The sequence below is a fragment of the Pinus tabuliformis genome, chromosome 2_2 (genome assembly GCF_031772625.1).
Source record: "Pinus tabuliformis cultivar Carrire ecotype Pingquan chromosome 2_2, CPIR1, whole genome shotgun sequence".
In the NCBI taxonomy this organism is placed as follows: Eukaryota; Viridiplantae; Streptophyta; class Pinopsida; order Pinales; family Pinaceae; genus Pinus; species Pinus tabuliformis.
The window spans coordinates 509,230,383-509,302,471 of NC_142300.1; the positions used below are offsets into that span (position 1 = coordinate 509,230,383).

The 72,089-nt window shown below is 40.3% G+C and overlaps 2 protein-coding genes across 2 annotated transcripts; both read right to left on the reverse strand.

Annotated features, from left to right (window-relative positions):
* Window positions 1-18,500: 18,500 nt before the first annotated feature.
* Window positions 18,501-19,478, reverse strand: LOC149193594 (disease resistance protein L6-like). The gene has a single exon (XM_089407366.1). It carries the CDS (start codon window positions 19,476-19,478, stop codon window positions 18,501-18,503), a length of 978 nt encoding a protein of 325 aa, XP_089263492.1.
* Window positions 19,479-19,748: 270 nt separating this feature from the next.
* On the reverse strand, window positions 19,749-20,144 carry LOC149193595 (toll/interleukin-1 receptor-like protein). Its single transcript, XM_089407367.1, has one exon. The coding sequence runs from the start codon at window positions 20,142-20,144 to the stop codon at window positions 19,749-19,751; it is 396 nt and encodes a 131-aa protein (XP_089263493.1).
* Window positions 20,145-72,089: the final 51,945 nt, after the last annotated feature.

A 72,089-nucleotide genomic window follows, 5' to 3' on the forward strand; every position in this document is an offset into this window, starting at 1 on the left:
CACAGCCCGGATGGATGAAACTAGATCCAGGGTCTTCAGACTCATTCGATCTTCACTCTAAGTACAAGTCGATCCATGTGAGAAATGTTCTGAAGTCGAACATGGAAAGACATCGCTTGATTACCGGTCAATGATGTAAATCGTTAACAAGCGCGAGAGGAATCACCGATAATGATAATGACCCTCAAGGTACTGCAGTACAATTCACGTGGTGTGAATAAAGGACTTGGCGTCGAACACCACGCAAAATCTTTCGGTCGAAGGTCATTGATGTATACCTGTCGCCGGAAGTGAGAAACTTGCCATTGAGGTATGCAAGCTTCAAAGTACTGAAGGGGTTGTTCCTAGATCAACTTCTTGGATAATGAGCTGATGTCGACAAGAAGTGATCCGTCAAAGGAGGGCCTTGATGAATCCCACATCAGTGACACGGAACGGAGCTAATGATTTTAATGGAGGTGAAAACGATCTGTGACATATGATTCAGGGTGGCGGTCATGAAAGGATGAAGGATAATGTATGGCAGTGGATGGGACACGGTTGACTTTTCTGAACGACTTCTCTTGAACATATGGCGACACTGATGCGATGGATTGGTAGCATTACCCCAAATATGGATGGTATGGCGAGACCATGGATGTGACCGATGAATGAAACAACCCAACCCGATTGAGGTACGGAGGAAAAGTGTCATGTTCAAGAGCGACTTGCTACCATCAAAGTTTTCTTGAGTTTCTCCCAATTTTTCCCCAGTCATTGCTGACCAGTACCTCTTTATTTTTGTCAAGCTTGAGGAGGATAACATATGCTTGTTCTATAACCTGCCCTTCGGGCAAGCCCATCGCTATATTTTAACGAGCCTAGCGATAGTGAAACTCGTTCTCGTCTAAAGACAAGTTTGTCGCTATTTAATGATTTTAACGAGTCTAACGACAAAGATAACTCGGTCCTTTTCATTTTTAGAGAGTCTGAAAAGGTACATAAAGTTAATTCCAAAAAGTCCTTTTTCGTCATCTAATCCCTTAAGTCCGAAAAAGTATAAAACAATACAAAAGGGATGAGTTTTCGATAGTTTTAACGAGCAGAATAAAACAAGCGCTCGATCTTTTTGTGCAATAATCCCTCAGGTCCAAAAAGATTAAAATCTAGAGGAGGGATAGCACTTCCTATCCCTTTAACGAGCTTGAAGGCCAAGGACTCGGAAATCTTTTCATATTTTACGAGTCAGATGAAAAGAGCTTAAAGAAGACTCGTCTTTTGAGGAACGAGTGATAAACATGGTTAGCAGTTGATTCCAGGTACAGGTTGGAATTTTCCAATCACGGCAGTGTCACAAGGATGGCTAGTGAAATCACTCTTCGTAGCTGTTCCTCAAAATGGGTAAACAAACATATGGAGGTGAACGATCGGCCAATGAAAAGTGGAGGTGATGGTGCAAACACAACCAAGGCTTTGATGGCTGATGATATTACATTCACTGTGGTTATTTACCGGGTAGTTCATTTTTTAACGAGCTTAAACGCGGGTGGAAACATTTGCTCGGTCTTATGTTTATTTTTTAACGAGCATGAACTATGTGCTAAAACTGCTCGGATCTTGTGTTTATTTTTTAACGAGCATGAACTGTGTGCTAAAACTGCTCGATATTATATGGTCAAATTTGTGATTTTTACCATGACTAGCTTTTCCCTTTTCAAAGATAGCACTGTATCCTCAATTGCTGCATCAAACTAGTTAGAAATGAATAACATTTGCTTGAAAATGAGATTAGAACCCTACTATTTTGCTTTGAACTACGTAAAAAGCCATTAAAAGGTGTTTTTTACCTCTCATTTTACCATTTCATTTGAACTTGGTTTGTTTGAGCTTTGGAGGTGCCTCTTCCCCCTTGATTTTCATCAGCTGATTTCGGGAGATTCTACGGACAATTTTCGGCGCCGTCTAGACCAGGTAGGAGCTAAACCCTAGCTCTTTCTTTTCATGGTTTCCTTTTTCCATTCTGTGCCTGTTTTCCTGTTCTCCTGAGCCCCTGGGGTTTTGTTAGGGCGCTTTGCCATCAACGCAGGCAGTCCATTCGAAACTTGCGTTGAATGTCAAGCTGCATGAAGGCAGTTTGACCTTCAACGCAGGTGGGACACTAGCCAGTTGCGTTGAGCATAGAAAAATAGTTCTGTCGCACAGTTTTTGATGAAAATTTTGCCAGTTTCTCATCAAATCCAAGATCTTACTCTTTCTCTTGTTTGTTTTGCAGGGACTTTTGAGCAAAATGACCCTCACATGGCGAGAACGAGAACATGAAGAAGAGGACATGATTGCCCTCCATGACCCTGTCACAGTGAACACGCTGTGGAACTGTGGCCTGCTGAAGTTCTTCCGTATCTCTAGTATGAGAGCACAGATCTCCTTATTGCAGTATATGCTTGATGCTTGGGATCCTATCAACCAAGTATTTCAGATCAGGAGCAAATCCATCCCTTTGACCGTGGTAGACATTTACTTCTTGACTGGTTTGTCGAGGCGGGGTGCCCCCATTTCTTTGTCAGGTTCGGACCAAGGGAATGACTCCGTGAGAGATTATGTCCGCCAGTATTGCAGGGAGGGATCCTAGCCGAGTAGAGACGGCAAGGTTGTTATCCGTGAGATTACTGACAGGTCTCTCAGGTCCATTCTGTATACCATTGGTAGGATGGCTGGTAGCGCATCTCTTCATGTCGCCAACAGATCTTATGTACAGCACGCCTTGGAGTGTCTCCAACTGAAAATATTCAACTGGTGTGATGCAGTACTTCTTCAGATGAAAAGTCAGTTGAACAAGGTAAAGGACGGGAAGCTGAAGAACTTTGGATTTGGTTCTATTCTGACTGCCTTTGCCTTGGAGAAAATACCACTGATGCAACCTCAGTATATTGCACTCAAATTGCCTTCTCCTACCGAGCCACGCATGCAGAGATGGGTTGATCACATGTCTAGGCATGCTGGTCAATCTCAGATTTCTTTCACTGATACCTTCTTCAGGTGGTTCGAGCGTCAGGAGATGGTCTATTCCGAGTATCCATACGTTGGTATGGATTTCCGAGGTGATCCGGACTTGGTACTGCCGGATGGCGAACAGTGGGGCGCTATTGGTAAAATCTTCGACCATATAACTGTTTACTGTTCTTATTTATAATGTCCTTGTGCTTTATTCTATCAAGACTTTAATCAAACTCATGTGTGCATGCAGATGTTGGTCCTGTTCATCCAGCAATTCGCCCGAGAGCGCCAGTCGCTGCCCCAGCAGGGGAGACTACTGGGAGGGTTATTCTCCGCGATCTTGACGTGACCGAGACCCTTACAGCTGTGCAGGAGCAGGTTGAGAGCCTTACTCTCGGCATTCCTGATGTGAGGATTGATGAGTTACCTTTACAGTTGCAGCGGCATACTACTGGTGTGCCTAGACGATGGACTCGTCTCTTCCGCATGATTGCACAGGCCGTGACGTGCTATCATGAGCATCACTAGGCTAGGGTGCCCCCTAGCATTTTTGAGTTTTTGGGTCATGCGACCGATTTTTGTCTTGGTTACAGAACATTATGTATGAACGATAAACAACTTATATATATATTTTGATTTTCGGGGTTTATTCTAGTTGAGTTATATGATCCATATGTACAACATTGATGATGTGTCTCTTTTTTATAAATGTCGCAAATGTCTATCTAACACATAGTTTGCTAATGAGTCGGTTAATGTGTTTAAGTTTCTGGAAATATGCTGGTATTGAATTAAATCAAACTGTCTTTCCAAAATCTTAACCCTTAGGAACATGCGATAAATAGCTGGGTTGCGGATGGAATATATACCATTGAGTTGTAGTATTACGAGTTGTGAGTCTAGCCTGACGATTAGTCGGCGTATACCATGGGTGATGGCATCAGAGAGTAGCTCTATCAACGCGCTATACTCAGCGATGTTATTCGTTGATTGCCCAATACATACACCTCTGAAACTTACTAACTCGCTGCTTGGATAAAAAATGGCCCAGGCTGCGGAGGACAGGTTCCGCGAACTACGACTCGCTCCGTTGGCATATCCAACACATGTCTCTAGAAGGTTTGACATCTGCAATAAATGTAAAAAGGTGGATTACTTGACCAAAACAAACACTTTAGCGAAAACAAAATACAACAAAAGCATACAGGTTACTATTTAAGCATAGTAACGCTTGAGGTACAACCCATTACGGGGTTGTGCCAGTGGAATTCCATCATAATCCATTAACTCGTAGGCTCCTTTTGCTAACACTCGTTTAACAATATAGGGGCCCATCCATAAAGAATTAAATTTACCTGCTCCCAATTTATCAGATTCTTGGCCATAAAGCAAGACCAAGTCACCTTCTGAGAAGACACGGGGTTTGACATTTTTGTTGAACTGCGCCTTGACTCGTTTCTTATGGGCTTCGTTAGCCAAAGCGGCGTCACGACGGGTTTCATCCAATTGGATTAATTCCAAGAAACGGGCCTCTTCTTCCGAAGTTCCGGGGAGGAGATCAATTGCGAGTTTAAGCGACGAAATTTCACACTGGATTGGCAAGACTGCTTCTAGGCCATACACCAGTTGGAAAGGTGTGAACCCGGTCGCATTCCTTACTGATGTCCGGTAAGCCTACAAGGCTGAGTACAGGATTAGGTGCCACCTTCTTTTGTGAACCCCGATAATCCTTTGCAACATACGCTTCAGGACCTTGTTGATTGCTTCAACTTGTCTGTTGTCTTGCGGATAATACGGGGTAGAGCTGTCGTGAGATAGCCCTAGCTTGGCAGCTAATTCAACCATCATGTGATTGCGAAAATGCGACCCATGATCTGTAACTATAGCCTGTGGTACGCCGAACCTGGCGACTACATGATTGAAAAAGAAAAGGGCAACTGTTTCACCAGTGTTATCTAATGTAGGCATCGCCTCGGCCCATTTGGTAAAATAGTCAACAGCGACTATAATATACCCATGCCCCCCGGTCGAGGTGGGGTTACATGTCATGAAATCGATGCCCCATTTGGCGAAAGGCCCAACAACAACTATTGGCTGTAAAGGTGCGGGTGGTCTTCTGGTTTTGCTATCAAAAATTTGACAAGCATAGCAACTTCTGACTGCGGTTATGTAATCTTTGAACATGGTTGGCCAGAAGTATCCTGCTCGTAAGATTTTCTGTGCTGTAGCATATCCAGATTGATGCCCCCCACACGCGCCTGAATGACACTCATTCAGGGCTTTTTCGGCCTCTTCATGGGTGAGGCACCTCCTCAGAACTGTATCGATACCACGACGGTAAAGCGTATCACCGATGATCATGTAGTCTTTCGCTTGGTATCGTATACGTTTCTGTTCTGAGTGAGAGGTGTCAGGCCTGAATTTTTGGGTTTGGAGATAAACTATTATATCTCCATACCACTCATTGCTTGCAGATATCAGAAACAAACTTTCGTCCACGATTGACTCTTCTGATGTTTCATCATTGGACGACGATGGGAGATCGCACAATAATTCTGCGAAAACAAAATCTTTCTTTGATTTGGATTTTACAAATTCTAGATCAAACTCTTGAAGGATCGCTATCCATTTTGAATACTTGCCCCCCAGCAACTGTCGTGACAATATATAAGTCATGGGGTTGCAATCTGATAGAATGGTAGTTTTTCGAAAGAGGACATAATGTCGAAATCTTTGTATCGCTTGAATAGCAGCGAGTTCTAGATTTTCAACATAAGAATATTTGCTTTCTGTATCATTCAAGTTTTTACTTAAATAATATATAGGATGTTCAATTCCATCAACTTCTTGAACTAAAACCATCGCAATGGTCGTATCTGCTGCAGCCAGATACAGGTTAAAATCTCTTTGATAGTCCGGGGCATACATTAATGATGCTTTTACTAGAGAATCTTTCAGAGCATCAAAGGAAGCTTGCGCCACCTGGTCCCAGACAAAAGGTACATCCTTTTTCAAAAGACGAGTATAACCTTTAGCAAGTTCTGCGTAATTTTGAATGAACCTCCTCAGAAAGTTTGCTTTCCCTTGGAGTTTCTGAATCTGAAGCAAATTTGAAGGTGGAGGCAAATTAATGATTGCCTGAACCTTGCAAGGGTCGAGACGAATCCCATCCTTAGAGACTACAAAGCCAAGTAAACGACCAGAACCGACGCAAAATACACATTTGTGCGGATTGAGTCTTATCTTGTAGTGTCGGCAACGTAGAAATATCGCTCTTAAATGCTGCGGATGATCAGTCCGCTTTCGCAAATGAGCCGGAAGGTCGTCGAGATATGGTTGAACGATGTTCTTGATGTCATGGAAGGCATAATTCATTGCCCTCTGAAACGTCGCCCCTGCGTTCTTTAAACCAAAGGGTAATTTTCGATAAGCGAATGTGCCCCACGGACAGATGAATGCAGTCTTTGACTGGTCCTGTGGGCGGATATTTATTTGATTATACCCAGAAAATCCATCCATGAATGAAAAGATTTCACATCCGGCGCATTCATCAATTATCTGGTCGATGAAGGGTGTAGGGTAGTTGTCCTTCGGACAAGCTTGGTTTACATCCCTATAATCGACACATACTCTAATTGTCCCTTGTTTCTTCATAACAGGGACAATATTCGATACCCAATCGGTTAGAGGAACCGGGTAGATGAAACCAGCGTGGAGGAGCTTTTCAACTTCTGCTTTAATGGCAGCGGCTTTCTTGGGGTGCACCTGCCGAAGCCGTTGTCTTACTGGTTTGACATCAGGATACATTTTAATTTCATGTTCAACGATACTCGAGTCAATGCCTGGCATTTCATCATATGACCAAGCAAAGACATCTCTGAATTCACGAAAAAGAGCGTTATATATTTCCAGTTCTGAAGGAGAACATCCTTTGCCGACATAAATATTCTCTACAACATTTGTCTTAGTCGAGATATTTATGGCTATAGTCTCTTCAATATTGGATAAGTTTCGCTCGGAATCCACCGTATTTACAGTATTTGATAGGAATTCAAAAACTGAAGGGTGATAAAGGTCATGCTGAGTATCTTCTTCATATTCTGGAAGAAGGGAACGATGGTGGCAATCATTCCATGGTGCCCCCTCAATCAACATTGATTGTAGAATTCCTTCGTCAGTCCCATGCACTCTCGACCAAGGGTCTAACGGGGTACCATATTCTCTAGACCTATCTACCCAAACGCTTGATGAGCGTTGATTTGGGTTCGCCTCCCATGCCCGAAACATTGATTGCTACAATATTTCTATAGGGCTTGGGGGCAAAACCATTTCATGATCCATGTTGATATTGTCTTCTGAGATCTTCGTGGAAGATATCATATTGCAGGCTCTTACCAGTGCTACTTCTCCTATATAAATCGGAGGTGGAAGTGCGAAAGTTCCCATTAATGTGGGGTCTTTCAGTAGGCCTACTCCAATATCTTGAAGCGAATGGTTGCTCCCATGGATCATGGGAATGCTTCCTGTAACTTGTGAACCATTAGGGAGGAAGTTTTGTTGGTCGACGATCGTAATCCCTCCTTGGAAAGGGAATGCGATCTTTCTAAAATAAGTCGACACAACAGCTGCCATGGCATATATCCACGGTCTTCCCAGTAGGATGTTGTAGTCAAGGTTCCCATCGATGACTTCAACATCTATTTCTACGGTTTTTCCCTCTAGTTCAACCTTCAAGTTATTTAGGATACCGTATGGGGTATATGTCCTTCCGTCGAATGCTTTTAATGTCATCGAAGATCGCGACAAGGTTGGAGATCCTAAAGTTTTCCAGCAACTCATCGACATAATACATGTAGATGCCCCCTCATCAATAATTGTTCGGTGAATAGTTTTGTTGAGGGCTTTCACTTGAATAAGGAAAGCTAGTTGAGCTGGTAACTGAGGATCGTATCCTTTGTGGTCGAAGGATACAAGATTGGAATCCTTGGGATCAACCCCACCAATAGCCGATAACAAAGCCTGCCTTTGGGATCGACAATTTTGTAGTACTTCAAGAGTCGACATAGCGGATGGCGATTGGGCCAAATCTTCCACTATGTTATAATGCTGCGCCGCTCTGGCACGAGGATTAAATGTCGACTTGTGTACTACTCCCTTTGGTGGTTTTATTGTTAATTCAGGAATGATGGGTGGTACAACTTCTGTCGAAGTTGTTGTCGAACTACTCGGTTGATCTTTACCTTTGTCGTTCGACAGCTGCGGATTCCTGTAATCTTTGTTCCTTGTCAAAATCAAAGCATCATTTTGTTGCTTGGAGATTGACAACATTAGCACTTGCGATGGGGAAGCATTTCCACTATCAACCAGATTTTGACTTGGATTGGGAAATGGATCAGTTAACACAGCTGAGGTTTGCGAACTTTTGAAGAACCTTTTAAGCTCAGCTTTGTATGGACATTCGTTTGTCCAATGACGCTCGTCACATATCTGACACCCTGTGGTAGGGGGTTTCCTATTTCTAGGAGGGTTTGAAGAAGTTTTTCCGGGAGATGACTCACCCTGTTTCTTCTTCTTCCCTTTGTTTTGCTTCTTCTTGCTTCCTGGTTGATTGGTTTCTTTGCCTTTATCTGCTGATACGGCATTTACTTCCGAAGCAAGAATTTCTTCTTTTGCATTTTGATCTGAAGTCTTACGGGCTTTCTTAGACGAAGCCTTTGTCGATTTCGCGTTTGCTGTGCCAATCACACCATCGCTGGCATGAGAGTCACTATTCGATTTAGGAGGAGGAGGAATTGAGAATTCCAGTCTAGGGGCGTCAGGTATTTTGTCGTAGAGTGTGCCAGACTAAGTGTAAACTAAGTCTAGATATTGTGCACGAGCAATAACTTGCTCCTCCGTTACGACTCCCCCCTTGGCCACATCTTCCGTTATGGCAGGAAGTAACGACTTGATAAACCATTCAGCTAATAGCTGATCGGGAACGTAAGTCTTCACCATCCTACGATGACGACGCCACTCATGTATATGATCGGATATATGAGTTGCCGTCGTCTGCTTGAAGTTGGTTAATATTTCCGTTCCCATTTCATACCTTATCGGTAATTGAAAATGGGTTAAGAAAGTCGTGGCTAGGGAGCTGAAATTGTCGAACGAGGCTCTAGGTAATTCAATATACCATTTAGCCGCTGGACCCGTTAACGTCCTCTGAAAAAGGCGAAGCCTTATCGAATCATCGTTCAGGGTGTTTGATGAACACCACAGATGAAATGTCATCACGTGATTCGATGGATCTTCGCCTGGATTTCCATTAAATTTAGGAATGTCCGATGGAAGTTTGTGAGGAATCGCTGGCCACCAAGGGGCATAAGCAATTGGATCGTTCGTTAACCGGTGTAAATTGGGTAACTCTAAAGTTGCCACGAATGGTAACTGCTGATTCAGGTTAGGTGAAGCATACCCAGGATACGATGGAATCGCCTGAACAGTTGGTCTTTGCATACCAGCATAATGTAATTGATGTTGGTATGACTGATACGGTTGGTGGATTTGACCACTGTAAAGCGGTTGGTTTTGACCGTTCTGTATGTACGGTTGTCCACTGTTCGCAAAGATCTGCTGCTCAGAACCTTGGTACACTTGCTGGAATTGTGGTTGTTGGTATTGCACCAGCCACGGTTGTGAAGCCATGTTCTGCCGCGCTATACTAACCGGCAGACCAAGATGTGGGGTAATTGTACCCGTTTGGACCTGTGTCGCCCCACCAGTTGGCGATTGTGGTTTTGTCACAGGGTCAAGGGGTTGTTGCATTACAACCTGTGAAATCTGCAGTTGACATACAACAGGCACCGATTGAACTTGTGACACTGTTACAATGGCTGGTGTTGTCGGGATGTTCGACATAGGTACACACTGTTGCATAGAATACACAACTCTTGGTTGCTGGGGTAGCATAGGTACCCAACCACTTGTCGTAACTCCAGTATAACCTGAATACTGTTGAGAACTCCCGTATGGATATCCTCCCGGAGGGGGTAATGAAAGGGCATACTGCCCCCCATACGGCGGTAATCCGGAACACAAGGGGATTGATTGCCCTTGGGGGCTGGATGGCCCAAATTGACCTCCATAGGGATCAATTTGTCGAGTCTCAACATAAGAGTTGCCGGATATTATTCCGGAGGAACAAACTGGAACAGACCACACTGTCGAAATAGTCCCTGGGTGGACTCCTTCTAGCGGTTGCGAGCTAGTTGGGACAGATGGTATGCCGGCAAACATCGTCGGAGTGACGACAGGGAGTTCTGCTGTCACTGTGTCATTCGACACAGTCCTAGATGTTGACGGTTGCTCAGACATTTTGAGTCTATCCAATAGATTGCCTAGCAATTCTACAGGAACTTCCACTCGTGGTAGACTAACTTCTGATGAAGGAAATAGAGTGACCCCGACTCCAAACTGTGTTGGAGTACTTGCTTGCGGATCCTCTACAATTTCCTCTATCGCAATCAAACCAGGTGGAAGGGGAAGACCGTCAGGTCCGTAAAATATTTCTGGTGCCGAAGAAGGGGTTGATTCGACAGCGACAGTTGTTTGAAGAGCAAGACTCTCTAGACCGGTCGTAGATGGAACTGGTTCAGTAACGCAAGTATTTGCTCTCAGACTAGGATCAGTGTCACTGTCCCTCTGTGGCTGTTGAACTTCTTCTGTAGAGTCAGGGTTTCCAGAAATGTTTGGAGTAATCAGAATCTCAGATGTCGTTGGAACACTTGTTCTAACTTTGATAGGAGATTTCGAACCGGTTAAACGAGTTCGCTTTGTCCGTACTGTTTTCGATTCCGGAGACAAAGACGGTTGACTCGTAAGCCTCCACGAACGACGGGGTTTCAATTGACTTTCTTCCATGATTACGGATTACTCGATCAACCAAAATATAAAAGGGGAAAATGTGTTTCCGAATTAAATGAATTTTTTAGATGCTTTTAGACACAACTTGCTTTTTCAATTTTAAAGAGTCGAGAAAAAGCTAAAGATGACTCTAGTCTCCTTCGATGTTTTAATGAGCCCGAAGTGACAAATGCTCGGATGGACTTTTTCCGTTATAGAGTCTGAAAAAGGCCAAAAGGAACTGCTCTGGAGTTCTAGGCAGAGGGTGTGCCAAACTTTTCGCAAAACCGCAGAATACTTTTTAGGGTACGGGTGGTCGATCTTCCTGAATGCTGTGTTCAGTGCATTGCGATCAGTAGGGCGGCCGACACGGCTTCCTAAGGATAAAGGTTTTATGCCTATAGGGATCTCCCAATATATACGCGACGGTACGTGGGAGCACAATCCATACTGGCGCTGTCGTCCCTCAGGAGGAATCACCCACCATCCACGAGATCGACAGTCACCAGGCTTTACGACGCCGGAACACGTCTCTAGCCTAGACCTCTATGTTGTGCGTTATGTTGCAAAGCGTTGTTAAGTTCATTCAATTTATTTTAGGTTGATCTTTTTAAAGTTTTCCTTTCAAGGTTCACCACGAGATGTATGATACAAATTTGTAAATGCAGTCTAAAGATGATAAGCAAGCTTTAATCTTTTCAACTTTGAAAATCCTAGCTACTAAGGGAAAAGAAAGACACCATCTTTTCTCAAAGAGCAATCAGCACACTCTAATGCACTTTTCCTAAATCAGACATGCAAACTATCAAGATGCAAATGCACAATGCAGGTGTTTGTTTTCCGCTTTCTTAGTATTGATGCCTACAAAGAAAGCTTTTTGTACAACTTTGAATTTGCTTTTAAATGAACAATACAAACAAGTTTACTTTTCCGAAATCAGAGAGGGTAGAAGAGATTACAACACTTAACGATTTTCGAAATGAATACTTGTTTCGACACTTAAAAGAGACAAACTCAAACCAAATGCAAAAGTAAATGTATAATCAACTGCAAACAGCCAATGAACTCTCTCCTAAGATCACAATCAACAGATCTGAATCAAAGGCTACAGGATGACTATTTCACTCAAGCAAAGGAAAACTGTAAATGACGCCACAAACACATAAAAACACTCACAGTCTTTTTGTACAAAAGGAGGGAATCTAAGCAGAGAAAAGGAGTTATCAGACTGGTACCTATGCTGGTTACAGGCTGCAAAAATCAGAGATCAAAACAAGGCAAAACAGAGCAGAGAACCCCAGCTGCACAAGGCCAAACTGGTTCAGCGCAACCTCAACACAGGGGTTTTGACATTCAACGCAGGTAGCCTTCACAGGAACTGCGTTGAAATGCAGAATCCCTTCACTGGGTCTGCGCTGAAGGAGAAACTCTCGTTTCCCACAGGTTCTGGGTCACAGATTGCTATTTAATTCACTGTTTCAGGCCAAATAAAAGCAACAAGCAAGGTACAATCAAAGGGATGCTTTGAGGGGGTACTAAGATCTATCACAAAGGATCATCAAATCATTTGTGAGTCCATTGTTCAGATCATAGACAAATCCAGTGATTGGATCAAGGCAACAACTGTCTACTTTGCATCTGAGAGTAGCAGAAGCAGTTCGATTGTTGTTGTTGAGTCTATGAAGCAAACAATGATAGAAACACAAATAAAATGACTAAACAAATCTCCCCAGCGGAGTCGCCAATTTTTTGTGGGGAAAAAATGCCTCTGCAGGACGATCCTATCCACCTAAGGTGTGACAGTGCCTTAGCAACAAACAGAGACAGCTATTCTAGTTTTCTTCCTTTATGAAATGTGAAAGAAGAGAGATCAATAGACTTACCGGTTTCTTCCGTTTGTCCCTCGATCCGGTCTCTCTTCTCTTTGGGAGTTCACAGCTACTTGCCTTCTCACTTGCCCAGCTTCAACAGGTTCATGCAAGATCACAAGAGAACAGCTACTTGCCTTCTTGCTTGTCCAGCTTCAACGGGTTCCTGCAAGATCACAAGAGAACAGCTACTTGCGACAAGAGAAGACTCTACACAAAGACAGATATTCACATTCATAACTAGTTTAGGATTAGAAATAAACCAAATACACTAATGCAATCATACATCAAAAATACATCAGCATATAGGAGAAACCAAGATAGCTTTATTGATGAATAACAAGGTTCAGGAAGAGATACAACCCAGAGGGCTCCAATCCAGCATCTCCTTCCCAGCAAATGGAATTCCTATCTTCACCCCCTTCAAAGCATTAAGCACCAAATGATTCCAATCTCAAACCAACAACAATTCTTTGCAATAACAAAATTCCAGCCTCTAGATCTCATGGAGGAGAGATCCATATATAGATGTTTGGAGAGAGGATGAGTCAGCTTGAGATCTGACTAGTGTCCTCTCCCTCTGTCAGTTCTTGATTCCACTTGGAGGTTCTTGCTTCCACTTGGAGATTTGGAACCTCTTACTCATCACCAGTCAAATTCCCTGAGGCAAGTGTCATTTTGGAAGCTTCCTGGGTTTTGACACCTTGAGAAATGAGCCTGCCACATGTCCACTCTCGTTCAGCGCAGGTAGCCAGTGTTCCTTTTGACATTCAACGCAAGTAGCCAGTGTTGGCTTTGACATTCAGCGCAAACAGCTAGTGTAGCCACTGAAATGATCCTGAATTGACTTGTTTTTGAGCAGTTTCTGGTGGAGAACTTCTGTGAATTGCTGTGGTTTGTTAGCCTTGTTCCTCTAGGGGTAGGAACAACATGTTTAGGGACTTTGGATCCCTTAGATTATGGACATTTCATGCTCAATGTTGTAAGGCACAAAAATGTCTATAACACCCTAGGAGTACCATGGAGGAAGTAAGACAAAGGAGATAGCCAGGTTTCCAAAAGGAAATTATTTTTAGAAGGTGAGGAACCCATTGAGGACAAAAATGGAGTAAGGAGAGCAAGTCTGCCATATCCTTGGAATGAGGTGAGAGTCCGAAGCAGAGGAAGAAGAAACAAAAGGAGATGAAGATGAGATGGATGAAGAAAAAGATGAAACAAAATAAAATGAGGAAGATGAAGAAAAAGAGGAGACAGAGAAGGAGGATGATGAAGAAATAGAGGAGGATGTTAAGGAGGGAACTAATAAAGATGATGAGGATCTACAAGAGGAAGAAGAAAGAAAAAACATAGGTGAAGAAATCAATGGGAAAGAGGGGGTAGTAGATAAGGAGGAGTCACCTAGGGTGTCTCTAGAACCCACTGAGAGAGAGGAAATAACTGCCCTCACTGCTCTTAGCACCCCCATCAAGAAAAAAGGCAAAAGATAGAGGCAAATCCCCTTATGTTTCAAGACAAGGAAAAGCACAAGAATAAGGCAGGGGAAATCCCAATCGCCAACCAAAATTCCCTTTGTGATTGAATACTCACCTAACCAAAAGACGAAAATGCCTTCCCCTAAGTCTCCTATCACCTACGTGAGAAGGCCTATCACTAGATCCACCTCCTCCAAGGCAAATGTAATCCTACAGGATACATAGCAAAATCTACAGGAAGCAGAAGCAGTCCTACAAGATACTCTACTGAACCTATAGGAGACACAAAAATTGGAAAAGGAGGTAGGCCAATAGCAAGAAACTAAAGAATAGGACCCATAGTCAAAAGAACCTAGCCCCCAACCTAACCTTGACGCATGCTACAAGTTTATTGGAGGTAGGGTCATTCCTCAAAAAATTTCTATCCCACTATTCTTTGAGCTTGAGAAGGAAAGAGCCAGAATTCATATATGGATGCAGATTTCAAAATCCAAGGGGGTGGAAGACATTGGGCACATGGAGGAGAAGCTTAAGGAGATGAGAAGAGAGCTAAGTAGCTTGAGAGATAGAGAGGCCATAATGAAGAATCAACTAGAAGCAAAAAATGCATGGTTGAGAGGACAACTGCAAGAAAGAGAGAATCAATTGGCATGTATGGCCAGTCTCTATTTGGTAGCAATCTAGTGTATGATTCCAGCTAAATCCTATGCCCTATACCTCAAGGAATAGTGGCTTCAGTTCCATATCAAGACCCTAGCACAGAGAGGCACCATGCCATTTCAGGACTATAGGCAGTTCATTGATCTTTGTGATTAGAGCACACTAGAAGATAGGGCCAAGATGTCTAAGTTTTATTTGCACAACATGGCCTTAACAAACATGAATATATGGGACACTAATGCCAATCTAGGAGATTTATAGTTGATTGATTTGGCATCATGGATGAACCATGAGGAATCAAGGGCCATAGAGATGAAGAAGATATTGGCAAGAGAGCAAACTAAACCTCTTATGATCAGAGTTGAACAATCATGTCCCATGGCCCTCATCAGTGCCCATAATTTGATTGCAAATGATCCTCAGCTTGCACCTAGGTATCTTGTTGCCCAAGAGCAAGAAATTTCACATTTTGAGGACATGTTCAGGTTGTTAGGGGATGATAAGATACATGCTTGCCTGAGGAGATGGAACATGTTGCCATACAACTTAAACATAAGAGAGTACCACTCACCTCAAAGATTAAGAGAAGCACTAAATAGGACACCCATGTACAAGAAATCTATACAAAGGCTGAAAGTCATTTGGATTGGCCTGAAACTCAGCCACCACTACTCTTTGGAATGCTAGAAGGAAGGGAGGAAGAAGAAGAAAAGAGGCAATGGGACGAGGTAGAAAGGAAAGAAGGCTTCTATGAACAAGAAGGGGAATCCACAATAGAGGCATGGGATGTCAAGTAGGCTACTAGAGCTATGAAGGATATGGATATTGATTGAGTTGTTCAGAGGATGAGCAACACTTTCAGTAGGGGGTGATGATGAGCCTCATCATTGGGTAATTATATGGGCCTTAATTCACCTCATAGCTTAGTCAAACCAACTTTTCTCACAACTTATTACATGTTTTTTATTATATTTTTTTTATCAGATGAGTTAGAGTTGGACATTAGCCTAGTGGACTAATATGCATTGAATGTAGGATTGAAAGAGAAAATCAAGGAATTTTGGTAAATACTAAGGTTAAAACTTGAATGGGAAAAGGGAGAGGGATTGTAGGAGGTAAATCCTCCTCATTTATTTCCCCCCAATTCAAATATTAATCCATCCATCACACCAACTCGGAGTGCAAGTAGCCAAGCCATGAGGATTAGAAGGCATCCGAGAAAGTGAGAGACAAAGAGCTAGTTTATCTCAAGTTTGGGAGTCGAGCCTCCCTAATTTTAAGGAAGTAATTGGGGACTTCACTTGTATAGGTGGAGAGGCCTAGAGCCTCATTAGAATTCAAATTTTTGTTGTAAAACTCTAAGCTATTTTTGAGCTCCAGACTTGTGAAAGTTTTATTGATGTAATTTTTTCTTTTGGTAATAAGAATGAGTTTTTTTTTGAGCCAACACTGAGTTAACTTAGAGGGCTGAAGCTCTTGGGTTAGGGCCCAACCCTAGTAGCCAAGGCTCCACTTTCTTGTATCTGTATTTTTAGATTAGTCTCATAGCTTCATTGTTAATTTGCTTTTAGATGTGTTTTCATTGCAAGTAGTAACAATGTAAACTTTGAAACGGGAACTATAAACTCAAAACGGGAACTCTGGCCCAAAAACCTCAAAAAAACCACAAAAACAGTGCTCAAAACGAAAAGTGTGTATACTGGAACGATGTTTTTTTTTTTTAGGTGTCAATTTTGCGGCTATTTTAAAAATGGCAGTGACTACGAAATTTTCTACGAAATTTTCCTGCAAAATATAGCTTCAGAACGAAAGTGTTGATACTGGAATAATGATTTTTTTTTTTAGGGTCAATTTTCATACTTTTTAAAAAATGCTAATAAAACCAATTTTTTATGTCTCAAACAAAGTTAAATTTTAAGGAAAAAACACATTAATGTTTCTAGTAGAATATCATTTTTCTTTCCTAAGTATAAATTTAACATGTTTTCAACCACAACATGCTAGATACAAAAGAAATTGAAATTTTTTCAACTATAAAACTAAAAAAACATGACATTATGAACAAATTATATCACTGAATGAATTCAAAAGTCTTTATTTGTATACTAAATAAAACAGACATTATATCTCTAATTTGATATTGCATTGTAGATATTTAAACAATAAAATTTATCATACTTACGACATAATCCAACAACATAAAAATGCTTCATAACTTCTCATTTAACAAAATATGGAAAACATTAATTTTATTTGAAGATACGATGCATACATCAGTTATATAAACTCTCTTAAACAATTATTCAAAATCACTCATATTTTCTTGCACACCATCAGAATTCACATCTTCAAATGAGTGACTGGATGCTGACGAACATGTTCCATATTCTTCTCTTTCATCAACTAGTGCCCCATCTGAGTTCACATGCATGCCCAACATTCCAGGTTTCAAAAGTCTTCTAAATCTACGACTGGTTTCAGCAGACTCCCATGTCAACACTGTTCCTTTTGGTAACAACCTTTTTAGAATCTCTGTCGTCTTGAAGCGAAGAGTTCCTCTCTACTTCCATGGTGGATTTTTGCAAACAATACTAATTTTTTTTATATTTTTTTTTCTCTACACACTAACCATAACATAACCATACTTATTTGAATGAAAAAGGGACCAAGTAAATTGATTGTTATCCCCCACTCTACGTATTTAGTGGTTTAAAATTTAAAATTGTTCTTTAACTTGTTTGTCTTTTCATTATTTTCAAAAAAATTCCACGTGGTGCATCAACTCGCTGTGATCATTGATGCTTTTACGAGCCACACTATGTACAATGGGTTAATATATAGAGCATATTGTTGGTTTATTATGCTTGTTAGTATACTTAGAAAGAAAGGACATACCATTTATGGTGATTTGGTACATCTTAACTCGCTATTGAGTTAAAATTTCCTGTAGTTGTCGGTCAATTATTATTATTAAATGTAGTAATGCACCTTTAACAATGCTCCAATAGATCTTAAGTACATTAATAAACAAATTTCATGGCCGTAATGATGTGCCCTTAATTTCTATGATGCACTACTGGTGGTGCTCCAGGACATAAAAAAAACACCATGAGATAATATTTTAAAAAATTATTGTGCCAATGAATGCATGATACTTGAGAACACCAATGTTCTAAAAATTATTACAACACACAATTGATGATGCATTATAATAAATTGGGAATCAATGACTTTTACTCATTATTTTGGCAGAAAACTTTAACTTTAATATTCAATGAATATAACAAAGGGTAATTTAGACTAGATTTTTTTTATTTTCCACCCGCCCCTCGCCTAAGTTTAATATTCAATGAATATAACAAAGGGTAATTTAGACTAGATTTTTTTTATTTTCCACCCGCCCCCCACGCCCAGAAAGATCTAATAAGCACCTTCAAATTACCGAGCTTGATATTGCATACTCTAATCATAATATTTGACTACCTACACCATATCTATGTGTGAAAGCTCTGAAATGTTCATCCATCCGGAAACCTGCATCTTACTCTCCACAGATGAGCAGCCAGCACTTCGAACGTAGAGCAATTTCCTGACAGCCCGCTTGCTGAGACCTGGCTCTTCAAGGTTTGAAGCGTTTCTTCGTTCATAAAAAACGTTTTGAGTTTGCATCGCTGTTTGTTGAGGTTGCATAGTTCGGAAATCCACTCCATCCCGACGCATTCCATATCCTTATGGCCGTATTTTTCGGGTGGCCGGTGAAGAAGCAGGAAACGTCCTGGAACATCTCCTTCTCGTCCTGCTCCAGTGCATCATAACTCGTTTGAAGTTTGTTTTTGATGTCTCTATTCAGCCTTTCGAATGAGTTATGCAGTTCTATCTCCCATTCCTTTTCAGATTTCCCATTAAGTAGGGCTCCGAACTCTTTAAGCAACAGAGGTAAGCCAAAACACCGTCTCATGAAGCCATCCACTACATTTTCAGATCCGATAACTGGGCTGGGCTGGTTGAAGGCGTGCCTACAAAAGAGCTCCCTCGCATGCTTTTCGGCCATCGATTTCATTTCATAGAGCATAGATTGGGGGCGGCTAGTAAACACGCTCCTGTCACGGGACGTGATAATTATCAAACTGTTGGTTTGAAGGACTTTTTGGACCAAGAGGGCATCTACTTGCTCCTTATGATCAATGCCATCTAAAATAATGAGAAAGCGAGAAGTGGTCTCAACTTTTGCGAAACGATCCTCGAGAATCCACTTTCCTTCAATCACGTTGTCAATCTCTAAATCAAGATTCAGTAACCTTTTCAAAATAATTCTTTGAAGAGTCGCCAAATTATTCACTGCAGATGTTTTGCACACATCATGGAGAAAACACGAGGCATCAAATGCAGAACGTTTGACGTTGAACAGTTCTGCAGCAAGGGTTATTTTACCAGACCCGCACATGCCCACTATTCCTACAAGTTTAGGATTATTCTCCCTCTCCCTTCTTCTGTCCAAGTCACCCACAGCTTCCTCAAGCCCCACTGGGTGTTCGGCAACTTCTAATGATGATCTCCTCTTCACCTCTTTTAATACGGTGTCGACTATGTCCTTGCAGAGCTGCCCCAGGTCCCTGAACATATTTACATGAAAGCCATGTGATAATGCGGAATCTAATCAATCCAAGATTTTTATTTTCTCATCTGGAATTTATACGGAGATCTACTTTCTCTGTATTTGTTTACTTAGTAGAATCAGTCTGTTATGTGTCTAGAAGGAATCAATCTGTTATGTGTCTAGAAAGGCTTTTTATGCTCGTAAAAATTAAGAACTAGATACGATGGTTAAATATTAAAATAAATGACAAACAGCAAAACTACAGAACCAAATAAAGACAGCTATTGATAATCCTTACTCGTTATGATCATTTAATTCCCATCCTTTGATATTGGAAGCTTTATGGAGGGCTTCCTTCCATTTCTTAATCTCTGCATTGCTGTATCTGCCATCCGATTCGTGTTTCCGAAATGCATCAGCGTATACTCCCCAGCAGTGACGAGCGAAGTAAGGCGGAATATGATGAAAAACAGAAACAATCTTAGCATCGGTTTCTAACATTAAAGTGAGTTCGGCCAAACACCAGGGAGAAAAGGCATAGTTCTCGGACAAAATAGCGATTTGAACAGAAGAAGAGAGAATTGCGTGCTGTATTTTGTCTGGAATGTGATCGCCCAACTCAAATTCGTCGGAATCGAGAAACACGCGCAGTCCCATTTGTCGGAGAGAATGGTAAAGAATGCTCGCCATCGACTTCTTCACATCAGCCCCTCGGTGATTGATGAATACGTCATATAACGATTGAGAGTTTGTGGTCGATGGATTAATGAAGTCGCTGCTGTCCTATTGATATCTTCTCTTCTCTCTCAAAAATGTGAGCGTTTGTTTTGGAGTAAATCTTTCTATTCTAACATTGTTACTTCATTTAGGATCTGAGATTTCTTATTCTCAGCAAATACTGCTATGCCATCCTCAAGCTTCCAAGTCACTGCTGATGAAATTGCTGATGAAATCTGTTGGGCGCCACCCCTGGGCCGCCCCGCCCAGCCCGAGGGGCGGAGCGGGGCGGCCCGGGGGTGGCGCTGCGCGGGCGAATCTTTCTATTCTAACATTGTTACTGCATTTAGGATCTGAGATTTCTTATTCTCAGCAAATACTGCTATGCCATCCTCAAGCTTCCAAGTCACTGCTGATGAAATCGCTGATGAAATCTGCCGGGCGCCACCCCGGGGCCGCCCCGCTCCGCCCCTCAGGTGGGGCGGGGCGGCCCGGGGGTGGCGCCCGGTAGATTTCATCAGCGATTTCATCAGCAGTGACTTGGAAGCTTGAGGATGGCATAGCAGTATTTGCTGAGAATAAGAAATCTCAGATCCTAAATGCAGTAACAATGTTAGAATAGAAAGATTTACTCCAAAACAAACGCTCACATTTTTGAGAGAGAAGAGAAGATATCAATAGGACAGCAGCGACTTCATTAATCCATCGACCACAAACTCTCAATCGTTATATGACGTATTCATCAATCACCGAGGGGCTGATGTGAAGAAGTCGATGGCGAGCATTCTTTACCATTCTCTCCGACAAATGGGACTGCGTGTGTTTCTCGATTTCGACGAATTTGAGTTGGGCGATCACATTCCAGACAAAATACAGCACGCCATTCTCTCTTCTTCTGTTCAAATCGCTATTTTGTCCGAGAACTATGCCTTTTCTCCCTAGTGTTTGGCCGAACTCGCTTTAATGTTAGAAACCGATGCTAAGATTGTTTCCGACAAATTATGGCAAGGTGTGTACTCATGGTTTTGTATTATAAATGTAATTTAATTTTTTTACGGTTTTAATTAGGATATTAATAAAGTATAATAAAAATAAGTGATGATAGATGCTATATTTTAATTGAGTGGATTATTTTTAATTGGTTATATTTCTCTTTAATTTTCATAACTTAATGTTTTGACCAAGAACCCTTTTTGGCGTGAAAAGCTTACGAGTTGGGGGTTTATAACTCTCACCAAATACATTTTAGAAATGTTTGTCTTTCTTCTTAATGAGTCTTTGACTACTCACACTTACATTACTAGAACATGCTCTTTTGAGGTTACCTGTGGAGATTTAATTATGTAGTATATTCCTTTTATGGTTTTCTATACAAATTGTCGATTGTACAAGTGCTTTATAAATCATATCTGGGTACATTGTGTGGAGAACTATGGTATCCCCAGGCAACTAGATGCAAAAAAAATTAATTATGTTTTGCTAGGGATAGTAAAAGGTTACCTATTATGTTATGCATGTTTCTTGTACATCTTCTTTGGTGGTTGTTCATTTTTCATTAGAAAAATAAAGAAAAACCCTTATGTTCTCACATCTAAATTTTGTTTCACCATTTTGGGTATTAAACACCTTGGAAGGAAACACATGTGAATGATAAATCCTATAATAGTATGCTTGACATATATTACTAATATTACTAATTTTAAATTAGTTTTTCTTTCAATTTTTCTTAGCTCTCATGTATTACTTTCTTCGACTCTGATATTTTTCTCATTACATTATATTAGTTACAGTTGATACTTTTCAAAAATAGCTTGAAAGCCTTCATTCAACATATTATGTTTATGTGTGTTAGATAGAAATATCTAGAACAATAAATTCACTTAGTATTAAAAACAATCTACACATTCATTTACACATTTTTTTATGTTTTCAAGAGTACTTATATGTGTGTGTGTGTATGTGTGTTTAGTCTGTGGATAATGCAGGCTTAACCTAGGGCTTGCAGCAATCTTCAAGCCTATTAATTAGCGTTTATGATTGTTCCCCTTTGGTTCAATGACTTATAGTTTGTTTATTAACCTCGATAACTAACCTAACCCAAAGAAATATTACATTCCTCTTTTGATTTCATAATTTTCAAATTACAAAACATTAATACATTGGAATAACCACAAGCATAAAAAATAAAGACAAAAATCAGAAAACAAAAATACATGTTTAACATTCATTCGCTTATATGAATAAATGACTTGGCCTACTGCAAAACCACAGTGAATAGAAAGATGCTCTACCTAACCAATGGGAACTGGTACCTGTACTGGAACTCCCCCTGAGCAAATTTTCTTTTTTTTTTGCTAAACTAAGAGTTGTAACTTCTATTTCATTAAATCGGAAAGAAAAATACATAAAATACAACAGTCCCCAAGGAACTTTGGGCTAAAGAAATATCAAACTGCTTAAAGCCATAGACCCACAAACAGAACAACAAAACCCTCGAAAAACAAACATAAGTCAACACTGTTCGATCACCCCTCAAAGATCTGACAGATGAGGCTCATATCGGGGCGAGAACTTGCAACCACGTTAAAATTAGAATCGAACCCACTGAGGAAATACAGACCATTCTAAAAGGATTTTGGGTCTGAACGGGGGGATAACCCTCGAGCATGTAGTCCACCCGAAATCCACCGATTCCCACCATGAAGCACAACAAACTCAAAGGATAACACTCACCTTGACCTACATACATATCCTTAATCATCGAATCTCCTCGCTAGATCTAACGGCGGAGGAAGACATCGCTTGACCTACATACATATCCTTAATCGTCGAATCTCCTCGCTAGATCTAACGACAATTGAGAAAGATCCATTACAATGCAATTTCATTCAGCAAAGAATTAATGCTCTTCAATTTCTTCGAGATGCAATGCAAGAAATTGGGTTGAAGAAAGGGGACTTTAGTGAATCACGTGTGGCAAAAAAGGCAAAGGAACCCCAACCACCATTACATGGAATGTTTGGAAAGACATATATTGGGAGATTTGCAGACATCAAAGACCCATTAGAAGAGGAAAATGAGCAAAATGAAACAGAAAATATTGTGGAAGAGGACAATGATGAAACTCTAGAGGACGAAGAATTTGGATTACGTGACATTGTTGATTAAATTTAAGTTATGCTTGTAAATCAAGCTTTGCAATGTTTTGACTTTGACATTTTATGAGAAGAATAAACACTCAATTAGGGTTGTTATATGTTCAATATTGGTAATATGTGATTTCTGCATTGATTTTTAAGTTAATCATTATTTTTTGAAAAAAAAAAGTAGTTATTATTATCTTTTTGACATGTAATTCATAAAAAAAACTATTATTTGACCATTTTTAGTTAATATTTTTGTATAAAAATTGTGATTTTGACATGTTAATTCTAGCAAAAAATTATCAAAACGTTTAGTTTTTTTGTTATATTTATGTTAAAAATGGTTATTTTTTATGTCCATTGTTAAAAAATGTTGTTTTTTAGAAACAATTATTTCATATGGATTGAAAAATTAATTAAGGATGTCTAAACATGTAGATTATCTAAAATTCAAACTATCGACTTTCTAATTTAAAAACGCAAAATAATAAAAACCCCACTAAAAAAAAAAAAAAAAATTAAGATAGAGAACAAGAAAATATGAATACAATGACGACTTCAAAAACTATCAAATTTAGAAAATAATTTTTTACATTTCACACACTAGAAAATTTAAAGTGAAAAAATAGGTCTTTTAAAAAAAGGGTGTGATGCAGAATACTCACTTTTTAAAATCAGGATGAAAATCACTACCATTCACTACCATTCTAAAACTTAATGCACATGAAAAAAATTAAAGTTCCAAAAACCATGTTCTAAAAAAAACATGTGTATTCTGCATCACCACTTTTGAAAATCGGGTCATTTTTTTGCCACCTCTACAAAACGGGTAACAGTATCAGTTCCCGTTTCAAAGTTTACATTGTTTAGTGTAGATTGGATTGATTGTTTATTAGTTTCCTTCCATTTTTGCCTTACTTCAGTAGCAGGTTAGCAGGGATAACAGGAGTACCATAAGGTTGTTAGTGGGTGTCTTGGCCTCATTTCCTCCCTTTGGGATCATGATTTGAGGCAGGGACCCTTATGCAGCCCCAAAAACATAGATTTCTATTTCTTGCATAAGATTTAGAGTTTACTGTATTTAAGTTTGCATTTGATAAGTTTTTCAAAGTAGGATTTCATTGCCATTTATTCTATCTTCACTCTAGCATTAGATCTCATCCATTCTTTCATTCCTTTAAGCAACTTTCCTCATGCATCATGTAGGCAGTTAGTTCATTAATTCTGCTTTTGTAGCTTATGAGAATTCTTCTTGTTTACATAGCTTTTTGGGAATTATACATGTTTTATGCAGAGCAGGTGATTTAGGAGGAGACAAAGAATTCATAGCCAGAAACCACCTTCCACTCCATCCACCATAGTCATTCCTTGTTTTCACCATTACCTTCATTAGTTTTCATCATTTTTTCATAGAAATTCTTCCAAGAACATTAAGAGAATCCAACCATCTTCTATCTTTGTTGTTGACTTCTGAGTGATCCTAGACCTTTCCTCACTTCATTCCACCCATATACCACCTTCCCTAATCCTTCCATTACCTCCAACACCTTCCATTTTTCTCTCAGTTGTATCGTGTAGGTTTACAAGGAATCATGTAGGTTTCTAGTACATCCTGTAGCTTTTCTTGAAATCATTTGTTTTGAGGCTGAATTGAGGGAAAACCTCTAGGAAGTCATCAAAATCCTCCCAAGGTATCCCACACCATCCAAACATATCCTAACCCTTCCATCCATCCTCCAACATCCTTAATTCACTTGCCACATCACCAAAAGAAATTAGTTTGCATACTTGATTTTGCATGAAAAGACAAAAAGACAAAAATAGATTTATTTCAATCCCTTTACTTGCACATCAGTGATGTTTGATGCTTCTTACTTGCATGCTTAGATAGTGGAATTTGGTTCATGTTAATTTAGTTTTTTTGGTAGTTAATTAGGAAATGCTGTGATTTAGCATTGAATTTTGGTCTTTTCCATTATTACAGTAGAGTAGCTCTCCCATAGAGCAGATTTCCCTTTCTTCCATCAAAAAACCAAGCTTCTTTTGACTCCATAGAAGTCTGGCTTGAAAAACTCAGTGGTCTCTTGCCAACTGAACTGTAACAAAAGGCAGAACCATCACTTTTACTTGTGTATACAACACTAACACCTCTAAGTTTGTACGAACCCTGGGTTGACAAAGTAAAGTTGGTAGCCCAGGAGTTGCAGCATTCTTGCTGCAATACTGGTGCTCATCAATTCATCAGCTAGTTAGCAAGGATTTAGCAGGCACTAAGTGGTTCATCAATCTAATTGCAAGAATCACAAGCTCACACATGGATTTTAGTGGTCTCAAATATAATCAAGGTGCTTAATACTCATAGTCACATGGTAAAGACTCAAAGTCACAAAGAATCAAACTCTAAGTCAACCCTAGTGTTGGCTTGTTGGGGCCTAACCTAGATTTAGAGGTGACTTTTCCAAACAAATCCTGGTACTACTAGCCCTTTCGAGAATAGTCTACGGAGGGCAGACTAAGGTCTCACCCAAAGTAGTATGGGAGGGTGCTAGAACCAGGTTCCTACACCCTAGAGATGTCTGATGAGTTCAAGTGGTTCAAAGTTTGACCTTGCATGCACGTCACTATGTGCACTTACCCGTACCTCGCAGCCTGAGATGCTGCCTTTGCACAGCCCTACTCAAGGACCGAACGCTGTTATTACCCAAGCCTTTACTAGTATTCTATTGTTAGTTGATTAACTTAGCTTACTTGCATGTGTAAAGTATACTTAGCAATATAAATCATTCATACAGTTGCATGAAGTAAATAAAAAGTATATTTGCAATTTATATCAAACATGTAATAACTCCAGAACAGATACATAGAATTTGGATAAAACCTCTCTTTATTATTCTCTTCTTTGGTTACAGACTCGACTCCGCCCTGTGCACCCTGTGCACTTACCTGCATGCGTTTGTGCACTCATCTGTGGACTGCTAGGTCTCTGCGCACTCAGCTGTAGAGCCTTCTCCTACTCTATGACCCAAGACACACTTAGACACTTAAACTCTTTCTCTTTGCTTCTTCGTTATTCTCCGCTATATTTTACACTTAGAGCCTCGCTCTATTTATACAATCCCATCTTCTGTGGAGCATGGGTAGGCTGACATTACATTACAAGACTAGGGTGGACAACCCTGTGACTCTATCATACATTTCGCGCTCCACGCCTGCAATTCATAGAGAATTTTCAATAATATTGGGTCAAAACTTGGGCTTTGAGCCCCAAAACATGCTGTGGGGGGATTCCATGCCCAACAGGCCCCCAACACAAACAACGTGACTCGCCCTTGAGTCACTCTTTTAGTGCGGTGATCTTCGCATGGAGTTCCTTCGACTGTCCTCGAACGGTGCTGATGTCGGCAGCACACTGAGCCGCTGCTTGTTGAATCTGTTGCATCCTTTGTTCTGAGACCTCCACATCTGAATTGTTTCCATACATCTATACCAGTATTTGCTGCATATGTTTATAGTCCTACGCCTTTGTCTAGCTCCTCAGAGCATGAAGACTATGCTTCGGCCGGCTAGTCAGATAACTAGCCCACCCATGTAGGGCTTCAAGTGGCTACCATTCACTTTTCCTAGGAAGGGTTCTCCATTTGGTTTGACTAGCTAGACCACGCCTCCGTCTTTGACCTCCTTAACTGCATATGGTCCCAGCGAATGCATTTTGAATTTTCCCAGAAATTTTTCAAACTTACTGTCATACAGGAACACTAAGTCGTTTACCTTGAAGGTGTGCAACTTAATATGGTTATCATGCTAGGCCTTTTCATGCTACTTTTATTCCTACTGATGAAAACTACCCAAGAACCATTCCTCCTCAAGTTCGGCCAATTGCGCGAGCCTTTCCTCTAGAGCTTCACGGTCCATCATCCCTATGAGCGCTGCTATTCGCAGACTAGGTACGATATATTCCATCGGAATGACAACTTCCACACCATAAACTAACCAGAAAGGTGTTTGTCCTATCAGTTTCTTCCATGTTGTCTTGTAAGCCCATAACACTGCAGGTATGCACAAGTCCCAATCACTTCATCGCGCGTTGCACACTTTGGTCAGCGCAGTATCTAGTATTTTGTTGAATCCTTCTATAGTCCCATTAGCTTGTGGGTGATGTGGTGTACTTTTTTGATGATACACCTGGAACTCTTTTGTGAGCACGCTGATGGTTTCATTTAGGAAATGTGTTCCGTGGTCACTCATTAAGATTTTCGGACAGCTAAATCGAGTCAACTCGTTTTCAAACAAAAAATTCACCGCCATAGTGGTTGTGTAGTCTTTAACCGACTGTGCTTCCGGCCATTATGTCAGGTACTTTGTCGTAATGATGATGTAGCGCGAGCCATCTTTACCTGAGGTTTGATATGTCCCACAAAGTCAATTGCCCATTTCTCGAATGGTTGCAGTGTCATTTGTGGATTCAACGACATCTCGTTCCTTCACAATGGTTTTCTGATCCTTTGACATATATCGCAGGCCTTACAGTATGCTTTTGAATCTTGGTGAAGGTTTGGCCACCACAACCCTGTGCGAAGAATATTTTGTGCAGTCGTACATCCTGCACAGTGCCCTCTTGCAGCACCACCATGTGCTTCCATGAGGATCTGACTTTGTTCAAATTCATGTACGTATCTTCGCAATATGTCATCATTTCCCATTTTGTATAGGTGCCCCATGATGACAGAAAAATCTGCCACGTGCACTACCAATTCCTTCTTCTATTGGACAGAGTCTTCCTTCGATGTGGTCCCTGTTGTCAGAAAGTGGATTATATCTTTGAAGTGCCCATCCGTGATGTCCACCGCAAAGAGCTGTGCGTTAGGTAATCCTTCCTCCAAACTAGTAGGTTCCTCACCCATCTCAATACACGACAAGTGATCCGGTCCTGTGTTTAGGCATCCAGGTTTGACCATGACCTCAAAGTCATATTCTTGGAACAACAAGAGCCACCTACATATGCACCCCCCCAACACAGGCTTTTTGACCAAGTACTTGAGCATGAAATGGTCTGTATACATCTTGAAATGTCCTCCTAGCAAATAGTGCCGGTATTTTTGGAGCGCGTACACCATCACCAACCCCTCGCGCTCGGTTGTGGAATAGTTCTTCTCAATTTTGGACAATCTACGACTTGTAAATGCGATAGGATGATCCAAGCCCTCTCTGCCCTCTTGTGTGAACACTGCTCCCAACATAATACAAGACGTTCAACATGGACATGAAACTCCACATCCCATTTTGGGAAGACCAGGATTGGAACAGAAGCCAATTTCCCCTTTAGGACATCCAGGCTCTTCATGCAATCATCATTCTAGCAAAATATGACATCTTTTTTCAATAATTTCTCCATTGGCGGTGATTTGGGCATAGCTTTTAATGAACTTCCTGTAGTACCCTGTGTGTCCCAAGGTAGCACGCAACTGTTTAACACTTCGTGGTGCTTCCAAATTTAGAATTACTACAATCTTCACAGGGTCCACCATCAGTCCCTATTTGTAGACCACATGTCTCAATAGGTTCCCAATGGGAACGAGGAATGTGCATTTCTTAAGGTTGAGTGCAATCTGGTGTTGTCGGAAAGTATCCAGCATCAAGCGTAAGCTTGCTATGTGATGCTTAACCAATCCAAAGATAGTCCAATCATCCAGGTAGACCTCCAGGAACTTGTGGATGTATTCTTTGAATGTGGCAACAACAATGCACGAAAATATGGCTGGCGCGTTCTTCAACCCAAACAACATAACGGTGTATTGAAAGCAACCCCATTCCGTTGCGAAGGTCATCTTGCTCCTGTCTTCCGACACGATTTTGATCTGGTGGTACCCTAAGAACCCATCCGTGAATGAGTATGCTTCTTATCCACCAACATTTTCCAATACTTCATCTGTGAATGGTGTCAGGAATGGGTCATGTACACAGGCGCCATTCAACTTCCTGAGGTCCACACATATTATTATTTCACCCTTTTTCTTTTTCTCCTACACTACCATAGGGCTCACGCAGTCAGATTCTTCCACCGGCTCAATAATTCCAACTGTGAGCATTTTGTCTAATTCTACGTGAACCTTTTTCTTATACTTCGGATTCAAGCGGTAAGGCCTCTGCTTAACCGACTTTGCGTCAAGTTCTAGGGTGATCTTCATCATCCTTAAGTCACCAACGATCCCTTTTAAGTCCGTAATCTTTTTCAGGAATAAGTCTTGGTACTCACGGAGTAACTCAGTGACTTTATCCATCATGGCATCACCCAATAGTCACCAAGCGTTGCATACTTTGGTTCCGCCTCTGTCCTAATGTTTGCCTGCTTCATTTTTAGTGGCGCGGTGATGTCAGGATCCTCAATCAATGGTCCTCAAACCTCGCTATAGCCTTAAGTTTCTAGAATGTTAATATTTCATAGATTCTCATCATCTTCCTCAATATTTACATTGTAACACTCCAGTGCATAGCTTAGCTGGGTTGCCCATTCTAGCTGAGGAACTTCCATTGGTTCCTGGGGTATTTTGAAGATAGCTACTTTTACTACTTGTAGCACATCATCAATAGTATCCCACCAACGATCTTCAAATGTGAAGGTTAACAGGAATCCTTCACACAAGATATCCCATTTGCTCGTGCCATGGTGAAGCTCCGTCTTAGTATACCAATTCATGGGTATGACATCCATGGTATGACAGAACAAATGTACCCATTTAGGTTGTGGCTCTTCCCTATAGACCTTGGTCGATTTTGCGAGGTGTCCGCATGGATCATCCCGTCCGTCATACTTGTCTGTTAGCCGCATCTTCGGTTTCCCAAATTGTAGGCGCATCAGCCCTCTACATCTGCGCCAATCCTCAAAACTCCTTTGATGCGTACCCCACCATCTTGCGGGTGTAGTGCATAGTACCCATTTCAGAGCATCGAACAGCTGCTGTTCTGGCACCTCTGTTTCAAATTTGTTTAGAAATTCATCCACCTCACTCAACCCGTCATACATAGGCATATCCCTTACCTCTGTTTTCGTGCAGCGCGGTGATCTTACCATCATGTTGCAATTGAGTGTGGTTATCTCGTGTAACCGGTTCTGCCATCGTTCTCTTTCCTCATCTGAATCTGAGGTGCAGGGGATTTCATGCTACCACGAAATCCTGCCATCCACTATAGGATTCACCCAATCCTATTCCCGAGAAGTTATCTTGTAGATACAGTCTAGATCATCATCGCACACTGGCTCTGTGTAGCACGATCCTTCCGCAGGGTCTAAAGGTACCACTATGCGTAGTGACTTTTTCTCAAAAATCATCTCGTGCTTCTTTAGATTTATCACTCGATTCATTTCAGTGGCCCAATCTATTCCTAGTAGTGTAGGATAGGGATTGTTATCATCGACAATCTCTGTCACTTCTAAATCTGCAAGCATGCTCGCACCTTCGATATCTACCGTTATTCCCTGCAATCTCCCCATCAAAAGGATATTTTGCTAGTTCACCATTCGCAATTGAATAGGGGACCATTGCAATGCAAGCCTGCCCATGCCCTCCCATGTCTGCTTTGGCAGTACATTCGTGTCCAATCATAAATCTAGAATCACTTGATCCATTTCATATTCCCCAATTTGCGCAGTCAATCTCATATCCCTTCCTATTTGCATTGTGTGCTTCCCAAGCTTACAGACTACGTGCAATTCTCCTGACCCAATGCACATAGTGATGAGTTCTTGCAGTCCCTTTACCACCTTGTTGTCGTGCAGTAGCTTCATGCATGTCTCTAGATAGGTAGTAAGCATTGATGTGTCCATCTTTGGTTCTAGTTTTTCTTTACTACCTGAAGGAGAGGCCTCTATGAAGCTCTTCTTAGCTTCCATGAATGTCTCCTTTGCGCGCTCCAAATTGAACTCTGGTTCCTTTGTAGGAGTCTTACGAACCCAAGCACTCTCTTCGGGTTGCTTACCCTTGTCATCTTCTGTCGTGATACCACTTTGGAGCACGATGTTTACATTGGGGTCCTCTTCACGTGGCTCAGACCTCATAATTTGCACATTCTAAGTCGGGGGAGGCTGGAGTGTTCCTTTATCACGTAACCTCACTATCAATGTGGGGCAGTACTCTGTCTCATGATCAAACTCGGTACATTTTAAACATGATGCTCTTGTCGGATTTGTAAAATCATGGGCATAATGCCTTGGCCCTCCATAATTGTAACAAATCAGCTGTCTGTGACCCCTTCTTGGTCCCATTCCACCTCGACCTCGTCCACACCACTGAAATCGTGTGTGCACCATCCCTACATTTTGATCGAGGGCTCACTTTTTAGTCTGAACTCTGTAGGTAGGAGTCCGATCCATCATCAATTCATAACTTCTATAAGTGCACTCATCATGGCCTACCGATCTACAGAAGTTATAGAACAACCGCTGGGACGTCTGTGTATACTTTTGTAATAGGTGGCAGTTATCTGTAGCATGCTTTCCTCCTATCTGACAAATCGCGCACCATAATTCAGGCATCATGCTCGGTCCTTCTTGTGCCTTTGGTCTCAATGGAATTGGCCCTCCTCCCACCAGGTAGTTCACCAAAACTACACAATGGTCCTTGTCATGTCCCTGGGCTTTGCATTTTATGCACCATACCTCCTTGCGCGCCTCTGGGCAAGTTGTCCTGTCCTGTTTCAAACTCTGCATTCCAGACACAAGTTTTTCAGTTGCGTGTGGATCTGTTGGACTCCCAGACTAAGATCTTGTATTGGGGTCTCGTGCAGCCTCATTGCAATCTCCAAAGCTTCGCATGGGTGGATAGATTCTATTGTGATAGCGTAGTCCTTAGATGTGGTGTTAGTGATGCTACAAACCATGTGTGGTGTTGTCCATCCGTCAAGGTCATGTTGGCTTCATGAATCATACCCTTCAGTCTCTAATCCAGCTCCCAGGGGGCTCACCTAGAAGCATCACGATTTCCTTAAACCTGATAATTGATTATGTCTCTAATTTTGGCCTGCTAAATTCCCTGTTCAACGCAACCTGGATATCTGCGATCCCTACATTTGGATTGTCATTAGAATGCTTAATGTACCACATTAGTGTGTGAACCTGCAACGTGCTTACCAGTGTTTCCTTCTTTATGTTGTCATCCGTGACTCCTTGTGCTTCCCATACAACCTTTACTACGAACCAAATTTGGTCCAGATCTTCATTCCCTACTCCTTTGAATACTGGAAACTTTATTGCACTTGCCATATTGAACTGTGGTGGTGGTGGAGGTGGTTTGGGCAGAGATGGGGGTGAAGATGGTGAAACTAGTGGTGGTGTAGGTGGGGGTGGTATGTGCGAAATTCACTGCCTTAATAGACTGATCACACTTGGTGAGAATTTTGTGAGCTCTTCCTTGCTTTCTCGCCGAGGTGAAATCAAGGGGCTAGTTTATATTTCTGCTCTACCTATGTTTCTATAGATCCTCCCACTTCGCGTAGCCCCAAACATCAATTTATTCACATAACTCACTTTTCACACAGTAGCATTTTAATCCAAGTGTTCAAATATTTAACGTACTTACCTCATGGTCCTTTGAGGAAGCGTCATTCCGCCTCGTTGTATCTGACTGATGTGTCTACCACGAATTCAGTCATAAACCCTTCTATAATTTGATCAAGCCAATGGTCCACAGTGCACGCGATATTATATTTCGATGCTTCTAGTCTGTGCACCAACTCTGGATTCCACACAATAGGTTTGTCGAGCCTACACCTTCCCTGGATGTCTGCTGGCTTCGTGATCCACTTGTACAACTCAGAGGGCAAGGATGCAAAGAAAATTTCGTGGATTTCCGTATATAAGTAGTGCTCTAACCACTGTTCCTTCGATACTACGGATTCCTATTTTCCTGCATCGTAAACTCGTGAATTTTTTTGTCCATCCACTCTTCAATTTCTTTCTTTGTCAGATTCCAATGACACGACATCAAACATCCCTTACGCAGATCCCAGTCCTGGCAACGAAGGCATTTGTTGGCTTGTTAGGACCTAACCCAGGTTCAAAGTTGATTTAGCCAAACAAATCTGGTACTACTGGCCCCTTCAGCAATAGTCTGTGGAGCGCGGACTGAGGTCTCACCCGAAGTAGTATGGGAGGGTGCTAGAACCAAGTTTCTGCACCCTAGAGATGTCTGATGAGTTCAAGTGGTTTACATTTTGACCCTGCGCACACGTCGCTATGCGCACTTAACCATACCTTGCAGCCCTACTCGGGGAGCGAATGCTGTTATTACCCAAGCCTTTACTAGTATTCTGTTGTTAGTTGATTAACTTAGCTTACTTGCATGTGTAAAGTATACGTAGCAATATAAATCATTCATACAGGTGCGCAAAGTAAATAAACAATGTATTTGGAATTTATATCTGTAGGAATTTACAGGGTAAGTTCCACAGAAAGAATACCAAAAGGACACCGCTCACAACCAGATCTCAAATCAATACACCAGTATTTTTGACGTGGTTAAAACCCTCAGAGTGCAAGGAGGGAAACAGTCCACGGCCTGTCCCAACGTGGGTACTATAGGCAATTTATTAATCAAAGAATGAAAATTTACATAAGCTTCTCTCATGCACGGATTACCCGAACAATGACCCTCCATGCGCTTTAAATAGAACTCATGGACCAATCGGGTGTCAAGCCACGGATCAAGTGTCGGTAATACCGAGGTGAGAGTGAACCGTCGGATCACTACATATCATGACCGTCGGATTGTAAGTTACAAAATGTACAACGGTAAAGAAACACACTTTACCTAACTCTAACCTAACTCTATACTAGACCAAGTTGAACTTAACTATATCCTATGTGTCGGAATATCCTAACATCCCCCCTTAAGAACAACTTGGGATAGGATTGAAGGATTTACAAATATGACACAATAGGAGAAGGAAGGAGGCACTAGAGCCTATCCCCCCTTAGTGACAACTTCCTGAACTCCAAGCATATATCGAAGTTTAGTGAACTTCGCCTCTGTGAGAGCCTTTGTGAAGATGTTTGCAACCTGATCATCTGTTGGACAATATTGCACTTCAAGAACATGGTCATGAATGAGCTTTCTGATGAAGTGCATGTGTAGTTCAATGTGTTTGCTGCGCTGATGCTGGACTGGATCTTTGCATAGCTGAATGGCACTTTGATTATCACACCAAAGTGTGGTTGGATGCTGCTGCTCAAAGCCAAACTCTGATAGGATCTGACGAAGCCACAAGGCTTCCTTACTAGCTTCCACGGCACCACGATACTCTGCTTCTGCTGACGAAAGAGAGATGGCGGCCTGTTTCTTACAAGCCCATGTAATAGGTCCTGAACCAAGAGTGAAGACATAACCGGCAGTAGACTTCCGATCATCAGGGTCACCAGCCCAATCAGAATCAGTGAAACCAACTAACAGAGGAGCTGCTTTGGCACTGTAATGAATCCCAAACTGTACTGTACCTCGAACATAACGAAGTATTCTTTTAGCTGCTTTCCAATGACTTTCACGGGGGTTTTGCATAAAACGAGCAACAAGGCCAACAGCAAAGGAAAGATCAGGACGAGTATGGGTTAAATACAAGAGTTTTCCGACAAGTTGATGGTATAAGGTAGCATCAACTTCAGGAGAAGTACAAGAGACTGAAAGTTTGACTCCAGACTGAAAGGGAGAAGGGGCTGGCTTACAGTCTTCCATGTGAAAATGACGAAGAATATCACAAGCATACTTGGACTGGGAAAGGGAAATACCCTCCTTGGATTGCAAGACTTGAAGACCGAGAAAGTAGTGTAAGTGTCCTAAGTCTGTCATTTCAAATTTCCTTTTAAGGATAGACTTCACATGGTTTATAAGATTGGGATCACTACCAGTAAGGATAAGATCATCAACATAAAGAAAAAGGATGATAAGAGAGTTGCCCACTTTCTTGGTGTAGACAGTATTATCAGAATGACACCTAGAAAAGCCAGATTCTAGAAGAAAGCTATCCATTTTGGCATACCAAGCCCGAGGAGCTTGCTTGAGACCATAAAGGGATTTCTTAAGTCGACACACAAGGCTGGAGTCTGTTTGTATGAAGCCAACGGGTTGTTCCATATAGATTTCTTCCTGCAAGTCCCCATGTAAGAAGGCAGATTTAACATCCATTTGATGGACTTCCCATTTTAAAGAGGCAGCAAGGGAAAGAACAAGGCGGATAGAGTTCATTTTGGCAACAGGGGCGAAGGTTTCAGTGTAGTCAATGCCTTCAACCTGTGAAAAGCCCTTAGCAACAAGACGAGCTTTATGTTTATCAACTTTGCCATCTGGTCCATACTTAGTTCTGTAAACCCATTTACATCTTACAAGTTTTCGTCCCTTTGGTAGAGGAACAAGATCCCATGTATCATTTGTCATCAATGAATGATATTCTTCATTCATAGCTGCTTCCCAATGTGGATGGCCTGAAGCTTCTGCAAAAGTGTCAGGATCATGATTTACTGGAGCTTGAGCCAGTAAAGAAGAGGCTCTTTCAAACTGAGAACGTGTACGTCGCTGATCTGTAGGATCACTGGCAAGATCACCTGCTGCATCCCGAGTAGCATGGACCCATCTTGGAAGTTGAGGATCCTGAGAAGGTGGGGGAGGATTATCATCCTCGCTTTCATCATCTGAAGAAGAAATGTTTTCAAAAGTAGAAGAGATAGGAAGAGGTGGCACATCCGCTGGACTAGGCTCGCAGGCCGATTTATTTTCATCAAATTTTACATCTCTTCTAATGATAACATTTTTGGACTTAAATGGAATAAGTCTATAACCTTTTACATCTTCAGAATATCCAACAAAAGTACATTTCTCACTCTTAGGTTCTAAAGCTTTATGCTTTTCATCTGGAATATGGGCCCATGCTTCACTTCCAAACACACGAAAGTGACTTACATCTGGTTTAATGGAACTCCAAGCTTCTTCTGGAGTGATATTCTCTAGAACCTTAGTAGGAGTGCGATTGATTATATAATTTGCACAATTAATTGCTTCGGCCCAAAAACTAAGACTGAGTCCTTTAGATTGCAGCATACAATTAGCCATTTCCTTTAAGGTGCGATTTTTCCTTTCAGCTACACCATTTTGTTGTGGAGTGTATGGAACAGTATGTTGCATTTGAATTCCATTTTCGGTGCAAAAGTTGATGAATGTGTTTTTAACATATTCTCCACCATTATCAGTTCTTAGCTTAAGAATTTGATGTCCAGATTGTTTTTCAACAAAGGCTTTGAAGGCCAAAAATGTGTTAAATACTTCGCTCTTGAGTTTTAAGAAGTATACCCAAGTGCGTCTGGAGAAATCATCAATGAAAGTTAAGAAGTACTTGCAGCCAGAGAATGAAGCAACAGGAAGAGGACCACATAAATCACTGTGCACAAGCTGTAAAGGGGCTGAGGCGTGCCAAGAGGCACGTTTGTCAAAACTGTCCCGATGATGTTTTCCGAGTACACATCCGGAACAAACACCATCTCTGCAAGATACCATAGGAAGACCTGTCACCATATTTTCTTTACATAGATGCTGAAGGGAGCGATAGTTTAAGTGACCAAATCGCTCATGCCAAAGCTTGCTCACTTCATCATTATGAGCAACAAATACTGAGGGAAGATGTGATGACCCAAAGTTGTGAAACTTATACAACCTTGTGGAATCATCAGCAAGACCAGTAGCTAGAATCTGTTTAGGATCTTTTAGATCCTTGATTACAACATCATGAGGTGAAAATTCAACAATTTTACCTTCACCTGAATGAGTTATCTGATAGATAGATAGAAGGTTGCAGGATAAGGTTGGAACACATAATACATCATTAAACTGACCATTGTCTAGATGAACAGTTCCAGTCCCTACAACATTAAGAGATCTATCATCACCAACATATATATTTTTGGTGTTACAATCATTTAAAGAAGAAAACATGGCTTGGTTTTTGGCCATGTGATAAGAGGCTCCAGAATCAATGAGCCACTCATGAGAATGAGAAGAAGAAGAAGATACATTTAATGCATAACCAGACTGAGATGATTGACAACGACATGCAGAAAGTGCCATTCCGGAAGTTGAAGTTGAAGTAGGCTCCACATGGATGTTATGTTTCTTCATTGCGGCTTCTAAGGCTTCCATCTTCTTAAAGCATTTAGATTCTAAGTGGCCATCTCGATTACAAAAGTTACAATGTCTATCAGTCTTCTTCCATTTGTTTTTATTGGTCTTATCATTTTGCTGAAATGATCTTTCATTTTGAGGCTGAGATGGTTTAGGACCATTCTTTTGAGGATAGGACTTCTTAGGATTCTTTGAATTTGGTTGCTGTTGGGCGGCTAACGCTTTCGTGGAAGAGTTTCCAAGATTAAGAAGACCAAGGTGTAAGAGTTTTTCTTGTTCTCTTATTAAGGAATCACAAAAGGAGTCAAAGGAAGGGGCCTTGTAGTCTTGTCCTTGACAAATGAAAGCTTCCCTTGTAGAATGGAAAGTGGAAACAAATACAGAGTAGGCTGGTCCCAACTTAGTAAGGATGGAATAAATAAGGTTACCATCTTCTTTCTTAACTTTAACACCTTCCAAGAGATATCTAAGGGTCTTGAATTTGGACAAGAAATCTTCAATGCAAGAAAAATTATTAGGATCCAAAGTAAGCAGCTCATTTTCAAGTTGATGGGCTCTAATTACATTTTTAATCCCAAAAACTTTAGCAAGTTTTTCTAATGCTTCATGAGGAGTCTCAAGTCCTGCAATGTGGAATCTAAGATCAGGAGAAATAGACATCCCTATCAAACCTCGTGCTTGATCTTGTCTATTTTCCCATTTTGCCGCCTTGTCTTCATCTTTTGGTTTCTTCTCTTGGTCTGTGGCTATTCTGAAGAGACCTTTACTTCTAAGTAAATCTTCCATGTAGTCTACCCATTGGAAGTAGTTAGTGCTGTCAAGAATGACTTGGCATGGACTTTCCATTTTTTTAAAAAAACTGAAGCTGAAGATGCTGAAAGTAAGTGTTCCAACGGATAGATCTCGAAAAAATAGGCGGTTTTAAAAAAAACGGCTCTGAAAAAGGCTTTCGGATGAAGAAATTATGGCTTTTTGAAAAAAAATTGTTGACGTTGCCGGCAAAGTGCGCGAATGTGCGGGAATGAAAAAATCCGCCCCCACAAAATGGAGACTTGAACCCAAGACCTCTACTCTCTTAAAATAGCTTTGAACCAATTGATCTATACAAAAAATTTGAGAGAGAGAGAGAGAGAGAAAGAGAGAGAGAGAGAGGGGGGGGGGGCTTGGTTTGCGTGCTTGCCTTGAGAAAGCTCTTTTTCCCTACAAAACACAAAACACAAAACCCAACACGAACATGCAAAGAAAAACGAACCTTGCGGCTTGAAGTTAGCTTTAGCCAAAAAACTAGAAATTTAAAAAAAAATCTCAAAGTTAGCTTTAGCCGAAAAACTAAATATTTTTCTCAATGTTTCTGATTTTCCGAGATCACACTAAGGTGCAGGGAAAAGAGCATACGCATGAGAAAAATCCTTCCTTTCTGTTTCTGATTTGCCCAGATCGCACAGAGTCGCAGGGCAAAGAGCATACGCAGAAATGAAAGGTATAGATCCGGTTAAAAAAAAGGCTAAATAAACTGAGACCGAAATAAGCAGAGAGAAAATAATAGTAAACTGCAAAAAAAACACTGTATACCTCCCGATCTGAAAAATGACGCAACTAGGGCTACCGGAAACCTTTTCGCGTGAAACGAAAGGGGTTCCTCACTGGAACAGATGCTCCGAATGCAACAGAGTAGTCCTCTCGGCCCGAAAGCAGTCAGAAACAACAGATCTAGGAAACGACAGCCACATGCAGTTCTACCGGCTTCAGATTTGGATCACCAACGGACGCGGCCCTCAAATAGCTCTGATACCATGTAGGAATTTACAGGGTAAGTTCCACAGAAATAATACCAAAAGGACACCGCTCACAACCAGATCTCAAATCAATACACCAGTATTTTTGACGTGGTTAAAACCCTCAGAGTGCAAGGAGGGAAACAGTCCACGGCCTGTCCCAACGTGGGTACTACAGGCAATTTATTAATCAAAGAATGAAAATTTACATAAGCTTCTCTCATGCACGGATTACCCGAACAATGACCCTCCATGCGCTTTAAATAGAACTCATGGACCAATCGGGTGTCAAGCCACGGATCAAGTGTCGGTAATACCGAGGTGAGAGTGAACCGTCGGATCACTACATATCGTGACCGTCGGATTGTAAGTTACAAAATGTACAACGGTAAAGAAACACACTTTACCTAACTCTAACCTAACTCTATACTAGACCAAGTTGAACTTAACTATATCCTATGTGTCGGAATATCCTAACAATATCAAACATGTAATAACTCCAAAACATATACATAGAATTTGGATAAAACTTCTCTTTATTATTCTCTTCTTCGGTTACAGACTCAACTCCGCCCTGCACACTCAGCTGCAGGGGTCCATGCACTCAACTGTGGGCTACTAGGCCTCTGCACACTCAGCTATAGAGCCTTCTCCTACTCTACGACCCAAGACACACTTAGACACTTAGACTCTTTCTCTTTTCTTCTTCGCTATTCTCCGCTATCTTTTACACTTAGAGCCTCACTCTATTTATACAATCCCATGGTCTGCAGACCATGGGCAAGTCGACATTACATTACAAGACTAGGGTGGAAAACCCTATGACTCTATCATACATTTTGCACTCCACACCCACAATTCATAGAGACTTTTCAACAATATTGGATCAAAACTTGGGCTTTGAGCCCCAAAACATGTCGTGGGGGGATTCCATGCCCAACACCTAGTACTACTAAATCATCTAGGCCACACTTCATAGCTCCACACTTTCTTGAACCAACTTTGAACTCTTTAGTTCTCTAAGAGACCTTTAATTTCCTCATACAAAAATATACAAGGAGAAGAAAAACACTTCCCATGCATGACCAACAATCAGTAAAATATATATATATATCCAAAACAAGGAGAGAGTACGAGCTAGAATAAGTGGGATTTAGAGGGTGAATCCAAATGCATATATACATGAATATAAGTTTACCTCCATTGTGTGTTGTTGTAGTGGCTGCTGCCACCCTCCAAAAATTTTTCTTAGCTTTGATTGGGAGGCTCCCTTCCAAATTTTCACAACAGCTTTCCTTGCTCCATCAAGTTCACAAGATACATTGTTTTTCTTGCAGATAGATAGCCTGTCGATCACAACTTGATGCATTCCCCTCACAAGTCATTCACCTGGAATTGGTCCAGCTATAGCTTGAGAAGCTCCCCTAAGAAATTGCACAATTCTGGAGGGAAACTAGCCTTCCCTCCAGAAATTGTGCAATCATGTCTCGTAGCCTGCTGGGCTCTAGAATTGCACAATTCTGCCATTCAACCCTCATAGATAAAATTGCACAATTTTCCCTAACAAGGCTGCTCAACCCAAAATTTGCACAAATCTCTTGGGAAGCTAGCCCAGCTCCCAACTAGAAATGCTCATTTTCTCCCAGCAGTTGAAAACCCTCTTGCATGTGTAGCTGAGTGACCAGTTCCCTCCGGGACCAAGCAAAACTGACTTGCATGCATGGGTTGTTTCTCCCAAAGTAGCATGCAAATGAATCCCTTGTTTTAGGGATCTATTTTTGGTAGTTGGAGGTTACATGCAAGGATCATTTCAGAAACCTCCCACCAAGTGTCGTTTTCCCTAGATTTGTGGCATGCGAGTCATAACTTCGATGTTATCAAAACTCATCATCTAGACACTACAGAGCTCATCCATCACATCAACCCTAAACCTTTGACGTACCACATCACATATAGGAGCTATTTGCACATTCAGCTCAACTATTTTGGGGTAAGCCCACTTTCAATGACTTGTCTTGCTTGGTGTCACTTTTTGGTGTTTCCGCTTGTATGAGTACTGTTTCCTTGTTTTCTTTGAATGCTTGCTGTCATTTACATGTAAGTTAGCTTGTCGTAACACTATCTTAGTTTTCGTTGCTATCTCACAGTTGTCACATGCATGGAACTATTTTTCATGAACGGTTGCCGATTCGACAACTCGCTTCACCCACATGCATGTTGATCTGTTCACTGAATCTTTCATTAATGTTTGCATGCACTTTCAATCACTTCTACTTTCACTAAGTGTCACCATGCATCCATTGTCATATTTGCTTTCAGTTTCTTGTCGGCAAGTCAGACCAACCGTGGTCCAGATTTTGCCTTTAATAAGATGACATTGTGCAATATGGGGAAGGAAGGCTCTGTCCTCCTCTCCAGAAATGTGCATTTCTACCCAGGCACTATGCTACAAGACTATTTTGTCCATTTCTGAGGGACAGTGACTGTTGGCCCAGAAAATTGTGCAATGCAATCACTAAGCCTTCAACCATTGCCAGCTGAGATTGCGCATTACGTAATTCCAGCAGTTGGCATCCAAACTGGACTGTGCATTGCATAGTTCTAGCAGTCATCCAGTCTCCCAGTAGCCCATACTGTGCCTTTCGTAGTCTTGGTAGTTAGTCTCTCGACCTCCCAGAAAAAAATGTGCAACCTTCAAGATCAGTAACACAGGTATGTTGAAAGTCAGTTCTCAAGTTCATTTTGGTTTTCAACTGATAGATTGCTTGCCTTGAGTGTTTCCATGTCTCCAAGTATTGTAGGTGTTCATCTGCCTCTTAGCAATGCAGGTACAATGGTTTCCAAGAGGGCAAAGTCAAAGACACTATTTAGAGCACACTTGGAGATGCAGTCAATCAAATGTCTATGAGCTTGCCTACTCATGAAGAACACCTGCAATGTAACAAATGCAACGACTTCAAGAGGAAGGTTTTTGAAAACATAGAGGCAGAAAAAAGTTGCAAGATTAATCAGATCCATTGATGATGAAAGCAACTTTGGAGACTCGGTCTATGAGGTGACGACGCAACATGAAGGTCACGTGAAGACAAAGAATGGAACAAAGAAGGATTTGCATGTGCTAAAGCAAAAACTCAAGGAAGAACATAAGCTGCATAGACATATGAATGACTAGTAGTACGAACAGGAACAACAGTGGTCACAATATGCACTCACAGATGAAACTGTAGTTGTACAAGTTAAAGATCCATCCCAATAGCTGGCATGAAGCAGACATGGTGAGTAGTTTTGTTGATTGCATGCAAGGGATTCAACAACATGCATTTCATTGTGCACACGCATTCAATCCAACCCATTTAGCACACTCACCAAGGCAAAGACAAGAAGCAAGTCCAATTGGAGTTGAACATGTACTTCGACAAGTTGATGCACATGACCACTAACAAACACTTGAAGATCAACACAAACACTATACATTAGTGTGTTTCCAGTTTAGCCGCACCCAAGAAGACCATGTGCATGTTAGGAGACGAGTTGGATGAAGGAGCCGAACTAATGCACCAGTTGCAATGGAGGCAAGAGTTTTCTTCAGCAAGATGTCACCATGAGGTTCATGCACACCATCACAGACGACCAATCTTGGCATTAGCTCACCACCTTCACCATTAGAATCATGCCAAAGAGTTAGTCTCATCACAATGACCAAGTGTCAGTGATTTCTTGCATGGCTTGCTCAAGCCATGTTATCTCACATGAGTACATGTGCAAGTTAATGTAACGTCATATCAAGTGTCAATAGTTGAATGTAACCGTCATAGAGTAGATGAAGAGTCATGAGGGTAGATGAATTGTCACAAAGGGGCATGTCGAGGGTCACCCCACCCTTTTCTATAAATAGTCCCTCATAACTCATTGTATAGGCTTTTGGTCAACCAATATTCTGATAAGACTATCTTGGAGAGAGCTTGGACAATATTGTAACACGCCTTGGCTTCTCCACTACATGGAGCTAGTTCATCTCTTTGGAGGAGTAGGCAGATGTGGATGTAACATTCTACAGTTGGGGCTAGCAAGTTTACATCAATGTATTGTATGATTAGAACTTACACTTCTTTATATAATAAGAGCCAACACGTTTTCATGCATATGTTGTTATTGTAGTTGGATTGTTTCGATTGCTTTAGAAATGTATGTTGTTTAACCTACGTAGTTGTATATAAACTATTTTGTATGCAATTATATGAATCTTGTTGCAGATGTGTTGTTGGTTTAACCATCACTTTGGATTTCCAGCTGACTCGCTTTCCAGCTTATGATCTCTCTCCCTCATGTGTTCCCTTCCCTGCTGAGTCTTGTTACAGGTTGCCAAGGGGCGCACTCATCTCAACCCACTTGTGTTAGAACATCTCATGCACCTTCCTTGACTCACTACAACGGTCACACCCTTGCTACTGACAGAGTTATCTCACTTGCCTTTGTGTGAAATCATGGTCAAGGCATTACCATACAACCCACTACTGGGACTCCTACACTAAATGGTTTGAGGTCTAATTGGGACTTCTTACTGGGGAGATCCCCTTGACATGTTGGCGGTTCCAGCACCATCAACATTTCTGGTGCTAGAAGGAGGGCTAGATGACAAGATGTGTCCTCTCATTTGGTTTTGAACCTTTTCATACCTTTCATGGATTCTTGCACTCTTCTCCCTTCGCGATGTTGTTCAAATTGTGAAGATGTCTCCATCACGGGGGAGTTTTTTGATCTCTTGTCCACTTACATGTATGATGGTGAAGGCGAAGTGGCCTGGCTTGAGTACTTACATGACTTTCTTTCAATGCTTTATGAGGAATATGGGTGTTCTGACGAACAGGACAACTTGCTGCTTGCACACACACTTCGCGAATCTCCACATCGTTGGTTGCTCAGCCTACTGGCTGACAACATGCATTCACTTGAGCACTTCCATGATCTCATTGAAGACACTTTCTATCATTTTTATCCAGACTATCTTGACCAAAAACTATTACAGCAGTGGAAGGCTTAAGATGAATCAGATATAGATTTTTGGCAGCGTTTCCATGACTTGTAGTTTCAAGCTCCAAGGAGCCAGATGAAATTTACCTTTCTTTTGGACTGGTTCGAGTGTCTCCTTAAGAAATCTGCTCATCCCAAGAAGAAGCTTGAGATCAAGCCTCGCTCAACATTCTTCACCAATGGAGCTGTACAATCTCATTTGGATCTGGTCACTACCTCGACTGACTGTTCGCCTCCCTCTCATTCAATAGCCCCACCACTGCTGAGTGACATTGAGGATCATGCTCACATACTTGTTCATATTTCACATCCTCCCAACATCAGTTCACTTAATTTTAGCATAGATTTGGTTGTGAGTCCTTTGAGTTCTCATATGCATTTTGTTCTACAACCTCTGTCTTCACACTCGGGTGTTCCTCCAGATGTTATTGTCTTGTGTTCGTCCGTTCCTAACTCTTCACTTGTTGTGAAGGAGGAGCAACCCATCGATGGAGTTGGTGTTGCACAACAAACATGTGTTGTCATTCATGAAGAGTATGAGTGGGAGCTTGAGCATGAACACTCAGCGAAGGAGGACTCCCTTCCAGTCGAGCCTCCTCCGTTCTTTCCTAACATCTTTGGTGAACCTGCCATCCATGATTTCGCATGTGTGTCTTCATCCACGGATGCACCCATTGTTGATCACTCACAAGACTCACAGATGTTGGTCCATCATTCGACTATGGAGAGGATAAGCTATTCATTGAAAATCCACTTTATCTTTCATTTGTCTTTTCTAGAAATATAGAGGATGAGTTTGTCTTCTTTTCATCTACCCCTCTATTTGATTCATCTGATCATGAGGATGCTGATGAAATCGTTGCTTCTTCTGATCGTGGTAGTCATGATCCATTTGTTTCTTTATTTGATCACGGTCATGACTCTATCACATTTGATCTTTTGAAGCCACCAATTTATGATGATTTATCTGATGATGAAGTTGAAACACCCAAGACTGTCGAGGCACTTCAACCCGAGCTGATGGTTATGTCAGGCCCTCGCTCTCTTGGGGCTAGTCTCACTTTTGATCATGACACTGTTCAATGACCCAAGGCTCCTCATCACTCATCTGTATGCATTGAAAATCCATCCCACACATAGATTATACGTCCTCCACTCGAACTGCACGATCCCATCGCTCATGCATTGGAGGAATCTTACATTGCAAGAACTCATTCGCGATTCAAGTTATCTTTTTTTTCTTTTATTTGCTTGCATGTCATATTCAAGAGTGTGCTTATGCTCCAAAGTTGCACACAGTGTCACACAACATCATGATAAGTCTACAGACTACTCCTCATGCACTTGCACTCACTTATGTCCTATGGACACTGTCAAACACGAAGTGTGGTTGTCTTCATTGTTATATCTTATTTTCTTGTTGGTTTGTACAATTGGGTTGCTTGCGGACGAAGCCTTCACCAACATGGGTCAACCAATGCGCCGGTGGCTACATTGGAAATATCAATTCACATGATCAGGCCCATGCACCATTAGTTTAGGAGTAGGAGTAGTGTTTTATTTCAGTCAGTTTGCTTGCATGCTTGTTTGCTTACTTGCTTTGTTTGTTTGTTTGTCTACTTTCTTGTTTTCTTACTTACTTTCTGTTCACTTTTACTTCTACTCTTGCTTTGCTTTTTTGTTTGTTAGTTTGCTTGTTTTGTATAGGTCACGTGTTTCATTCGTAGGTTAGTTTCACGTGAAACCATGTATGACTCTTGAAACACGTTGGGTGAAGTACAAGACAGCTTGTACAACTACCACTACTTGGTTATCTATCATCTTGCATCTGCATAATGAACTTGTTACTTTTATTCCATGATACGTCGAAGGAAAATACGTACTGTTCGAAGTGAACCATGGTGAAAACACCACGCTTACACGCTAACTAGTGTCACCTTCTCTAGTCAGTTGTTTTTGGGTTAACCCTTGTCAACTCAGTCAAGTAGAGTAAGGTGAGGGGTAAAACCTTAACAAGAACATTAGAGATACAATAAACTACTTCTCTGCTGGAACAACCTCTTCTACTCTCAATAAGTCAGGATCCCTCTTCCACCTCTAAAATGAATAAGTGTTATGCACAATTGAAAAAATGAAAAATGATAAAGTCAAAAAGTCAAAAAATTCAGAGTGAAAAATGAATAAGGAGAAATAAGAGAAAGCCTTCCTACGCAAGGGGGTGATCCAAGTAACTTTGTCGGGGTATTGACCAGCTTGTTGGCAATGGAGCCATGCTTGTGTTCCTATGTGGCTTCGCCGGGGTATTGTCCAGGCCTGTTGGAAGTGAAACAACACTAGAGATGAAACTAAAACTCTGATGACTATACTGCTTGTGCACCAATATACGCCTCAACCCTAATCAAAACAACTATGTTTCCTTGGATTGGAATGTGTGTCAATCGACCAAGAGCTTGGAAGATGCTACATCTTACAATAGAGCTAGTGTGAAACCAAGAGGAGTTTAGAACTGAACAATACTTTAGGAGGTGTTAGACTTTCTTTTCACGAACAAGGTCCATTTAGAGAGCTGGAGTTCTACTAGTGTGTCACCAAGTGTTGTAGCGGCTACAACCACCCTCCAAAATTTTTCCTTAGCTTCGTTTTGGAGCCTCCCTTCCAAGTTTTCACAGCAGCTTACCTTGTTCTGTCAAGTTCACAAGCTTCAGTGTTTTTCTTGCAAAAAGACAGCCTGTCGATCCCAACTTGATGCATTCCCCTCACAGGCTATCACCCAAACTTCGTGCAGCTGCAGGCTAAGCAGCTCCCCCAAGAAATTGCATAATTCTGGAGGGAAACCATCCTTCCCTCCAGAAATTGTGCAATCTTGTCCGGCAGCCTACTAGGCTCCAGAATTGCGCAATTCTACCAGTCAACCCTCACAGAGAAAATTGTGCAATTTTCCCCAACAAGGCTACTCAACCTAGAATTTGCACAAACCTAGGCAGCAGTCAGCTACTCCACCCAAAAATTGCAATAATCTCCTAGGCAGTCAGCCTAACTCACAGCTAGAAATGTGCATTTTCTCCCAATAGTCGAACAACCTCTTACATGTGCAGCTGAGTTGACTAGTTCCCTCCGAGACCAAGAAAAACTGATTTGCATGCATGGGCTTCTTCTCCCAAACAAGCATGCAAAGACATCCCTTGTTTCAAGGATCTATTTTTGGAAGTTGGAGGTTACATGCAAGGACCATTTCAGAAACCTCCCACCAAGTGTTGTTTTCCCTAGATTTGTGGCATGTGCGTCAGAACTTTCATGTTATCAAAACTCATTAGCTGGATGCTGCAGAGCTCATCCCTCACATCAACCCTGCAACTCTGACATCCCACATCACATCTAGGAGCTGTCAGCACATTCAACTCAGCTATCTTGGGGTAAGCCCGCTTTCCATGACTTGTGTTGCATTTCTGTCAATTTTTGTGTTTTCGCTTATGTGAGTACTATTTTCTTATTTTCTTTGAACGATTGCTATGGTTTACATCTGAATTAGCTTTTCCTAGCACTGTCTCAGTTTTCATTGCTATCTCACTATTGTCACATGCATGGAACTATTTTTCACGAACTTTCGCTAATTCGGTGACTCACTTCACCCACATGCATGTTGATCTGTTTACTGAATCTTTCATTCATGTTTCCATGCACTCTCAAACACTTCTACTTTCACTAAGTGTTGCCATGCATCCACTGTTATATTTTCTTTCAGTTTCCCATCGGCGAGTGGGACCAACCTTTGTCCAGACTCTGCCTTCACTAAGACAACATTATGCAATATGGGGAAGGAAGGCTCTATCTTCCTCTCCAGAAATGTGCATTTCTACCCATGCAATGTGCATTTATGAGGGACAGTGATTGCTGGCCCAAAAAATTGTGCAATGCAATCACTGAGCCTGCAACCATTTCCAACTAAGATTGCACATTGTGAAATTCCAGTAGTTAGCGGCCATAATGGATTGTGTATTGTGTAGTTCCAGCAGTCCACCAGTCTCCCAGTAGCCCAGACTGTGCCTTTCGCAGTCTTGGCAGTTAGTCTCCTAACCTCCTGGCAAAAATTGCACAACCTTCATGATGAATCACATAGGTATGTTGAAAGTCAATTCTCAAGTTCATTTTGGTTTTTGACTGACAGATTGCTTTCCATGAGTGTTATCATGTCTCCAAGTATTGTAGGTGTTCATCTGCCTCTCAGCAGTGCAGGTACAATGGTTTCTAAGAGGGCAGATTCGAACACACCATTCAGAGAACACCTAGAGATGCAATTGATCAAATGTCTATGAGCTTGCCTATTCACGAAGATATCAAGTTCTCCGTAGACAAGAACATCAAGATATCATAGTGAGCAACATCATGAACAACAATTGAAGGCAACATACCAAATGCAACGAATGCAATGAATGCAACAAACAAAGTGAATGCAGCGAACGTAACAAATGCAAGAGGAAGTTTGTTGACAGAACAGAGGTGGGACAAATTTTCAAGATCAAGCAGATCCACTGATGATGAAAGAAACTTTGGAGACTCAAGCTATGAGGTGACGGCGCAACATGAAAATCCCGCGAAGAAAAAGAATGGAACAAAGAAGGAGTTGCATGTGCTGAAGTAGCAACTCAAGGAAGAACATGAAGCTGCACAGATGGACAAATGATTCGTAGTAGGAACATGAACAACAGTGGGTGCAACATGCACTCACAGATGAAACTACTCCTATACAAGTTAAAGATCCATCCCACCAGCTGTCACAGAGCAGACATGGTGAGAAATTTTTTTATCACATGCAAGGGATTCAAAAACATGCATGTCATTGTGCACACGTATGCAATCCAACCCATTTAGCACACTCACCAAGGCGAAGACAAGAATCAAGTCCAACTAGAGGTGAACATGTACTTCGGCAAGTTGATGCACATGACCACCATCACACACTTGAAGATTAGAATGGACATTATGCATCAGTGTGTTGTCGATTCAGCTACACCCAAGAAGACCATGCACATGTTAGCAAATGAGTTGGATGAAGGAGCTGAAACAATGTATTGACTGCAATGGAGGCAAGAGTTCGCTTCAGTAAGATGTCAACATGACGTGCATGCATGCCATCATGGACGACAAAGCTTGGCATCAGCTCACCACCTTCACCATCACAAGCATGCCAAAGAGTTGGTCTCATCACAATAGACCAAGTGTCAGTGATGTCTTGCATGGTTTTCTCAAGCCATGTTGTCTCACATGAGTACATGTGCATTGTAATGTAACATCATGTCAAGTGTAAGTCAAGTGCCAATATTTGGATGTAATAGTCATAGAGTAGATGAAGAGTCATGAGGGTAGATGAACTGTCACAAAGGGGAATGCTAAGGGTCACCCCATCCTTTGCTATAAATAGTCCCTCATAACTCATTGTATAGGATATTGGTCAGCCAAGCTTCCAATAGACTATCTTGGAGAGAGCCACGACAGTATTGTAACGTGCCTTGGCTTCTCAACTACACAGAGCTATTTCATTTCTTTGGAGGAGGAGGCGGATGTGGCTGTATCATTCCACTATTGGGGCTAGTGGGTTTACATGGATGAAGTGTATGATTGGAGCTGACACTTCTTTATATAATAAGAGCCAGCACGTTTTCATGCATATGTTGTTATTGTAGTTGGACTGTTCCGGTTGCTTTAGCAATGTATGTTGTTTAACTTACATAGTTGTGTATGAACTGTTTTGTATGCAATTATATGAATCTTGTTGCAGATGTGTTGTTGGTTTAACCATCACTTTGGATTTCTAGCTGACTTGCTTTCCAGTTTGTGATCTCCCTCTGCTCGTGTGTTCCCTCCCTAGCTGAGTACTATTATAGGTTTCCAAGGGGCGCACTCATCTCAACCCACCCATGTTAGAACCTCTCATGCACCTTCCTTGACTCATTGCAGTGGTCACACCCTTGCTATTGACAGAGTTATCTTACTTGCCCCTATGTGAAATCGCGGTCAAGGCATTACCATATGACCCACTGTTGGGACTCCTACACCAAATGATCTGAGGTCTAACTGGGACTTCTTATCGGGGAGATCCCTTTGACATGTTGGTGGGTCCATAATTGTCAACATGTGTGTAAATAGGCATTAGAGAAAGTTTGAGGTCTAAAAAAGGCCTCCTAAGGAATATTATAAAATAATAGTTTAAATAATAAAATAAGATTAGATTACATCAGCAAAGTTTTGAGGAAAAAAAAAAAAGTACTTTTTCAACTCATATTTTCAACTTATCTCCCTATGATTTTACTCAAATCTTGATTGGGAGCACTCGTTGGGTGCGGAATTTAATTTCTCACCCTAGGACTACTTTTGATGGACCTTGCTACATGAAAAATTATAAATATAAGAAAAATGTGATTACAGTCACATTTTTCATGTATTTCTCATTTTTCATGTGGCAGGGTCCATCAAAAGTATGCAAAATGGGCACTCCATGGATGAGGAATTAAATTATGTATCCAACAAGTATTCTTGCTCATAATTTGAGTAAAACCGTAGCGAGATAAGTTGAAAATATGAGTTGAGAAAGCAGTTTTTTTTTTTCAATTTTTAATCTTTGTACTTTTTTACTCCAAAATGGTGAGTCATCCCCCATGGTTGAAATAATCATCTTGAATCCTATTGGTTCTTATAAAGTTGATTTTGGTTGTACTTTTTTTATTTGAGATCCATTTTTTATCTCAAAGTTTCTCTAATGTAATCTACATCCCTTTGTGTAATTGGGAGAGCCCAACTTGGCTCTTAAGTGCATTTTCCCTGAGTCACTGCTTGGATCATACTTGGATTTCATGAAGGGTCGTCCCTCTCAATTGTCTCCTTGATCTGAAAGAGGGGAACAAGAAAAGGAACCACTCACTACTTCCACCATCTTGGTCTAATTTGTTATTGACTAAAAGTGGCCTAGTTATTCTCCAATCATATCATACTAAAATTCTATTAGGTAATGGCTTATCAAGTTTGAAAATAACTATGGAATTAATTTAAGAAGTGTATGGGTTATGGATTTTCAAAATACATGAGAAAGCAAGTTTTCCTCAGGAAAATTGTCCATAAGGATGTCCCTTCCTTAGTTGTTTTAATTAATTAATTTTAAGTAATAATTGTTAGATGTTTAATTGGGGTGTAGTCAATCACGGTTCTCCACACTAGTGTTATATTCACAACTATTATTACAAGGAGCAAGGGTAGAGTAGGGGGATGTTAAAATATGTTAGGTTGAGAGTGAGGAAGATATAAAATACTCCCAACTAACTATTGATACTTAGTATAGTCAGCCAAAGATGTAGTGCCATTATCATTTAGATTAACCCTAGAAAGGAAGGTGGTTGGAGCTATCTTGAAACCTCTCATTTTAAATATATCAAGGATATATTTGGCATACTTGTATTGATACAATTTTATCCCTATATTAGCTTCACCAATTTTAAGACTAAGGAAATAGTGCAACAATCCCATATTTGTCATAGTAATATTGTCATGCAAAGAAGAATTGACTACAACAAGGAAGATTTTGAGATCCCTATAATGAAAATCATATACATGTAGAACTATCCTTCCATTCATATCCCTAATGGTATAATAAATCCACTTATATATAACATGTTTCCTATTGGGTGTAAGAGGAACCAATTCACATGTATTATTCTCCATTGTGAAATTTTACTCCTCCTGTTAGTGTCAGTCTTTGTAGCCTTCCTCCAGTGATCAAACATGCTCTTACAAAGTGATTTTAAGGTGTCAAGGTCAAATTTTGTCATTTCAGTGAGTCTTCAAGCAAAATTTGGTCACTAGGTATTAGGTCTAGGGTTTGCTTTTACTCCTTTCAAAGTTTTCCAAATGTCGGTCCATGTCACCATTCAGCTAAGTGTACCATCATTCAGAGGGTTTTCATCATCATTTCAAGTTCCACTGGGTCATTTTACACCTTGTTCATGCTTCAGTTGTGCCTAGGTAAAGTTCATTTCCCTCTCCTAGGGTTTTGAAGCTAATTTCTCTTGGATGGTCAAATCATCAGCAAAACTTGTATCCTGATGTTCATACACCTTCCCCTATCCTTAATTTATCTTATTAAACACTTCCCATCACTGATATCCCCCAAATTACTCATTTTCGCACAAACCCTAGTTTCTTGCTACAACTTGACAATTTTTTAGGTTAGGCCTGTGTTTAGCCCTTTTGGACCTCTTCCCCTCACTCAATATTATAAATTCCACTTTCCCCTACTTCCTAACATCCCTCCCTACTTCCAAAAATTTTCTCAATAATTTAGAAGCCCTTTATCCCCTTCATTTCACTTCATTTCGACAAATCCCCTGTTCCACACATCGGGGTAGGTTTTACTCAAATGATGTTTTTGAGCAAGAAAAGATGAATTTTGGAAAACTGAGAGAGGTTTTTGTCCAAAATAGGCCAAGGAAGAAAAAAATCCTTCAATTTTTACACAGGTGTTATGGTTTTAGAGAAATGTCAAAAATACAGTTGCCTCGAGAGAATTGATGCACCTCTGAAGTGACCTTGGGAAAAGCAAGTTTTCGCCTAGCTTAGTTGGCCAAATGACTTGCTTGATGAGTCAAATGATAACTAGACAAAAATATCTTTCCAATGAGCTATCATGAGCTCAATTTGGAGTTGAGTAAGACCTTCAAAAGTTGACTGCAACAGCACTCTGCCTTTAGGCAGCCTCATTTGGCACATTTTGACCAGTCTTGGGAGATTTGATCTTTGACAAGGAAAATGAACTCCAAATTGAAAAATTCTAGTTGGGTTGGAAAGTAGGCTCAAATATGTTTTCAACAAGCTATCCTTCTCCCAACCTTGACACCGAGAAGGCCTCCAAAAGTCTCCTACAAAAAGGTGCTACGCATTGAAATGGTGCTACGCATTGGGCAGCCCTCTGCAGTGTAAAAAATGCACTGGAACGACGCATTGAGATGGCGCGGTGCATTGGGATAAAAAGCCTGAAATCCATTCAAATCTTCCTCCCAATTGAAAATTCTTCATTCCACAAGTAAGTTAACACCTCCATATTGCCAATGTATTAGTTTCCATCAGTGTTTATGGTGTTTCAATAGGTTAAAAACAAAACCCTAGTTCCTTGCAAAGTTGTGTTGAGAAAATTGCCTCGGGTTTGCAAAATTGCAGTTTTGCCATGGTATCCCCATTTTCATTTTTCTCTCACTACACTTCACTCATATTAATTTCCCCCTCCCCTTTCATTCACACTCACCTATCCCCTTATCCCTAAAACTAAAAACCCTAATACCTAATCCCACTATTCCCAAACCCTAGTCCTATACCAAAGCTCCCAAAGTACTCTCTAATTCCCTATTCCCTTAACTAAACCCTACCCCAATAGTCCCTAAATACCTCATTGTTTCCACCCTCCACAGTCCCACATATCACTGTTCCCCTTGGTGGCAAAGGTCAAGGCACACCATAAAATCACCTATTTTGCATCAAGACAGTTCAAGGCAGCTCCAAGACAGTTCATCCACTAGTAGAGATGGCATTTGATCCGTCATATGATCATGAAGAAGAGACACATAGTGACTCTCCCACATAGGTACATGCAACCAGGAGGCCTTATAGAGGTGGCGAAAACATAAAGAAAAATCGCCAAGCTGCCCAAAGGAGGAGGATAGAGTTCACTTCATTGGAGCAGGAGATAGAGGCTAATCGAGAGACTTGGCTCAAGAGGATCAACATTCATCTTGAGAAGCTATTGGTAAAGGCAAACAAGGACAAGGAAATTATTAGGCACATGAAAAATCATTATTGGACACAAACTCATGTTTGCAAAGCAAGGATCAAAATCCTGAAGGCAAGACTAAGGAGGGCACTAAAACGACGCAAACAACATGATAGGCTCTAAATCTTGGCCGAAGCTTCTTTGGCTGACAATGATACTTGATGTTGGACCTTTAGTCCAAATTTCAACAAATTTGGAGAAAATTTTGTCAATTTTGAATTTTTTGGCTTCAAAACAGGTTTTATGCCCGACGTGTAGCGCCACTTGGCGCACGCTTATAATTGGGAGATCATCTGGAGGAAAAATTCACATTTCTGGATTTTTTATGAAAATTTATGCATGCTCATGGATTATCTAAGGATTTCATCAAGTTTTGGGTTGCCTAGAGGGTCAAAAACACCCTAAAAATGACCTCTTTGCCACCTTTTGCACCCACAGGAAGTAGTCTTGGGAGATTGAAGTTTTGGAGGGGAAAATTACATCCAAATCCATAAATTCCACTTGCGTTGGAAATTAGACAGGTAGGGTCTTCCAACGAGCTATCATGAGCTCAATTTGGACTTCGGGAAGTGCATAAAAATCAGCTCCAAAGTTGTGCTACACATACAAATTTTGGGCGCGACGCACAGAGAATTTTGGCATATTTTTCACTCAGCAGCCCAGAATTTCGCACAGTTTTGACTAGTTTCACTTTTTCATGTAACTCTTGATCTACCTTGATGTAATTTCATGAACATGATGTAATTTTGGCACATATTTACTTGTTTTAGTAGATTCATTCACTAAAAAGTTAAAAACAACTGAATGAATAAGTTTCCTAACATATAGAGGCAAGTTGTTTCATTGCCTATTTTTCAGTTCCTTGTTTAGATATGGTTGAAACAACTCCTAGAATGATGAACTCGACCCCTAGAGGCATGGGAAGGAGTTAGGCTTGTCTATATCATGTAATTTCTCAGTCATTTTCAGGGTTGACACTTGGGATTGCTTGGCACTCCATTGTACATCTGATTTCTACATTTTTGGCAAAGGAAAGACCAGGGTTTCGCAGCTCTTGTTGGGATCCTTGTGGCTCTGTGTTTTGATGGTGTTTTTCTTCATGTAATTGTAAGTTCATTGATGTTTTATGTATGCCATTTCCCTTCTCTTTGCTTCTGAAATTAAACAAATTGAGTGACAAAGGTAGAATTCATTAGTTTGTTGTGCTCTGCCTTAAACTTTGTTTAGTTTTACATGTTTTCATCTGTTTGGAGAGGATTCTTGCAACCTCTTACCCTCTTCAGCTCCTCAGTGGTCTTTTATATCCATTCATTTAATCTAAAGCATCAAAACTACTACCTACCTTGCCCCAACCGGAACTCTGCAAAAATCTGGCCTTCATCCCCGAACCCAAATTTGTCTTTCCCTTTTTCCAAAAAAACCCCCAAAAAACTCAAATCAAATCCTTGCACTTCATACCTAGCCTAATATCAGCTTTTATTTCAGTCATCTCAAGCCCTAATAGATCATTATTTGCTGAGATTGACCCGGAGAGAGCCCTCTCCTGTCCTCGTAGGGCTAGCTACGAGGCTGAGCATGGTTTGATGTGGACCTAGAATTTTATCTTTTTAGCCTGAGGTAAATCTAGGCACTAACATAGTGGCGACCATACTAGGGAAGAAAATTTTATTTGTTTGTTAGTGTTCTTAGTTTTATAGACTACAGATGGAGCCTGAAGTTATGCCAGGTAGCCTTCGAAACACTTTTGCTTTGCATTAGCGCAAGTAGATAAACGCTACTTCAGTCAATCTCCAATCTAGTCTTATAAACGAAATATCTAACTTGCAAATTTCCCCAGTAACATGTATCAAGTTAGATCTGATTGTTGATGGTGAATAACGGTCAGACACAGCAAGGCTGAAATCATTCACCTGGCGACTCCAATGTCGAAGAATCCCAAGGTTCCGAATTTTTATGGCGACTCTACTCTTCAAGAATCAGTAGCTTGAAGAATTTTTTGGTCAATTAATTGTTATCAAAATGGATTTGCTTGCTCGAGGGTATGCTCCCATGAGCCGAGATCACATTCCAGATTTTCCAAATAAAATTCCAAAGGGAAATTGGCAAAGGAATTTGCCTATGTTTAAAGATGATAATAGGAATGATGCTGCTTTACATCTGGTTAGATTTCACATACATATTCGCAAGTTGAAGGTTGATCTTCCTGAAGATTGCTTGATGAAGATATTCATGGCCACTCTGGAAGGTGAAGCCCGATCTTGGTATGAAAGTTTGCCACTTGCTTGTATTTACTGTTTAAAGGATTTCCATACCATGTTCTTTGAAAGGTATAAAAAATACTATCCATCATTAAATCTAGTTTAGAACTGTTGCAAACATGCTTACAGTTTTATTGAAAATCTTGAGAAAGTTTATGAAGATGATGACTTCATGGATGATGAGATCATGGAAGCCCTGTATGAAAATCCATTTCAGCAGCATAAAGTGAGTGATACTTATCAAGATGATTAGGAAAATTTGCAACAGAATCAAGATCTTAGTACGGTGGAAGATGATGAAAGAGAAGATTTTATTTCAGATCTGTCCATAGAAGACAGCATGCAGGAAAGTCAAGTTTCAATTTCAGAATGTGATAAAGTCATGTCGGTTATTTCAGATCTAGATTCAGATCGTGATGATCAAGACAACCTTGTTCTGAATCCCATGAAGGAGAGCTCTGTTGTTGAGATCATCTGGAATGAAGAAGACAGAGTTATTGAACAAAGCCTTCATGAGGAGGTAATCCAGTCATTTGATGAAAAACAAGATGAAATCTTTGTTCAAGTAAGTGCAAAATCTTCTTTTGATAACTCAGTGGTAAAGGATAATTTGGATAATTTGATTGCCATGTCATATGAAGATGATCAACAATGTTTCCAAATTTCAGAAGATCAGGACTGTCATTCAGATTTTTCATGTTTTGAAATGTTATTTCAAGAAGACAAAAATCACTTGAGCAAAACAAAACAGAAAGTATTATCTCCTCTATCTAAAGATGAGATAGATTGACTCTTGAAAGGTTAGGTTACAGCCAAAGATAATGCAGGTCTGCAGTGTGCACATGGTCAAGAAAGTGTTGGTTAAACTTCTTCCACTTTTGAAAATAATGATAGTCTTGAAATTAGCTTTATTGATAAGCAAATAGATAATATTTTCTTTCATGAAGATGATAAGGCTATCATGTTTGATAATCTTGAAGATTGTTTTCTGTTTAAGAATGACCTTGACCATGAAATTGAAGAATGTGAGTCTGAGAGACGCAGTAAGCCAGAATTCAAGTCAGTTACTATCAATCAGAGACCCACTGCTCTTTCAGATCAGAATGAAGGGAGTAATTGTATTTTTGCTGTTGGATCTCAAGACAAGATAATGCTTTAGGATTATCAAGATCCCTTTGGCATCCTTTTGCAAGAACTGAAGAAGATGAATGTTTCCTGGTTCGTTAGCATAAGCCTTGGTTTCAGTGGTTATTGTGAGTTGCCTACATGTACATCGTTTTGCCTGCTCGGGGAAAGTGAGAACAAAATTTCATTGAGTAGCCATTTGTTGGATTGGTTACATTGGAAGGCTCACTACACATGATTTACATATTTCATCAGTAGGCAGGTGGTTGTCATCAGGATTTGAAGTCCTCAAATCTCGATGGTCTGCTACCATTTAAAAGCTTTGTAAGTACTTTTTTCAGTTAAGTTAGTCTTGGGTAATTTTTTGTTTCAATCAGTTTAAAGATAGTTTCAGCTGAGTGTCCAGTTTCAGCTTTTCAGAGTCTTGTTTCAATTTTGGATTAGTCAGTTCAACTATGAGTCTTGAGTCAAAGTTTCGTAGTAATTGGTTTTTGGGTGTTTTGAAGTTATTGACTCTATAGCCCAATGGACGAAGGGCACTGCCTGCTTTCCCAGAGATTTGTAGTTCTTGGCACCTCCAAGGAGCTACCATCCCCATTGGAGCCAATGTTAGTGTCAGTCTTTGCAGCCTTCCTCCAATGATCAAACATGCTCTTACAAAGTGATTTTAAGGTGTCAAGGTCAAATTTTGTCATTTCAGTGAGTCTTCAAGCAAAATTTGGTCACTAGGTATTAGCTCTAGGGTTTGCTTTTACTCCTTTCAAAGTTGTCCAAATGTCAGCCCATGTCACCATTCAGCTGATTGTACCATCATTCAGAGGTTTGCCATCATCATGTCAAGTTCCACTGGGTCATTTTACACCTTGTCCATGCTTCAGTTGTGCCTAGGTAAGGTTCATTTCCCTTTCCTAGGGTTTTGAAGCTAATTTCACTTGGATGGTCAAATCATCAGTAAAACTTGTATCCTGATGTTCATACACCTTCCCCTATCCTTAATTTATCTTATTAAACACTTCCCATCACTGATATCCCCCAAATTACTCATTTTTGCACAAACCCTAGTTTCTTGCTACAACTTGACAATTTTTTAGGTTGGGCCTGTGTTTAGCCCTTTGGACCTCTTCCCCTCACTCAATATTTGAAATTCCACTTTCCCCTACTTCCTAACATCCCTCCCTACTTCCCAAAATTTTCTCAAGAATTTAGAAGCCTTTTATCCCCTTCATTTCACTTCATTTCGACAAATCCCCTGTTCCACACATCGGGGTAGGTTTTACTCAAATGATGTTTCCAAGAACGAAAAGATGAATTTTTGAAAACCGAGAGAGGTTTTTGTCAAAAATAGTCCAAGCAAGAGAAACCTCCTTCACGTTTTACACATGTGTGATTGTTTTAGAGAAATGTCAAAAATAACGTTGCCTCAGGAAAATTGATGCACCTTTGAAGTGACCTTGGGAAAATCAAGTTTTATCCTAGCTTAGTTGGAAAAATGACTTTCTTGATGAGTCAAATGATAGCTATACACAAAGATATTTCCAATAAGCTATCATGAGCTCAATTTGGAGTTGAGAAAGACCTTCAAAAGTTGACTGCAACAGCACTCTGCCTTTAGGCAGCCTCATTTGGCACATTTTGACTAGTCTTGGGAGATTTGACTTTTGACAAGGAAAATGAATTCCAAATTGAAAAATTCTAGTTGGGTTGGAAATTAGACTCAAGGGCCTTTCCAATGAGCTATACTGTGCCCAATTTGGACACTAGGAAGGCCTCCAAAAATTTCCTGCAAAAAGGCGCAACGCATTGAAATGGCGCTATGCATTGGGCAGCCCTCTGCAGTGTAAAAAATGAACTGGCGTGATGCATTGAGATGGTGCAACACATTGGGCTAAAAAGCCTGAAATCCATTCAAATCTTCCACCCAATTGCAAATTATTCATTCCAAAAGTAAGTTAACATCTCCATATTGCCAATGTATGAGTTTCCATCAGTGTTTATGGTGTTTCAATAGGTTAAAAAAATAACCCTAGTTCCTTGCAAAGTTGTGTTAAGAAAATTGCCTAGGGTTTGCAAAATTGCAGTTTTGCCATGGTATCCCCATTTTCATTTTTCTCTCACTACACTTCACTCATATTAATTTCCCCCTCCACTTTCATTCACACTCACCTATCCCCTTATCCCTAAAACTAAAAACCCTAATACCTAATCCCACTATTCCCAAACCCTAGTCCTATATCAAAGCTCCCAAAGTACTCTCTAATTACCTGTTCTCCTAACTAAAACCTACCCCAATAGTCCCTAAATCCCTCATTGTTTCCACCCTCCACAGTCCCACATATCACTGTTCTCCTTGGTGGCAAAGGTCAAGGCACACCATAAAATCACCTATTTTGCATCAAGACAGTTCAAGGCAGCTCTAAGACAGTTCATCCACTAGTAGAGATGGCATCTGATCTGTCATATGATCATGAAGAAGAGACACATAGTGACTCTCCCATAGAGGTACATGCACCCAGGAGGCCTCATAGTGGTGGCAAAAACATAAAGAAAAATCGCCAAGTTGCCTAAAGGAGGAGGATAGAGTTCACTTCATTGGAGCAGGAGATAGAGGCTGATCGAGAGACTTGGCTTGAGAGGGTCAACATTCATCTTGAGAAGTTGTTGGTGAAGGAAAACAAGGACAAGGACATGCTCAGGCACATGAAAAATCATTATTGGACATGAACTCATGTTTACAAAGCGAGGATCAAAATCGCGAAGGCAAGACTAAGGAGGGCACTAAAACGACGCAAACGGCATGATAGGCTCCAAATCTTGGTTGAAGCTTCTTTGGCTGAGCATGATACTTGATGATGGACCTTCAGTCCAAATTTCAACAAATTTGGAGAAAATTTTGTCAATTTTGAATTTTTTGGCTTCAAAACAGGTTTTTCTGCCCGACGCGTAGCGCCACTTGGCGCGTGCTTATAATTGGGAGATCATCTAGAGGAAAACTTTGCATTTCTAGATTTTTTATGAAAATTTATTCATGCTCATGGATTACCTAAGGATTTCATCAAGTTCTCAGTTGCCTAAAGGGTCAAAAACACCCTAAAAATGACCTCTCTGCCACCTTTTGCACCGACAGGAAGCAGTCTTGGGAGATTGAAGTTCTGGAGGGGCAAATGACATCCAAATCAAGAAATTCCACCTGGGTTGGAAAGTAGACAGGCAGGGATTTCCAACGAGCTATCATGAGCTCAATTTGGACTTCAGGAAGTGCCTCAAAATTAGCTCCAAATTTGTGCTATGCATACAGATTTTGGGCACGGCGCATAAAGAATTTTGGCCTATTTTTCACTCAGCAGCTTAGAATTTCGCCCAGTTTTGACTAGTTTCACTTTTTCATGTAACTCTTGATCTGCCTTGATGTAATTTCATGAACATGATGTAATTTTGGCACATATTTACTTGTTTTAGTAGATTCATTCACTAAAAAGTGAAAAACAACTGAATGAATCAGTTTCCTAACATATAGAGGCAAGTTGTTTCATTGCCTATTTTTCAGTTCCTTGTTTAGATATGGTTGAAACAGCTCCTAGAATGATGAGCTCAACCCCTAGAGGCAGGGAAGGAGTTAGGCTTTTCTATATCATGTAATTTCTTAGTCATTTTCAGGGTTGGACACTTGGGATTGCTTGGCACTCCATTGTACATCTGATTTATGCATTTTTGGCAAAGGAAAGACCAGGGTTTTGTAGCTCTTGTTGGGATCCTTGTGGCTCTGTGTTTTGATGGTGTTTTTCTTCATGTAATTGTAAGTTCATTGATGTTTTATGTATGCCATTCCCCTTCTCTTTGCTTCTGAAATTAAACAAATTGAGTGAAAAAGGTAGAATTCATGAGTTTGTTGTGCTCTGCCTTAAACTTTGTTTAGTTTTATGTGTTTTCATCTGTTTGGAGAGGATTCTTGTAGCCTCTTTCCCTATTTAGCTCCTCAGCGGTTTTTTATATCCATTCATTTAATCTAAAGCATCAAAACTACTGCTTACCTTGCCCCAACTGGAACTCTGCAAAAGTCTGGTCTTCATCCCGGACCCAAATTTGCCTTTCCCTTTTTCCAACAAAACCCCCAAAAAACTCAAATCAAATCCTTGCACTTCATACCTAGCCTAATATCAGCTTTTATTTTAGTCATCTCAAGCCCTCATAGATCATTATTTGCTGAGATTGACCCGGAGAGAGCCCTCGCTGAGCATGTTTTGATGTGGACCTAGAATTTTATCTTTTCAGCCTGAGGTAAATCTAGGTACTAACACCTCCCTCATCACTACCTCCCAGAAGCGGATGCCATCATCCTATGCATAAGTATGAGGGTCTAATATAAGAATCATATAATATTTGAAAGGTAATTGGGTCTGTGTGGCTACAAAATTTTGTGGAAGTTCCATAAATGATCTAGGTGGCTCCAGAAAGGATCAAAAATCAAAGTCCTCAAAATGTAGCCAAAAAATACCAAGTTGTAGTGCTCGTCATTACAATTTTGGTGCCATAGATGACACTCAAATATGAGTCTGCATGACCAACTTATGGCTCTTTAAATTTTGACACGACAAGAAAAAAAAGGGGGGCCCACCATGTGCCACATGGCATCCCAGTCAGCGGTGGGATCCATGACATCCCATCATCCATAGATAAGTGGTCATTTTTCATTGGCTTCTTGCACCTGCAAAAAGACAAAAAAATTAATATTAAAAAAATCCCACATAAAGACAAAGGTCATAAAGCAATCCAGATAAAAACATAAAAAATCCAACCTAAAAATATTTAAATGGTTTGTGGTTATATGGTTGCCATATACAATATTAAAGCCAAACCATATTATATGGTTTTCATAAACCTATGGTCATTAAAATTATTTGGACAAACTATTATAAGCTATGGAAAATGGTCAAGCCATATTAAAATGGCATATAGTTCCATATATAACCAACACATGGGGTTTGATGATGTTTGAATGCCTTTTATATATGGTTGTTATAACCATAGAACATATCGTTTTATGTTATTAAAGATAAACAACAAGACAAATGAAATGGTTTGCTTTTATAACATATATGCCATATTTAAACCACAACCAACCACATATTTCAAACTATACGCCAACCCTACCGCTGGTCAAACCACACATTACCACCATACAATCATTTACTATCATTACCATAAACGCATACAATACTGCCAAACTTAACACTTGCTGCCAACAAAAAAATTCCCAAGTTGGGGTTGAGCTTGTAACCATCGGGTAGTCAACTTTTTTCAAGTAACCACATTCCTAATGGGAACCACTTTTAAATGTCCACCTATAACCTTATTTGTAAAATCCTCTTCCTACATCTACCCAAGTAACTGGAAAATCGGGGTAAATATGTACAAGAAATTACTATGATATGATTTGACCTCCTAAGTCTCATTAAGGAAGTGGAACTGACGGAAACACACCATAAAGACCTTCAACATCAACAATATGACCCCTAGTAACCATCCCAACCTTTTTGCTAACCAACTCCTACGTCCCACTAAGTTTTGATCACTTAACCTTTGGATGCTCCCATGCTATGAGCATGCCAACGTCCAAAGAGCTTTTGACACCCCCACAAGCTTGCATGCCTACGTCTAGGGACTATTTCGGACAAACATGTGCCAGATTCTGGTGAATTTAAGGCACTTTTCAAGCCTAGAATTCTAGCCACATCCCAGAACTTGTTGTAACTTCTAGAATCCATTAAACACATTATGGGAAGACTAAAAAACCAAAATCTAACTCGAGGATTAGGCCTGACCAACCACAACTGGAACTGACAATATGTCAAACACTTGGCATCAATGCAATCCACTGGTCTAAATGAAAGATCTAAGCATAGGGGTCTCATACTTATCTAATATTTTCTATGAGGCATTATTTCCGTATCACTTTAGCTATAGTTTCATCCATTAGGCCATAGATAAATTGTTCATTCATATGTAACAAGTAAAAACATGATGGGAGCCATACATAGCCACTGTCATAATACATATTCATAACCGACATAATAACAATAGAAATACTAAGGAAACAATAGCCATATAATCCACATATAAACCTGTATAATACTCATGGGATAATAAGGATAAATAATCTCATATTAATGACACAAAAGCCAACCCGGTATGTGACTAACATGTTCCACCTGAATGTAGAATGGCTAAGCCAAATCTCTCTTCATCCATTCACCCCTGTGCCATATTCCAAGCATGAATGCACGATCTCATAGAACACATCAATCTAAAACCATCCAAGGCTTCCATAGGCCATCCACCTCAACCAATCAAACAGTGATTCCACCTCACAGATGGACATCACAAAAACATCATCAGATTAGTCTCTACCTAAGCTATCCAAGGCTCCAAAGTGTTTGTTCCAACCCAGCTTCCAGAACTAGTAACTCAACCCATGGTTACTATCAGGCTCCAGAGCGTTTGTCCAACCAAGTCTCCATGACTAGTAACTCAAACCATAGCTTATACAGGGCTCTAGAAAGTTTGTCCAACCAAGGCTCCAAGACTAGTAACTCAACCCACCAAGGGCTCTAGAGCATTTTCCAAGCAAGGCTCCAGGATTAATGACTCAACCTAAGCTATTACAAGGCTCTAAAGAATTTTTCCAACTAGGCTCTAGGACTAATAACTCAACCCAAGCCGTTACAGGGCTTCCGGAGCGTTTGTCCAACCAAGGCTCTAGGAAGTAATAAATCAACCCAAGATAAAGGAAACATGAGAACCAATCAAAAACAAATAAATGAACCCACAAAACCATGTCTATCCAAGAAATGGCAAGGATGGGAAAATCTACTATTAATCCAGGCAATCCTCCATTCCAATGACAAATCATAGCCAATAAACCACATGCATGCCAAATCTAGTGAGGAAAACATATATGCAACTCAATACCTACAAGAAAAATGCATTGTAGTTACTGATCCCAATGTCCTCTTGAACTTTCCTCCTATTTATTCGCCTTCTTGCTCCAAACCTCCAAGTAGCCACTCTCTCCAAGAGTGCTCAAAGAAAACTATAAGTGTCCAAAAGTATGAGAGAGAGACAGAATAAAAGAGAGCTCACATACCCACTGATCCTTAGAAGCCTTTTTATCAATGAGGCCTCTATTTTATTCATTTTCCATTATTTTCCTTCAATTTTCTCCTCATAGACAACCTATGACCTTTCACCTTCCTTTTCTCCTAATTTCCTTTATTTTCATAAATAAATGTGCCAAAAATTCCATTTTACCTTTCCAAACCTTTTCCATTTCCTTTTGTCAATTTTCTTAGCCATAATAAACTGAATTAACACCCACACTAGAATGTCTTACTCACCATTCAACTTGGAATACGTGTCCCATGATCGTGGCCTTATACTTTTTACATGGATTTTTAACCAGGGTTGTTACAAAACCCTCCCCCTTGGGGTAACACTAACCTCGACGTTCAATGACACCTATAACCAACAAGACTGCTAAAAAAAAACATATTTCTCATGGAGCTTTATAACATAGCTCGTTGAAGTATTTACAATGACCATCTGCTAAAACATGACAAACATGCCTTTTACTAGAGCTTTATAACACATCTAGTTACTATTAGGTCCCTATACTACTAGTGTAAACCCTTATTGTTATTAGTGCAACCCCCTTATTGTATTATTGTGCCCATATAGTCCCCATGTTGTTATTATTGTACCACATAGAAGCCCACTATTGTTATTATTGTGCCCCTACAATATTATTGTTATGTAGGCTCTGATTGTATTGGGACTGCTTAGACTCCTACATATAGAAAGGAGGTCTTGTCATTTGTATCATCCAATAATTGTTAATTTGTGTAATGTAAAGGAGATTTCCCCCTAGAAGAGGCCAATTTCTAAGGCATTGATATTTCTTTTCTATCTTTTTGTGAGCTGATTTCATAACATTTGGTATCAAAGCTTTGGATCCTAGGGTTTTGCTGCTCCAAAATAGGTCATCATGGCATTTTTGCTATAAAATTTTTCTGAGACATGTCAGAAGCTAAAAAAAAACCATTTGATCTGAAATCTTAGTGATCCTTGGGTCAAAATTTCAGATCTTGTCTTGCTATATTTTCGGAACTATGATCTAAGGAAGTTATGGTTTTTGCCAGCTCTAGAAGTCCATCTCAAACAAGTCATCATGGAAATTTTGCTATAATTTCTTTTCTACAAAGGTTCAAACTCTAAAATTAAAACTCAGTTGAGCTGAAATCTCAGTGAAGCTCAAGCCTGAATTTCAGTTCTTGTTTCACTATATTTTCGGAGATACGATCCAAGAAATTTAGGGTTTTTGCAGACTCCTGAATTACATTCCAAACAGGTGGCATTGGGAAAATTGTCATAACTTTCTCTCTGAGCGTCAGATTGAATTTTTGTAAGCAGATGTAGAAAGAGGATGGATTGTACATGTTTGCATATTCTTTTCAGGTTCGAAGGTTGAAACAGTGACACGTGGTAGGTCGTACAAGTTCGCTCTCTTGAACTAGTCTATAATCAAGTCATCGTAGGAGATTTGGCATAACTCTTTATTGAAGAATCCAATATTGATCAGACTTGTGGCATTGGAAAGAGGATGTAGAGGGCTATGGTAGGTTGTAATGTCAGACCTTGGAGATCTGAAATTTTAGAGATACAACAAATTCAAGATCGAGATCCTAAAAGCGAGAAAAATAATGAATCGAATCAACAAAATAGAAACACCTAGTAAGCAAAATTGGATGGATGATTTGAAGAATGCGATCAGAGCTAAGATAAATAGTTTTATATGTGCCATGTAAGTAGATTATAGGAAGGGCATGGAATATTTGAAGAAAGACATGGAAGTATTGAAGGAAGGTGGGACAAAGATGCTAGAAGAAAGGCCTCCTAATGACGAAAATGTAGTAGAGGAAACTCATAATGAGAAAAAAATAAATGTTAATCATGATTTCATATAATCTAACATTGGATTGAAGACCCACCATATTCCAAAGATTGATATGAGGAAGTTTGATGGCAAGGATCCCATATCATGGATACAACAGATGGAAAAATATTTTTATCTACATGATGTGCAACTATTAGAAAAGGTACGTATTGCATCTTTATATTTAGAACTGAATCAATTTTTATGGTATAAAGGGATTTGTTATCGTAAACCACTTGTCACTTGGTCTATTTTCATGGAGTAAATGATAGCATATTATGAGGATACAAAGAGAAACACCTTGTTTAGACAATTGATAAATCTCAAACAAAAGGGTTCAATGGCAGAGCACATTGAGGACTTCCAAAAATTGAATATAAGGATAAATGATATTCCAGAGAAACAAAGGATTGATGTCTTCATAGGGACTTTAAAGGATAACATTCAACATGAGGTTCATCTTTGGGAACCTGATTCATTGGAGAAGGCATTCAGGTTGGAAAGAAAAATTATGGCAACAAGGAAGCCTATCACTCATAACTATAAAGATGGAAGTGTTGTTGCCCCTAACCTTCCAAAACCTACAAGGTTGACACCAAAACAATTGGAAGAAAAAATAGCAAAAGGGCTTTGTTACAGTTGTGATAGAAAATACATTAAAGGTCATAAGTGTGTTGAGAAGAAATTATTTTACATAGATTGTGAAGAGGAGGAAGAAAAGGAACAAGAAATGTCAAAAGAAGAGGATATACACCAAGAACAAACCCTAGAGAAAGAAGAAATGAATTTGACCATATCTTGCAATGCATTGGATGAAATTACCACTCCTCAAACTATCAAAATAGAAGGACATATCAAGAAGAAAATGGTAATAGTGTTGATTGATTCGGGGAGTACCCATAATTTTATTCATTGTAAGATAGCCAAGGAATTGAATTGCTTCCTATATCCATCACCAGAGTGTCAAGTAATGGTTGCAAGTGGAGGAACCATAAATTACTCTGGAAAGTGCCTTAATATCAAGCTATCCATGGGAGAATATGTATTGAATAGCCCAATGCTTTCCATTTCAATGGGTGGTGTTGATGTTGTACTAGGAGTCCAGTGGCTACAATCCTTGGGTACAATATCTTTTAATTTTCAAGAACTATTCATGAAATTTTTTCGGAAGGAAAGGAGGTTGAATTAAGGGGCATCGTACAAAAACCGGGAAAGATAATCAACTCTAATAGAGTGACAAAGCTTCTAAAGAAAGAACAATGAGGCGTAATTGCACAATTATGTTCGCTAGAGGTTCCCACATCAAAATCATTTATTTCTCCAGATGTCCAAAAAGTCTTGGACAATCATTCCAATGTATTTGAGACTTGCGAAGGCCTCCCACCTATTCGTGATCATGATCATGCTATTCATTTGATTCTAGGAAGTGTTCCTCCAAACATCAGACCTTACCTAATGGGAAGACACTTAAAGGTAAAAATGGATCACGATAGTCTTAAATAATTATAGAACAAACATTATCTTGAGAAGAACAAAAAAAATGTGTCACAAAGATGTTGGGTTATGACTTTGAAATAATCTATAAAAAAGTGGAGCAAATGTTGTTGCAGATGCACTCTCAAGAAAGGATGAGGATGTGAAAGCATTGTTTTGTGCCATTTCTATTATCCAACTAGATTGGATAAACAAAGCAAAGGATGAATGGAAAAATGATGAAGAAGTGTGGGCACTCATTCAAAAGTTGCAGAAGATCCCAGTTCAAACAATATTGCCAAAACTTGACGAAGAAGGAAAAATCATATTGGAACCTGAAGCAATAAAAAAACAAGAAATCGATAGCTACGAAATTGATTGATTTCAGAGTATCTCATCAAGTGGAAGAACTTACCCACTGAAGATTCCACATGGGAAGATGAGAATTTTATACAGAAGCATCCAGAACTACTTAAGAATTGAGGAAAACACTTTTTGAGAGAGAGGGACATGTTAGGTCCCTATACTACTAGTGTAAACCCTTATTGTTATTAGTGCAGCCCCCTTATTGTATTATTGTGCCCATATAGTCCCCATGTTGTTATTATTGTACCCAATAGAAGCCCACTATTGTTATTATTGTTCCCCTACAATATTATTGTTATGTAGGCTCTGATTATATTGGGACTGCTTAGACTCCCCTATATAGAAAGGAGGTCTTATCATTTGTATCATCCAAGTTATTTGTGTAATGTAAAGGAGGTTTCCCCCTCGAAAGGTTGATTTCTAAGGCATTGATATTTCTTTTCTATCTTTTTGTGAGTTGGTTTCATAACAGTTATGGTATTTAAAATAGAAATAACATATGCACACTTACTAGATGTACGAAAGTGGTAGATATGTTAGCTTACTTGATGTTATGAATGTTTAAAGTGATCGACACATAGTTAGATTTGTTTGTTTGTAAGTTACTGTAATTTCTGCGTTTCAAGGGTTGGGGTTCACAAAGGTCAAAATAAAGCCTTAGAAGTAACATAAACCCATCAAATAGACCTTTGGATGCAGAGACTTGGTTCTGTCATCCCCTAATACTACCTAGGTTGAGACTACAGCATGCGTTATGTGGGTTGTTTCCAAAAGGGCTAGTAGTGTAGGGTTTTGTTGGTTGGCACAGCTAACCCTGAACCTAGGACGACATTCAAAAAAGATCTAGATTCAAGTGCTGAGTACAGTCCTTTGTTGGGAGAATTTGATAGTGACGAAGAAAATAGTACTTTGAAAACACCTCAAGGTGCACAGGAATACCACACCCATCCACTCGACCTCCTCCATCACCTCCGCCTCACATACCTACATCTACACCTCCGCCTCACACATCTACACGTACACCTCTGCTTCCACCTCCACTATTTAACAGGACCAATACTGTGAAGATGAACATATTTAGAGGTCTAGGGAAAGAAGACCCTGAAAAGTTTTGGTTTGTAGTAGATGCTATGTGGAAGTCAGAACAGATTACAGATGATGACTTGAGGAAAGCGCAGCTAGTCACAACATTGCAAGATAGGGCGCTAAGTTGGTATATTAAGTATTGTTCAACTCATACAAATGTGATGATGAAAGACACAAAGGAAATGCTAAATAATAAATTCAAGAAGCCTATGTCGCAAGCCCAATCAGTAAAAAAGGTCAAAGAAATCCAACAGGAGGTGAATGAGTCCGGGTGGGACTTTGATCAGAGGTTGAAATGTCTTCTCTGGCAGGCTAATATGCAGAACACAGATGACCAACACAAGGACCAGTACATTGCTTCGCTATTGCCTCATTTGGGATTGCCACTGTTGCAACAGAAGATTGGAATGGAGTTGGAGGTAGTAGGGATTGATATGAAATTGGAAGCCTCACCTATTCAAGATACAAATCTGGGAGTGTAGGAAATTCAGTCACAGTTGGCTAGCCTGTATATGGAGTTGGACTGCCTCAAAAAGGGACAAGAAGTCTAGAATGAGGTCTATGTGAAAGTATGGTGTTTGAAATGTAAGGGCCAAGGTCACGACAAGTACCATTGCCGTGTATCAGAATTATCTTGTTAGCAGAGTACTTATCTCCATGAAGCCAAAAGACATTATTGGGCCAAGTATAGGAGTGGTACCATGGTGCGTTATTTGTTGGATTCCAGGAAAACACACGACGAACAATTTTCATTTACTGCAGAAGTTTGTGTAGACTCCCCAACAACTGGTCTATAGTTTATATAAGTCTATGGGTCATGATAACCGAAAATGTCGATGTTATGAATTGATGATGGACAAAACACCAAGATATAGAGTATAGATGGAGGCCCGTCCTCAAGATTAGGGCGCAACTGCAGCACGCAGATGATTTCAGGGATGAGGAAGAGGCCGAGGAGGAGGAGATGGAAGAGGTCGTGGCCAAATAATTTGCTACAATTGTGGAGAACCAGGTCAGTTTGCATGAGATTTCCAGAATCCAATGCACCCCTCATGTCAATATTGTCGCCAGTTTGATCATGTCATAGAAGATTGTCCTATGCTCATCGTGAATATGCAAGAAAAGAAGACTCAGACTCAACATCCTACTCAGAACATCCAGATGTTGAGGTCAGAACCATGCGAAGAGGGTCCTACTGTCAATATTGTTATGCGAAGTGGTATAGTTACTGAGGAGGATAAATGGAAACAACCAGAGGAATATGGGTGGGTCCAAAAGGCTACATATAAAGAAGTTGGATTCGATTTGAATAAGGCAAAGGAAACTTTTATGGAGGTGAAGAAGAGCTTCATAGACATAGGTGCTTCCACATCAAGGACTCAGAGTACATGCACCACGAAGCTTGAAGACGTCAATACTGCGCAGGAGGTGGATGCCTCGTTATTGGAATCATTTTTATATACTTTCATAGATCTCCTAAGGGATAAGAAGGCAGTAGAGGGACTGCAAGAGTTGATAGATAATTGTATTAGCAAGAATAAGCCTCTGCCCAAGCAACACACTGTACACAAATTAGGCAAAGGTAAGAAAAGGATTGGCCCTGAGATGAGATTGACTACCTAGATTGGAAAAATTGAAATGGACAAGGTAATCCTTGATTTGGGCTCTGATGCAAATGTTCTTCCATAGCAAACTTGGGATAGAATGAGAAGACCAACACTACATTCGTCCCCAATTTAGCTTATAAGGTTGAATCAACAAATGATTATTCCTATGGGGCACCTCCATGGGGTGACTGTTGATATTGAAGGGGCGTGCACCATAACCAACTTTGAAATAATTGAAATAGTGGACAATATTAACCCATGCCCATCACTACTTGGAATTGAATGGGAATTTGATATGAACGCAATTATCAACCTTAAGAAGCACAATATGACATTTGAAAATAATGAACTAAGGGTTATTTTTCCATTCGATCTAGCCAAGGGTGCGTGATATACTAAACTAGTCCGCGATTATGATGAGGAGGATGATATCAAGCAAATCTATAAGCTTACTACACGAGATGAAGATTGGATCAACCCTACAACAAATGGGTGGATTATGTGGGAGAATGACATATTGTGCAATTTAGATTTAGATGAGGAGCTCGAACACTGGCAAAATAGGTTGCATGAGGTATCATCGCTATGATGCAATAGGCTCACAAAGTCACTCTGATTTATATTGACTGAGCTACGCAACTTACCATATTATGATGGTTTAGAATATGTCAATTTATTTCTAGATAAATTTGAATGGATGTACTAGAGGAACATCAATTCGAAGCACTAGACATCACGTTGTGAGCTATGGATTCCAGATGGTGGGGTACGCATAAGAACAACTTTACAGATTGGAAGGAATATTGACGGATGATAAAGCTGCAATTTGGGTATGCCAATACCTGCATTATGGAGAAATATATAGGGAAGGACGATCTGCACGAGCATCTCGCATGATGGAAGAAATAATAGGGAGAAGAACCATAGCCAAAATGAGTTCATATATTTTTCCACACTTTGGATACGATCCCGATGAAATGGTATATAGAAACGTAGCTGCAATATGGAGCTGCAGAACAAGATGTTCTGAAGGAAAGTTTTATGCTGATTTTTAGCTTTGAGTATGGATTTGAGTGTATTGATGAAGTGCTACAAGAGATCAAAGCT

Bases quoted from the DNA above. Each gene is read 5' to 3' on its own strand.
- LOC149193595 (XM_089407367.1), bottom strand. From the start codon at position 20,144: ATGGCGAGCATTCTTTACCATTCTCTCCGACAAATGGGACTGCGCGTG.
- LOC149193594 (XM_089407366.1), bottom strand. From the start codon at position 19,478: ATGTTCAGGGACCTGGGGCAGCTCTGCAAGGACATAGTCGACACCGTA.